At 41.3% G+C, this 60,113-nt stretch overlaps 1 protein-coding gene across 1 annotated transcript; it reads right to left on the bottom strand.

The window, feature by feature from the left end:
- Positions 1-5,310: 5,310 nt before the first annotated feature.
- On the bottom strand, positions 5,311-58,742 carry B4GALT6 (beta-1,4-galactosyltransferase 6). Its single transcript, XM_065399219.1, has 9 exons — positions 58,628-58,742; positions 30,997-31,113; positions 30,431-30,544; positions 15,981-16,105; positions 14,864-14,980; positions 13,140-13,327; positions 9,710-9,832; positions 7,444-7,545; positions 5,311-5,458 (listed from the first exon to the last, which is right to left on the bottom strand). Exons 1-9 carry the CDS (start codon positions 58,740-58,742, stop codon positions 5,311-5,313), a joined length of 1,149 nt encoding a protein of 382 aa, XP_065255291.1.
- Between the last annotated feature and the right edge of the window lie 1,371 nt (positions 58,743-60,113).

Below are 60,113 nucleotides of genomic sequence, written 5' to 3'. Positions count from 1 at the left end.
ACTCTTTCAAATGTTTTTTTTTTTTTGGTTCAGAAGAAACACTGAGGGTTGTAAAAAACTATACTGAAAATCCACTGCTGATATACTGAAAGAAAACTGAAATCTTCTATATGGCCAATAAGCCATAGTCCTTATCACAAAGAACTGTGAGAAAAATAGATCTGTAATGCAAAAAAAGTCTCAAACACAAAATTATGGAACAAGACATATTTACTGAATTATCTTCATTAGTACATTGTTTACTTGGGCCCAGACCCTACCAAAAGAGGCAATAACATGGAGCCCCTGCACAGATTCCCACTGATTTCCCTGATGTCGCAGTTCTGCAGCTGTGCCTACAAAAGACAAAATCAGCCTACAAATGATGACAAGGTTGTATGGCATTCAGGGATAGCTAATATTTATATAATTAAACAGCAAATGCATATTGTAAATAAGAAAAACAGTATACAGGTGTGTATTTTAAAATATCGTCCTTCTCCTTTTGCATGTCACTTGTCATTTAGAACCCAAGTGCTAACGCAAAGATCATTACCTGTTTGTACAGTACATATAAACTTGGCCACAGTTGTGATGGGGGCTCTAACTACTACTGTAATAATAATTAAAAGAAATGAATGACAGATGAGAAGGGGGAACCACTGACACATGAGGAGCTCTGTCTGCTCCCAAGTTTAATAATTCCAAGAAGCTTGGGTGAACTCTCTTGATACTGGGGTATTTTCCTGCTACTTATAGCTGTTCAGAATATTTCTAGGACAGCTGTGCTGTTTTATGCTAAGAAGAAGAAACTTGTTAGTTAGAATCCAATCAATATAGTATCTTTGGACAACCATACTTTATTTTTTTCAAGCACTTTCAGATCTAAATAGATGAAAAGTGTTATAAGAGCTAAGTATTACTAAATTGTTGTATTTCACTCCAAACATTTCAGCAGGAGATCAAATCTGTTAATTAGCTGAGGTACAACATTTTTAGATTTTGTAACAGTTTTAACAATGTATTGTATTACAATAGCACAGGGGTGGCCAACCTGTGGCTCCGGAGCCACATGCGGCTATTCAGAAGTTAATATGCGGCTCCTTGTATAGGTACTGACTCCGGGGCTGGAGCTACAGGTGCCAACTTTTCAATGTGCCAGGGGGTGCTCATTGCTCGACCCCTGCTCAACCCTCTGCGACAGGCCCTGCCCCCACTCCACCCCTTCCCACTCCCTCTCCTGAGCCTGCCATGCCCTCGCTCCTCCTCCTCCCCCACCAGAGCCTCCTGCATGCCACGAAACAGCTGATCGGGAGGTGCAGGGAGGGAGGGGAAGGCGCTGATCAGCAGGGCTGCTGGTGGGCGGGAAGCGCTGGGAACGGGGGACAAGAGTTGATGGGGGGCTGCTGACGTATTACTGTGGCTCTTTGGCAATGTACATTGGTAAATTCTGGCTCCTTCTCAGACTCAGGTTGGCCACCCCTGGAATAGCACCTAGACACACCAGAAGTCAGGCTCAAGGCTGCATTATGCTGGGCAAAATTTAAAGAGTGGGTCCTGCCACAAATAATTCTCACCTTATGCTGTCACAATTTTAAAAAGTTAATTTTTTTATAAAATAATTTAACATGCTCTGAAAACATGTTTCAATTTTATCTGTAAAAGGTTTCTACAGGATCAGTCCTTATCAAATAAGAAATTTCCCATCCTGTCAAGCTGTGAGGTCAATGTGGGAGTAATACTGTACCAGACACTTCAACTAATGCTTATTTTTTTCTAAATAGAATTCATTGAAGGAGCCACCTTCCACAGAATACACTGCCTAGAAGGGGAAAAAAATTAGACAACCACGCAGTCTTTAGAACATTATATTTAAAAAAAGACAATGATAAAAAAGTACAAACATTTTCATGAACAAAACAAAAATAAAAGTATGATAGTACACAGGAAATTGCCAGCAATTGTTTCAGTGCAGTTTTCAATAAGCTTGCCTCAGCTACCTCTAAAAATAAAATCTTAAGTACACTTCCTCTTGCTGATATGCAATGTGTTCTTTTAAATTTTTATAATTGGCTTGTTTGTAATCCACTATAAGACTAATATATTATTTTAAACAGAAGAGTACAAAAATAGACCTAAAAGATCTAAGAATAAACATTTTGCATTTGTTTGTCAATATATTCTTGGTTTCAAGGAGAATACTATATTTTATATTTTTCTCATTGTAATTTAAAATATGGCAGATGGAAAGGAAATTTAGATGACTGGACTTGAGACACTGTTAGTGTTTTTATAGCATTTCTACCTCTTAATTTGTAAAACCCCTTCAGAATCTCGAAAATATTTTTTCTATATGTCGTGTCCTCTGTTGAGGAACAGTCAAATTTGCTGTCTGTCAGGAACCAAAATGCCAGCATGAATTCTTTTCTGTTTTACTAGAATTAAGCATGTTATCAAAAGGAATGTGCATAGCTCTCAGCTCTGCACTTCATTTCTTTTCTTTGAAGGCACTGTTTATGTTAAAGTCTGCTACAGAACAGTACTGGGTTCAGACAGAGTGTACACACATTATTTTGGTGTAATATCAATAATAAGATGGCAGCCTTTAAAACTTCCTGATACTAAAAGGTACGTATCTGGCAAAAGTGATTGGTAAACATCTTTTTTAATGTAAGCTGTGTCAAATTGGGACATAAGTTTGTGTCATGTTAAATTAAAGAAATTACAGTTATGCCTTGTTAACTCATTTATATATAATTGTGACTATGTATTCAATCACAACATTCTCTCTCAGACAGTACATGATTAATCAACAATTAATCACTTTGCAAAGTTCCAGGACTTTGGCTGAAGCATATTCATGTGTATTTTTTTAAAATGCACCAGGAGATATTAAAAAACCCAAATCAAACATTAATTTCACTGGATGTCTTCCACATGCATAACTGAGAAATGGACATGTCAATAAAAGCATGCTGGAGAAACAAGGCACAAACCTAAACTACCTAAAAATGCCTCACAAGCAAAGGTGCTAAAATTGATGGTACTGAATACCAGAAAACACTTCAAAATAAAGTCAGACATTTAAAAACTATTCCTTTTAACAATCCTGAAGGAAATGTGTTCCGCTAATGTGACATATGGATATAAGACCAAATTTACTTTGAGAATATAGCTGCTTATCTAGTATACTAGTTATTGAGTTCACATCTACTCATCTGCCTCTCAAAATATTCAGTATGCTCAAATACAGAAATATATCAAGTAGTAATATAAAAACTCAAGCATGCTTATTTTAAGGGTTTGTTCAGTTTATGCTAATCTTTGTTATTTTTCCTCTACATTAAATAATTTCTATAGAATACTATATTGACTAGATTTAAAGATCATTCCAATACAATATGAAATATCTCCTACAGCCTTTCAACTATGTCAATCAAATCAGTAATTACCATATTTCTGCAAATTATTGGAATGTCTACAAGTATACTCACAACTTTCATTAAAGAATGGCCAGGGGCACAACTTGCTGCTGGGATGGCCGTAAAAGAAAAGGTGCTAACAGCAAACAAACACCTGCATCCCACCATGTGCTATGGTAAATCCAGGAGGCACACAAATGGGCAGTGAGTTTAGATTGGTGTTTCTTGTCAGCACTCTTGCAGGAACACTATATAATAAATAATTTATCAATACACTGTTTTTTATTCTTCAGGGGAGCAGAAGAAAGTCTTTGGTTCCTAAATCACTGAATGATTGTGACAATCACAAAATAATCTCATAGATCATCTTGGTCAACATTTAACTGATTTGTGTTGCATTAACAGAGAAAATAAGTGTTTCAGACTACCTCCTTACACCATATTACCTATGGATGTATACAAATATTAGGCAAAGATAGTGTTTCTGAATGGGATGCTATTAGATAGCATAACAATACAGGCAAAGCAAAAGGAAAATTAAGATTTATGATGAATAAAAACAGAGAGGCTAGATATTCATGCAATTTAATACCACAAAAATAGAATTACCTGGGATCTATCCTGATCAGTCCTGAGTACCCTCAATTTCACTGCAAGTCATGAAGTTGAGGGTGCTTAGCACTTTACAGGAAGTGCTCAGCACTTCAAAGGATTAGGCCCTTCATATCTATGCTGATTAATATATTATGGGGGAGATTTTCAAAAGCACTCAGCACTGGCTTAATTCTGGTTCCATTGATCCTATCATAATCAATGGAGCAGTTAGGCCAATAGTGTGCTTTTAAAAATCCCACCCTACAAAGGTTAGGAATATATTTTGCTATCAATTCTTTAAAAAATTAACTTTAACATTTGTCTTCCAATGAAGATACATTTTTGGCTCTTCTGATTCTTGAGGAATAAAAGTGCTGTTTACTAGGAATAAAAAAGAAGATACTACCAAACTACAATACACAGACTTGAACACACTGTTTTAGGCATAAAATCCCTGACATTGACACTTGTGGCACATGTGGAGACAATTAAAGTAAGAGTTCCTGTATATCATGATATGCAACAACCTTAAGATTTTTCTAAAATGCACATGCAATATGCATAAACTATGATTTAGATGGCAAGCAGGGAATCATAGGATTTTACTAGTAATAAGTAAAATTAAAAGCTTTCTTCCTAGCAAGCTTACATGTTAAATTAATTCTTCTATACAGATATGCAGCAGGCCTAAAGCTCAAAACTCGTATAACAGTTTACAGTCATAGCTGGCCATCAATTATTGATAGTTCCATCATTTCATTTAAGGTATAAACTTTGTTTAAACACAAATATTTACATTTGTTCTTTCATGCTACTGATCACAGAATGAAAACAGTAATATACCTAAATACATACTGAAGCATAATTTACCATATTTAAAAAGCTATTTGAGCACATTAATTTACATCACATATTTACAAAACACATTTTAAAGAGGAAACAAAAAGCATTCATTTAAGTTACGGTTTTTAACTATAAAAATTTCCTGGGAGAAAAGGCCTCTCTCTTGGCTTCCAAACAAGCTACAGATCTGTTTTCTGCAGTATATATAGTTGAGTGGCTTAAGATAGAGAATATGGTGAAACAAGGCTTGAATATAGTAGTCCATGCTGTAAACATTGAGTAGTAGCTGCTGGCATTTCTTTTCATAATAGAATGCATGGTAACACATGCAGTCATTTTTCTTCTCTTCCCAAACATCCTTCATCAAATAGTCAAAAAGACCTAATTTAAGGTCTTTTAATATGTCTTTAATTTGTATTTTCCAGTGTTACAAGTTTGAACTCCAGGAGTGTAGCTTGCCACTCCACTTCCATCAATAGTCTTTAACAGGCGCTAGCTCTGGTATGAGGTTTACAGTTATATTTTTATAAAATCTACTGATGAGTATTTTAGGAGTATATATTAAATTGTTCAACCCATCGATGTACTGACGCTCTCTGGAATACCTCAGGAGTTTATACCTGTAGGGTTAGGGGAGAAGGAACAAGGAAAAAGGTTTGTAAAGAAACATGTTAAATTGGTATCAACTGTGTTATTGTAATTAAAGACGGGTCATCATTTATTTTGAAACCCCTATTTTACAAAAACTCACTCTGGGAGCACTTTGTTTATACTAATTACAAACATCAGCTTTAAATGCATGAATTTTTGCAGTTTTATAAATTAGATGGACATTCAAGTACTGTTCATATTCCTAGACAAACTACATTGAGATTAACTACACAGCCAACAAATGATTGTGATTAATGCATATTAGTGTTTGTGGTCCCAAATTAGGAATGTCTATATTGCAACTAGACACCTGCAGCTGGCCCATGCCAGCCGAGTTGGGCTTGCGGGGCTCAGGCTGTGGGGCTGTTAAATAGGGATGTAGACTTTCAGGCTTAGGCTGCAGCCTGAGCTCTGGGACCCTTCCATCTTGTGGAGTCCTAGAGCCCAATCGTAGGTGTCTAAACTGCAATTCAACAGCCCTGCAGCCTGAGCACCGTAAGCCTGAATCGGCTGGCTTGACTCAGTCACAGGTTTTTAATTGCAGTGTAGACATACCCTTAGTGATCCCTCTGTATTCCTGCCTCAGCTCCCAAGGCAGTGCTGCCTCACTATGAAGCATGGCCAAGCCAGTAGTGCCACGGGGAACCTTTTAAACACTGATGCTCGCTCTAGCATACAGCCACCACATAACTTCAAAGGAGCAGTGACAGCAAGTGCCAACTAACTGACCAAAGACAACTCCTGATACATGGGTTCAGTTTCTCTCATGACACTAAAACTAATTTTCTTGTTATGATTCTGTTCATTTTATTGAGTCAGAGAGAGAGTGATTGCTTGGATTTTTTAATGCCACAAAAGCCCCAACTAATAGTGACATGGGCTGTTTACTTAGATTTATCTATGGTCTATAATCATATATATTAATCATTAGCCTAGTTTAATTACAACCTAGTATCTTGAAGTGTTCCTTATGCACAAAATGTCAATGATTTTTAATAATATGGAATATTTGAATAGAGTGTTATTTCATTGTTCAGATTATTAGGGATAATAAAAGTTGACACACTGCGCTAAATTTCTTAAAGAACCCATTTTAAATTAATTTTAACTCACTATTCAACAGATATATTTGTACATTCTCCTAAAAAATAATTCAGTACTCAGAGAAAGTACAGAAATGTTGGTAAGGATACACAGTATTTTTCATATATAAGAGGGTGGGGAAAAAATCACTGTTTTATGTGCAAAAAACTCAACTCAACCTTAACTATGGAGCCATAATTAGCGTTTCTATAATAAACCATGGAAAGCTCTTTATGTATATACTCTCCAGAAGCTCAAAAACCACATCTCTTGTACTTCCACCTATACAAATAAGTTCATGTTACTGATCACTGAGACATATTGTCAATTTAATCAGGCCTTTGCCAGCAATTTTTTAAGCTGTTATTATAAGAAAGATATCAGACTGCTATAACAAACAGGTTAGAGGAGAGTATTTTCTTTTCAGTTTACTTTCTTTGTTCACTGTACTTTGTGAAGTCAGCTTTGTTGTTTCCCTTATGTAGTCAGTATCCCCTGTTGTGTGAGTACCACACATTAACAGTGGGCTGGTGGGGGGCGGGAGGGGGAGAGAGAGAGAGAGAGAAACAAAAACTAACAACAAAACCAAACAGGAAAATGTTATTGTAAAACCACAGAAATCAGCAGGACCACCCACAGTAGATCTCTCACCTGAGTTTAGCAATTTTAAATAAACTAGATTTGAAGTTTATATGTCCCTTGAAAAATGGAATGTATCAAAATAAAAGCCAGTATAGCACATTACAAAAGGCTCAGAAGTTTATTAATAGTTCTACACCATTGTGTGTGTGTTTGTGTGAGAATATGCTCCAGATAAAATCTTTGGTATTCCTTAGGTTTTAATGTTTGAACACACTGCCCTTTTTCTTACCGTCCTAAAAATTGGACTTCACCTCTGTGATGATGAGGAATGGACTTGTACTTCCCTAGGTCTCCCTCTGGTCTTGTTACATTGTATCCAGCATAATGAACCCTACAGTACAATAGTTAAAGATAAGTGTATGAACAAAAATGAATTTATAAAAAAAAAATTTAGTGACTTACAGCAAAAGTGAAAAAAATTGAATTAGTGTTCGGATCTTAAGCTAACTCTTCTATGACCTTTGTTTAAATTAAAAACAGTAAACAAACAGTGCTATATATACAGTGACAAATAGCAACCAGGCCCCTGTCCCAAGCACTTTCCAACCTACTTCACACAGCAAAGTAAGAGATGACAGACTGGGAGCATATAGAAATGATGAGGGTTACAAGAGTAGAAACATGGGATATGCTTTTGTTACACAAGACTGTTCCTTTTAGACCTACATAGCTGTTAGTTTACATATAATTTAATCATAAAAATTAACAAATTAATAAAAATAACTTTTTAAAAGTTTGTTTACGGTGGTGTTTTTATATAGTCAATTTCACTGTTCTGTTGATGGTCAACTACAACTCTGTGTCATAGGATAGCATGATGTCACTCATACACTGCTCTTGGACATGGAAGCAACTTATGTGCAAGCTTTTCCCCACACACTGTAAGAAGGTTTTTAGTAGCAACAGCAAAACTGGTGGGGGGGGAAAGCACATGAGAAAAAGGAGAGAGGAGCCCAAATATGCTTGGGGTTATGCCTAATAGGGAGACATCTCTTTAAGAGACTCGGGGGGGGGGGCGGGGGGGGCGGGGGTGGAAGGAAGGAATGGTGTCTGGGTCATTGTTGCTAGGCAGATGTACAATCAGCATTCATGTCCAGAACTTTCAGGAACTTGGTATGGTAGTTTTGGGCATGCCCAATAGGGTTCCTGTAGCTGGACTAAAACTCCACCGAGTCAGGGCAAGTAGTCAAGGTAGCTGTGTGGTGGCTGAAAGAAGCTCAGCCATAGTAACGGAATGCAAAACTCTGAAGCATTTTGCAGCAGGTTGGGTGATAGTGTTAACTTCCCAACAGGGAACCAGCAGTGTTAGTTATAGGAGAAATTTGGAAGGAAAACTTAATTTTTAATTGTATAACTTGAATGTTATTTTAGTCAAATTGTCTTAATTGGCATGGTTCACAAACTCTTTCCTCATTTAAATGTGCTGACAGGGAAAGAGTCATATATATTTTCCTATTATTGCAGTGCTTTTGACTCATGAGACTATATGGAGTTGATAAACAGGACTGTAACTAAGACTCAAGTGAATTCAACCTAAGCTTTTGGACCTCTCAGGTACATCTCACTGTCTTTCTGTGGGGCTAGCCTTTTAGATTTAATTTTTGTATATATATTTATGTATAACTATGAAGATAATGCATGTGGATTATGAAGTAAACTGGTCATTTAGTAGAAATTAAGATATTGTTTCTTTATCATTATAAATTTTTATAAAGTTGATACTAAAGAATTAAGCTAATTTCTCCTCTTCTTTTTGGACTTGATTGTGTGGGAGAGGTTGACCCTCTGCAAACCTTGCTGAAAATCCTCAAGGAATAAATTCTGGGTCTCTGTGTGCTTTTCTATAGGAGTTGTGTTGAAGCACTAGGAAAGGGGCAATACGTTTTAGCCCACCCAAAGGTTACACTACTAGGCACACCCAAAAAAGCCTTTTAAACATCAGCAAACCAAGCAGAAAACCCCTCGTATATATATTTTTTTAATTTCAGAACATATTATTTAAGGGGAGCTATATCAGAAACATGATTTTGAAATCTGAAAACTTCAAAAAAATCTAATTAGCAGTGCTCCATTTAATTACAGTTCTTTTAAAAAAATAGCTAATGTCGTCATCTGGCTCTCCCCAGCACACATTGTACATCCACCTAGGGAGAGATATTCAAAGGTAGGAAGAACAAGTAGGTACCCACATTCCTTTGAAAGGAAATGGGAGCTGGGCACTTTAGGCACTTCTGAAAGTCTGTCCCCTGGAGTTTAAGCTTTTCAGGGCAGAGACTGTGTCTTTCTTTATAAAGCAAACCAAGTACACTGTCAGTGCAATAATAATGAATACACACCTTTTAATTTAATATAACAAAAAACACACTATAAAGAGTCAATAAACTCAAATAAGCCTTCTGCAAACTTTTCTTAAACTTAGATATTTTAATAGCGAAAAAATTTGAACATCACTGTTCAGGAACTCATGTCTTACACAATGTACTATAAACACTCACCTATTCCAAAGATCGTCATCTTCTCCTCCCCATCCCCAGAAAGCATTTGGAAATCCATTGATCTTTTTGAATTGTTCCACTGTCAGGCCACTTACACCACCAAAGAACTCATTGTATGGAAGACTGAAAATGATAGCAAGTAAGTTTTATTCTATTGATTGAATTCAGAGAAGTAAAAATCCTGTTTGAACAACTGCTTCCGTATCTTGCAGGAAAAAAAATCTAGTGTATGTGTAGATGTTCAATATACCTATTAGGAAAAATGCTTTACAGATCTTTTATAATGAAAGTTGGTATTAGCAAAGAATGCGGAAACTAAATATTTGTAATAAGGGCTTTCATTTGCGGAACAGAAAACAGCAGGCAAGTATCCCATGAAACAGCAGCTTAACCCAGGCTTCAGGTAGCCGGTTTTAGAAAAAAGACCAATTTACAGCTGAAGGGACTGTAAAACAAAGCTTTTAAAATGTGGTATTTTGACACTATTGAGTTGAAAAAGTTCTCTTCACCTGAGTCAGCAGTAAAAGCTCTGATATGTCAGTAATATTTCCAGTCCATTAATGTATTCTACAAAACAGGGAAAACTGATAAAAAAATAAAGCAGTTTAACACCTTATATTAGCCTATTCTGAAGTATTTTTAAAAGTAATGGAAATTCCTCCCTTGTTTCAGTTTTTAGAGAGCATAGCTAAGCACGTTCAAGATTATTTTAATCCTTTTTGCACCAAGAGAATATTTCTCTTGACAATAAATGCATGTTGACTACCATTACACAAGTGTTAAGCAATAAACAGCTGCCCAACCTGTACAGCCACTACAGCTACATAGCTAAAATTACTACTGTCAGTCACTCTTTAAATTTTAGGAATTGTAATTTCCTGATTCCAAACACTGTATGCACAGTGAAAGACCATTAGCACGGATGTTCCCTTTAGCCGCTGCCTCCTGTAGTTACTGGACCAGATAGATCATCCCACCTCCCACAAGCTATCACAAAGGGAGGACATTTCCAAGGATCCTCTTTCAGAAATGTCTGATGATTTAATCCCAACCAGAATAGCTGGGTTTGCTCCCCAAGTGGCTCCTCCAAATATGGATTCCTAAGGAGGTGAAGACCATCTGCAAGGAGGCCCAGCACCTCTGCACCAGGATTCCACTGGTATTGTGCTAACAAGGCTTCCTTCTACCCATAGCTGCCTCTGGGATGCTGTGGGAGAGGAAGCTGCTTGATGGAGAAAATAATATAGCCCTACTTGTATTATAGATAATGTGGAAGCAAAGAATGGACAGTAAGTGGACAACTATTATCCCCACTTACCAATGAGCAAGCAGACAAAAAAGTAAAATGGACTCAATCTCCTGACTCTTAATCTCTATTAATTTTGGATTGTTCTACCCATCATGTACATGATGTTCTGAAAAGCCTTAACACAATGACATTTTCTGTAGCACAGGTCCAGGGTTTTCAGGGTTTTCAATGGCTTTTTGACAAACTGAACTCCAAACACAGCAAGCACACACACACACAAGTTGGAGAAACAAATTACAAAAGTTATCTGGAGCAATTGGAACAGTGAGAGTTGCAGACAAGTTGACATTTAGAATTAATAATGTAAAGGAAAAACATTACCAATATAAAACTGCAGGGGAAGGGACATAATCCAGCTGCAGCATCCACATTATATTAAAGCTTAATACTGCCTGAATACATGACGGGAAGCAGTCTATCAGGTGGGGAGAAATCTTTCATTTAAGAAGTGATCCGCAAAGTTAAAATAGGAGACCCTCTTTATTAAATAGTACATTATTGCAAAGTTGAAGTGGGAAACATTTCCTACAATATTGCCAATACTCCTACTTCTCCTACTCCAGGGGTCGGCAACCTTTCAGACGTGGTGTGCCGAGTCTTCACTTATTCACTTTAACTTAAGGTTTCGCGTGCCGGTAATACATTTTAACATTTTTTTAGAAGGTCTCTCTTTATAAGTCTATATTATATAACTAAATTATTGTTGTATGTAAAGTAAACAAGGTTTTCAAAATGTTTAAGAAGCTTAATTTAAAATTAAATTAAAATGCTGATCTTATGCCACCGGCCCACTCAGCCCGCTGCCGGCCTGGGGTTCCGTTCACCTAGTTCGGCAGCTGGCTGAGCGGGGTCTGCGGGACCCCGGCTGGCGAGGGGCCGGCAGCCGGGACCCCAGACCGGGGATGCAGGTAGGAATGTGTGTGTGTGTGTGTGCAGGAGCGCCCGTTTGGTGCTCAGGGTGGGGATGGGGATGTGGGGGGCGCAAGAGTCAGGGCATGGGGTGTGGGGGGGCTGGGTATGTGTGAGGGTGCAGGGATCAGGGCAGAGGGCTGGGGGGATGTGGGGGGGATTCAGGGGTCAGGGCAGAGGGCTGGGTGTGTGTGTGGGGGGTGAGGGCAGAGGGCTGGGGTGCTCGGCTCGTGGGGGTGCTCATGGCAGGGGGCTGGAGGGGATATGCCCTGTTCCCACCCCTTTCCCCAGGGCCCCCGTCCCCACCTCTTCTCTGCCTCCTCCCCAGAGCAGCGAGCACACTGCGGCTCGGCTCAGTTCCCCCTCCCCCTCGCAAGGGCGATCAGCTGATCGGCGGCAGGGAGAGGGGGGGAGGGGCAGGAAAGCACCACGCTGGGGAAAGAAGTGGGGGAGGGGGAGCTTGGCTGCCGATATGACCAAGCTTCTGCCTCCTGCTCCCGCAGGAGAAATCAGTGGGCAGGGGGGGAGGGGGGCTGAGTGGGGCCAGGACCCCGGCAGGCAGCAGCGTGCCATCAAAAATCGGCTCGCGTGCCGTCTTTGGCACGCGTGCCGCAGGTTGCCAACCCCTGTCCTACTCCAAGATAGTGATATTACAATGATGGTAAGAGACATCTCAAGAAGGCACACATTGGAAGGAAATAAGTACTGACGCCCTATTACAACAGTTGGATAGATGAAAACATAGAGCTATTTTAGAAGCCAATATTAAAAGTTTATGAAAGCAACAGAGACCTTTTGAGAGCTGTAATTACATCAGGGTAGTGAACATAAAACCAACACTCAGAATATTTCTACAAAGGTAGACGAGCTTTTCTACAAAGCAGAAATATATTATCAAGAGCAGCTTGCCTTTATTGCTACATGTATTTTATATAACCATTTAGTAACAAAGAGGGTGCTAAAGGAGGTGGTGTCTCTATACTAGTAGCTTCTCAAATACAAAAACTAAACTTTCCCTTCTGTTCTTTCCTTTTATGATACTGTCAGTTAATAGCTTGTACAACATTTAGAGTAAGAAAATGGCATATCTGTTGGTTAAAATCTTACATTTTTGTAGGTTGAATGTTAACTACGGCTAAGGGTTTTTTATGTGCACATTCAAAAGACATTTCTGCATCTTTTAAGACAGGAAAGGTGAACTGCAATACTTACATGTACATGTATTTGTCCAGCTTTGCTGCAAAATGACGTGGCATCTCTCCACATCCATAATAATTTCGGTCATTTTCAGGTAAATGATCCACATCATGAAAAATTACACAGTCCCAGGCAACATCTTTCATAGCCTCTTTGAAGCCAACGTTAAAGAGCATTGCACGGTTAAAAGGTTGTGTACCACTCTTTATGCGGAAACAAAGGAGAAACCGAATAAGGCAAGAGCAAGTAGACACTACTTTGATATACAGGAAATTTACCAGCCCCCCTCGTATTAGAAAGAAAAGGGTGTGTTGATACCGAGGCTTGTTATGCTTTCATTTAATCACAGCAGCAGCAAGAATAGCAGTATTTCACCAACTCCATTTTGTGCAATTAAAGAAAAATCCTCCCTCTAGAATTCCTGCCCTTGAAGAGCAAGAACTTAAAACTTCTATTTAGTTTACATTAAGAAACATTGCACCAAATCAATCATAAGCACCAATACTATAAGGAGCACTGATACTTATCTTCAAGTACAAGTTGCAGTTAAGTTTTATGCCGAAGTATAAATGCAATACCAAATCACTAATGCAATACCAAAGTTGCGAACAATGTTTAACCACTCAAAAATGTATCTTGTTAAAACAAAGCACACAGTATTTATGAATTTCAACTAGTATGAAATACTTTGCTACATGTTTACAGTAAGTTAACCTTGTGATAGGACATATGTCCACAGCCTGATAAAATCTTGTTAGATAATTTTATTAAAAACCTTTTTAAATTTTCAACATTTAATTTTATTAAATAAAAAATGGAATTTGAGGAGCAGCTCCCTGAAGACTGAAAAAATTAGTTTACAAGCCTTTTTAGTATCAGAAAATTATCGTGTAATTAGATCTTTTAAAGAACACCGATTTCCTCACTCTCCCTTATACTTTTTCCATTAAAGACTGAATGTATGTGTGTATGTGAAAGATGCAGAATTCACTGTCCTGGAAACCTAAATCATGTAATTAATGTATAGATCAGCTATTAATATAATACTGCCAACAGCAGAGCAAATTCCTCACAAACTGCCCCACCAATGTGCCATAACCCTGTTTTGAAGGGATAGAATCTTCAGGGGGTCAGTCATTCTCCAAACCAATTGAGGTCTATGCATTTATGAGGAGACTACCTTTCAGGTACTAGCTGGTAACATTTGTAATGTGATCACATATTCAGTAAGAACTAGACAGAGTCCACCAATTCATTTAATGACAGCCAAATGGACAACCTTCAAATGATAACTACTTTTGGTAACTATAGATTTGAGTTAGATAAGAATATGCAATCTAGAGGTGTAAATCTGTGTAGCCCTTTATTAGTCCCTGTCCTCAAATTCCTTTGCAAAGATCAATTTTTAATTTTTATAACTGCAAAGATAATGGTTTTGCACTACAAGCCTTAACTTTGTATACAATAGATTCAATGAGGTTAATGTTAACAGCTATAAAAATACTGCTCTATATTTTAAGAGAAATAAGATGTCACTGATCACCAATAAATCCGAGAAAAAAGTTGAGGGTTTTTTGTTTGTATTTTACTTAATGGATTAGAATGTAACTGCTTTAATGTTTAGTTTCAGAAGTTGAGATTTCCTGATTCACAGAATATTCAATAGCAACATCAGACCCCAATCAGTGAGGAAGTTCCAAGGAGTTAATTTTGATATACTATTCTAATTAAAGACTCACCTGTTCAACAACATAAAAGGCAAATTCCAACCGTTGCTTCTGTAACATAGGTATGAGGTGCCGGAAAAAAATCGGAAGATGTTCATGGCGATTGCGAAAAGGAATGAGGATTGCCACCTGCAAAATAAGTCAGATTAGAGAGTAATGTTAAGATGATATGAGTATTTTAAAATCATAATGGGTTCAATTAAATCTGTTGTTATGGATTTTTCAGTGTTTTAGCCTTAATGTTGAATTGGTGAACTCTTCTACAACTTTTCGTGCTCCTCTAGAAAGCAGCTAAACAAGGCAGTACTTTTTACATACAAAACTATGATGCATTTTTCTAGTGAATGAGTCTACAAGTGACTTTAAGGGGTAATGCTGATGTCCAATCACAGTTTATTGTAAGCAATTTATTGAACCAAAGGACTGAACATACTTGGAAGAGTCACCACTGATTAAGGCAATACCTTTTTGACTACATTCATTGTTCTCATGAGAAATGTTCTAATCTGTGTATATTCAGTGGGAACACTGAAATAATGAATTCATGTTTATATATCAGGGGTGGCCAAACTGGCTCACGAGCCACATGCGGCTCTTTTACCATTAAAGTGCAGCTCATGGAGCCCCCCGTGCATCCCCCCATTCTCCACTACCAGACTAGGGGGAGCTTGAGACCTCTGCCTTGCAGCAGGGTGGTGTAGTAGGGGCTTTGCCCAGTGGGGAGAGGGGTTTTGGGGCTTCAGCCCTGCGGAGCACACTTGCTGGGGCTCAGGGCTTCAGCAGGAGCAGGGCTGAAGCACTAAGCCCCGGACCCCAGCACGTGTGCCCTGGCTCCCGAACTTCTGAAGATTGTCGTACGCAGCTCAGAAGGCCAATAAGTTTGGTCTCCCCTGTTATATATTAAAATGCCTACACAAATACCAAAAATGTCCTTAATTTCTCTGTAGATATGTTTTCAAGTACTGAAATTTTGTGAAGGTTCATGGCAATATTTAAACTACCCTTCTTGGATCAAATGACCAGCACAAAGATTTAAATTTCTAAAAATGGATGCTTGTAGTTTTCAAATATTCTCAATAAGCAGGAAAATAATTAGTGGAAAGGAGGTCAGTAAGGAACTTTGTCTCACCTTCCATCGTGGTTTACAATCTTTTGGTTTCCAATGACCACCTGGCTCAATGTCTAAATCCTTTGAAAATACTTCCTGAATTTCATCAAAACTAATTTCACTCATGTTGATGCTGATAAGGCCTCCTAATGTAGTGAGAAATATGAAAAATATTTATTCATTTTAATTAAAATGTATAAGTCTAACGTGTTTTTAATTTGCTCCACCAGAGACACTGTATAGAAGTAATCCAATAAATGGTTATTTTGATTACGGTACCTATTGGTAAAAAGAATCCTAGTTCTGACTCATTTCTTCCAGAATATTTAATGTATATAGGAATGGAGTTTAGTTTTTTCCAAAGAAATTAAAAAGATATTCCTCTGCAAAAGCCTGTAAAAGAATTCTATAATTTTGTTTTTATAGAACAGTCTACAATAGTTAAAATACAGCTAAAACTTCTAATCATACTGATACATTTTACCCAAATTTTGCAACAAGACATTTAGTAGACAAAGTAAACTTACCATAAGTGTGTCTTCTCATAATAAAGAATCACCTTCTCTAGAAGTCACAGTAGTTAGTTAACTGTGCCCACACTACCACACACAGAGGCACTAATCTGATACTGAAATTCCGGGTACCTTCACAGCTCCCCTTACATAGAAATGGAGAAATACACATCTCCATTCTCTAAACTTCTGAAGTTTTAAACCTAACTAATTACAAACATAAAAGTATGCGCTACCTTGGGGGAAAATATATAGACTCTTTCTTGTTACAAGAAGACATTTACAGTAAACTGAATTTGCCTAATCCCTCCATACATTCATAAACCTCTAGTCTGGATCACCATAACTGATGAAAAGTAGTAAGCAGCCCACCCAAAAGAGGGAGAAAGAGTAGAAGGAAGTGAGACAAATTAAGGAACAGTAGCAGACTAAGACCCAGAAACAAAATGTAAAACAATCTGATGAAGCTGTGTTGTTTCACAACATCTAAGTTGTGTCATTTCTCTGTCAGATGTTGCCGCTTCAGACAGAATGAAGGATGACTTTTCCCAGGAAGAAAAGACCTTAAGAGTTCTCAGCACCACCCTGTCATTATGAAACACACAGTAAGATTCTTGCATTGATAACACTGCCAGCTCTGATACCCGTCTAGTTGGGGTGATAATGACCAGAAAAACCGGTTTTTATCAACAGGAAGAAGGCAGTCACTGAAGTAAGGTGCTCGAAGGAATGATCTGTTAAGCCTTCAAAACCAGTGGTAGATCCCATTTTGGGAAAATTGGTCTGAATGTTGGCCGGCCAACCTGACAACCCTGAGGAATCTGGAGATCTAGGGTTCTCTGCCAAGGATCCCACAGAACCCATGAAAAGGACGCAGCTAAGAACAGAAACCTAAATTTGACACACTGTGGTGCTGGACTGAAGGCCCTTATCTACACCTTTCTGGAATAAGACCAAAATGGCTGGAATCCCCATACTGTTTGTCTTGGCACCACTCACTGAACCTGGACAAGATGGAAGGGTATGCGTTTAGAGTTAAGGCTCTCCTGGATGCTAGCAAGGTCTTGAGAACTTTGGAAGATACATCTAGGATTGTTAAGGCTTCTCTTTCATTAGCCAGGCTGTCAGCTAAAGCCAGACTGGATCTGAATTGAGAAATGGGCCTTGGGAGATAAACAGTCTCCCTTTGGAGAAGATAATTATAGTGGAGATTCCAGGATCAGGTCCTATCAGGTTGGAAAACCATGTCTCCTTGGTCAATAGGGAGTTATCAACATGACTTTCACCTGCTCCCTGTTTATTTTCTGAATCACTTTCCCCGGGAGGGGAAAAGGTGGTCATGCATAAAGTAGGCCCTCTGGCTATTTGTGCAAAAGGGCTTCCATTCTCAGAGATTCGGGACCTGTCTCCATGGTGTAGTACCTCAACCTCTTTGTGTTTCTGCAGCTCACAAACAAAGAGGCTGAAGGAAGACTGAACATCCTCGAGGTCAGTCCAAAGAGCTCTTCATACAGGCATCACTCCAGATTGTTGAACTTATGCCTGCTGAGACAATCTGCCTTCTGGGTCAGTTCTCCATTTATGTGGATTGCTCTGAGGGACAGAAGAGATTGCTCTGCCCATTTCATTATTTCCATTGCTTCTGTGTGTAGCTTTGGGCTTCTTGCTGTTTATGCATGTGACTGTAGTTGTGTTGTCTGACTAAACCATACGTGATTTCTTTCCAGGAAGATCTAAAACTCACATTTCTAGCTTGCCTGCTCTGAGTTCTAGAAGGTTCATGCTGTATCTTTTTTTCTCCAGGCTTGAGGTTCCCTGGGTGGTTTGAAAACCCAGATGAACACTCCAGCCCTCCAGTATAGCATTGGTAGTAAGGACAAGAGGCTCTTGAAGACATATAGGCAGGCCTTTGCAGACATTAGCATGGAAAGTCCAGCATTCTAGGGAGCTTAGTATCTGGATTTAGACTTGCACTTGGTCTTTCATGTGTTCCAGCAAGTGGTTGCATGTTCTCAGGAGGAAGGTTTAAAGGCACCAGATGTGCGATCTTGCCCAAATTCCTATTCACAATACCAGAAAGCCCAGAAGCTGAAGACGCCATGCTATAGCAGGACATCTACAGTTTGCAAAAAACTGTTAAGATCCTGGATCTTCTGGAATCTTTCAGGTGACAGATTTTTGCTATCAGGGTTTCTGTATCTACTCCCCGGTGAGAGATGCTGGTTGAAGGAATCAGGGAGTTCTTTTTGATGTTGATGACGAAGCCATTAACTTTCAGAAAGTCCAGACTCAGAGCTGTGGCTTTGTGCACTTTGGCTTGGGAAGGGATGTGGTCGAGGAAGGGACATAGGTGGATATCTTGTGCCCTATGCCTGATCACTACCAGCACCTCTGTAAAGACGCTGGGGACCGAAGACAGTCCGAAGGGGAGCATTTGATTCTGGTAATAGTTTTTCCATAAGTGAATCTCAGGAGTCTGTGGTTACATGACCTTACGAAGATATGGAGATAGGCATACACTGACATCAAGGAGTCTCCTTGAAATAAGGAGGAGAGTGCTGAGGCCAAGATCTCCATTCAGAACTTTGTCTTTCTCATCCATATGTTGAGCCTCTTGCGGCAGAAGATGGCCCCCACCCTGATACTCTTCTGGGTATACAGAAGATGGAGTAAAACCCTAAGAATCTCTCTTCTGAGAGCACAGTTTCTAATACTCTTACTTCCAGATAAGAAATCTCATTCTGGATCAGCTTGTGTTTTATGGGGACTGGATGAAGAAGAGTTGAGGGCTCCATCTCATCCTAAGGGACTACGTCAGCTCACTATATTCCCTCACCCACTTGTCTGCTGTGGATGCATACCACTGCTCTGTGAAGGGAGAAATTCTGCCTTCTAGCTTCAGCCATGGGTGTGCGCACATCCAATCATTGTCATAAGGTGGCCTTGGAGGCTGTGGAGCAGTCTCTGGGCCTTCTCTTACAACCTTGATTCCAGGATTTACTATTGGAGAAGCTGCTGTCCCTTCATTGATACTTCTGCAAGGAAGATGGATGAAAGATGTCCCTATCTGAATGTAAGTTACTGAGGCTAGGAGGGTCTGCCCAGATTTCGCCATGTTTTCCACCACTAGTTGCTCCAGCTTTTCCTCAAACAGGATGGAGACTATAAACTTTCCTAAGCATAGAACCTGTTTAGAATGGGAATTCATTTTTCAAGGCAGAACCACACCTGGCACCCGTCTGCTGAGCTATCTTGCCATGGCTCTGGCTGACAAGCTTGATACATTCACTGAACTGTGAAGCGCTACAAATGCTGTTGCTAAGGAGATTTTTTTTTTTTTTTTTTTTTTTTAAAGAGTAGGGCTGGAATCAGGGTGATCTCTGTTCCTTAGATCTATGAGATCCTCCAGCCAGAAGAGAGATGCCCTAGCAAAGCATGTTGCTGTCAGAGATGGTCTTTCAGGTAGCCAAAGAGGTCTCAAAGTCTTTTTTGAGTGTGTCCTCCACTTTCCTTTCTGTGTGATCCTTAGGGTAGAACTTTCCTTGAGGGGATAACCATGCCCCTTACTAGGGTTTCAATAACAGCATTTAGCTTTGGGACCTCAGCAATGGAGTTTTTTGGCTCCTGCAAACTGTAGAACTGGAGGTCATTTTTACTGATATGTTTGCCTTTGTCAGGCTTGTTCCCACTCCTCTATGACCACATCCTCAAAGGAGGAGTGCAGAGGAATAGCTGCCTCAGAAGATGATTCTGAAGGCAGGAATTTGCTTTCAGGCTTGCTCTCAGGAACTTGTTCAGGCTGTATCTGTATGGTGGACACAAACTTTTTAGAGGGTAAGAATATTTTTTGTGTCTCCATAGTTGTTCTACTGTGGAGGAGGGGGAGGATAAAGAGGAAGAGTCAGAAGGCATGAGCCTCCTGTTTGTCTTCCCTTTTTTGGTTTCTCTGCCCTTGTAGCCTGACTTGCAGGTCAATGACCTCTGTTGTGGCTCTGATGAGATCTTTTATAGTGTGCCTTCCAGAACATCTGAAGACCTCTATAGAGCTCTCTGTCTCATTCCTCCCCTGCAGGGTCCCAGCCCCTAGAGAAGGCTCAAATTGGGAGTGAAAAGGGCTGTTTATTAGACCTGCTTCTTTCCCCAGGGAAAGAGTCATTTTAAGAGTTGGTGTAGGGAGAGGGGGTGAAGACCTGTAGCCCCACAAGGCTGTTCTCTTCAGAGTTTCAGGAGTACCCTGGGCAGCTGGATGGGGGGGTCCTCATCCTTCAAACCTCTCCCTGCTCGGTTCTGTGGCTCCAGGTTCAGTTTTCCCAGGTTAGAGTTGCGGCTACTCGGGCAGGTAGCGGACCCTGTAAGCCTGTCAAGCTTGGATCCCTGTGCCCTAACAGAGCTAAGATTGGTTGACTGGGCGTAGGCAGGGCACACCTCACTGTCTGCTGAGTCTGTGAAGGCTGCCTTGCAAATAGAGTGATTTTTGGACTTGAACTGGCGCTTCCTTAGCTGTTCTGCCATGCCAGGGAGGGAGGGGAGGCAGAGAACCTGGCAGGGTGGAACTGCTGCTGCAGTTTAGTCACCAAGGATATGTCTACACTACGAAATTAGGTCGATTTAATAGAAGTCGATTTTTTAGAAATCAATTTGATACAGTCGATTGTGTGTGTCCCCACTAAGCACATTAAGTCGGCGGAGTGTGTCCACAGTAATGAGGTTAGCATTGACTTTTGGAGTGTTGCAGTGTGGTAGCTATCCCACAGTTCCTGCAGTCTCCGCCACCCATTAGAATTCTGGGTTGAGCTCCCAATGCCTGATGGGGCAAAAACATTGTCGCGGGTGGTTCTGGGTACATGTCGTCAGACCCCCTTCCCACCCTCCCTCCGTGAAAGCAACGGCAAAAAATCGTTTCTCGCCTTTTTTCATGGGTTACCTGTGCAGACGACATACCACGGCAAGCATGGAGCCTGCTCAGCTCACTGCCACCGTACGTCTCCTGGGTGCTGCTGACAGACTCGGTACTGCATTGCTACACAGCAGCAGTTCCTTGCCTTTGCAAGTTAGCAAAGACGTTTAGCAGCCGTATTGCACCGTCTGCTGCTGTCTCCTGGTTGCTCCTGGCCGACCTTGGTGAGGTCAGTCGGGGGCGCCTGGACATAAATGGGAGTGACAGCAGGTCATTTCCTTCTTTAAGTTTAATGGAGATTCAGTCCTGCCTGGAATATCAAGCGAGCTAGAGGCTTCTGCCTCAGGCTGCTCTCCCAGCCAGCAGCACCGCGCGGTCGCACCTACTCCAGCCTACCCCTTGCTCCCATGGCTCATGAAGCCTGGACAGTAGTAAGGAGCAGTTCAACTATAGGCTGAGCAAGTGCAGAATGGTGGCAGAATGTGCCTTTGGACATTTAAAATCTTGCTGGCGCTGTTTGCTGACTAGGCTGTTTGCGATTAGAAAAGCACAGCAAGGTGCGCTGCACATCACAGAGACTTTGAAAACCAGTGTCATGACTGGCCAGGCTTTGGTGTGACAGTTGTGTGTGTTTCTCCTTGATGCAAACCCGCCCCCTTTGTTGATTTGTTTCTCCTTGATGAAAACCCTTCCCCTTGGTTCACTCTACTTCCCCGTAAGCCAACCGCCCTCCCCACCCCCCTTTGATCACCACTTGCAGAGGCAATAAAGTCATTGTTGTTTCAAATTCATGCATTCTTTATTAATTCGTCACACAAATGGGGGGGGATAACTGCAAAGGTAGCCCGGGAGGGATGGGGGAGGAGGGAAGCACCAGGTGGGGTGGTACAGGAGGGGAGAAGGGAAGGACAAGGCCACACTGTACTTCAAAACTTATTTATTGAATGCCAGCTTTCTGTTGCTTGGGCAGTCCTCTGGGGTGGAGTGGTTGGGTGCCCGGAGGCCCCCCACCGCGTTCTTGGGCATCTGGGTGAGGAGGCTGTGGAACTTGGGGAGGAGGGCAGTTGGTTACACAGGGGCTGCAGCGGCGGTCTGTGCTCCTGCTCCCTTTCCTGCACCTCAACCATACGCCGGAGCATATCAGTTTGATCTTCCAGTAGCCTAAGCATTGCTTCCTGCCTCCTCTCATTACGCTGACGCCACCTCTTCTCTTGCTCCCGCCACCTGTCCTTGCCTTCATTTTGTGCTTTCCTACACTCTGACATTGTCTGCCTCCACGCATTCTGCTGGGCTCTTTCAGTGAGGGAGGACTGCATGAGCTAAGAGAACATTTAATCGCGAGTGCGTTTTTTTCGCCTTCTAATCTTCGCTAACCTCTGGGACGGAGATGATACGGGGAGTGTTGAAACATTTGCAGCTGCGGGAGGGAAAAAAAGGGAGTGTAGTCTTTAAAAAGACATTTTAGAGAACAATGGGTAGACTCTTTCACGGTGAACCAAGCTGTTAACATTACATAGCACGTGTGCTTTCTTTACAAGGTCACATTTTGCCTCCTATATTGAGGGCCTGCAGGTTTGGTGTGAGAGATCACACACGCAGGGCCGGCGGGCAACAGAATTCGGCTTGCAGGCAACCATGGTAAGCCACAGTCTTTTGGCTTCTTTAACCTTCATAACATGTGGGAATGGTTTCAAACAGCAGTGCCCTCATTTCACATACCAAGCACCCATTTAAAATGGGTTGGCCATTTAAAAAGAGGGGCTGCGGTTTTCGGGTTAACGTGCAGCACAAACCCAACTAAACCCCCCACCCACCCAATTCTCTGGGATGATCACTTCACCCCTCCCCACACCGCATGGCTAACAGTGGGGATGATTTCTGTTCAGCCACAGGCAAACAGCCCAGCAGGAATGGCCACCTCTGAATGTCCCCTTAATAAAATTCCCCTATTTCAACCAGGTGACCATGAATGATATCACTCTCCTGAGGATAACACAGAGGGATAAAGAACGGATGTTGCTTGAATGCCAGCAAACACCGGGACCATATGCTGCCATGCTTTGTTATGCAATGATTCCAGACTACGTGTTACTGGCCTGGCGTGGTAAAGTGTACTACCATGGAGGACGGAATAAGGCTGCCCTCCCCAGGAACCTTTTGCAAAGGCTTTGGGAGTACATCCAGGAGAGCTTCATTGAGATGTCCCTGGAGGATTTACGCTCCATCCCCATACACGTTAACAGACTTTTCCAGTAGCTGTACTGGCCGTGAATGTATCCCAAGTCTTCAGGGAAAATTAATCACTAAACACGCTTGCTTTTAAACCATGTATTATATTTACAAAGGTACACTCACCAGAGGTCCCTTTGCCACCTTCTAGGTCCGGGAGCCCACCTTCGGTGGGTTGGTACTAGATCCCAGTGATAAACAGTTCCTGGCTTTCAGGGAAAACGGTTTCTCCGCTTGCTTGCTATGTGCTATCATCTTCCTCATCCCCAAAATCCGCATCCCTGTTGCGTGAGAATCCATTGACGGAGTCCACGCACAGGGCTGGGGAGTTGTAGGGGCACCCCCTAGAATGGCACGCAGCTCATCATAGAAGCGGCATGTCTGGGGCTCTGACCCGGACCAGCCGTTTGCCTCTCTGGTTCTTTGGTAGGCTTTCCTGAGCTCCTTAAGTTTCACGCGGCACTGCTGCGGGTCCCTGTTATAGCCTCTGTCCTTCATGCCCTTGGAGATTTTTTCAAGTGTTTTGGCATTTCGTCTTTTGGAACGGAGTTCTCATAGCACAGATTCCTCTCCCGATACAGCGATCAGATCCAGTACCTCCCGTTCGGTCCATGCTGGAGCTCTTTTGCAATTCTGGGATTCCATGGTTACACTGGTCTACAATTTTTGAGAAGTCGTCTGCTTCAGAGATAAAATGTGCTATTTATTATGTATTTTGATGTGCTGAATTCAAATATGACAATTAAAACAACTGATTGGCTACTGTTTCTAAGATATTTAAGTTTTTACATTTTATGTCTATGTATATTGTGTAGATAGTAGAGTTTTAATCAAATTGTAAACCTAGGTCTTTTCATGTGTTTATGGTTGCTTTACATGATAATATTTCACCTGTCCTGTTTATGTAACACTTTAAAAATCAGCAGAAGGGTTATATAAATAAAATTTATTATGAAACAAAAGGCAAAAAACTATTCTGTACATAGTTTAGTCCTATTCAGTGTCTACTCGGCGCTTCTTGGCTTGTCTCTTGTATTCATTAAATGGAGCATCTCTTGTCACTGTGCAGCAATAGTCTGCAAGCATTGATGGGCTCCATTTGCCCTGATAGCGTTTCTCCATTGTTGCAATGTCTTGGTGAAATCGCTCGCAGTGCTCGTCGCTCACTGCTCCGCAGTTAGGTGGAAAAAAATCTAGATGAGAGTGCAAAAAATGTATCTTTAGTGACATGTTGCAACCAAGGCTTTTGTATGCCTTGAGGAGGTTTTCCACCAACAACCTGTAGTTGTCTGCCTTGTTGTTTCCGAGAAAATTTATTGCCACTAACTGGAAGGCTTTCCATGCCGTTTTTTCCTTGCAACGCAGTGCATGGTCAAATGCATCATCTCGAAGAAGTTCACGAATCTGAGGACCAACAAAGACACCTTCCTTTATCTTAGCTTCACTTAACCTTCGAAATTTTCCACGGAGGTACTTGAAAGCTGCTTGTGTTTTGTCAATGGCCTTGACAAAGTTCTTCACCAGACACAGCTTGATGTGTAAGGGTGGTAACAAAATCTTCCTTGATTCAACAAGTGGTGGATGCTGAACACTTTTCCTCCCAGGCTCCAATGACTGTCGGAGTGGCCAATCTTTCTTGATGTAGTGGGAATCTCTTGCACGACTATCCCATTCGCAGAGAAAACAGCAGTACTTTGTGTATCCAGTCTGCAGACCAAGCAAGAGAGCAACAACCTTCAAATCGCCACAAAGCTGCCTCTGATGTTGGTCATAGTTTATGCACCTCAAAAGTTGTTTCATGTTGTCATAGGTTTCCTTCATATGGACTGCATGACCAACTGGAATTGATGGCAAAACATTACCATTATGCAGTAAAACAGCTTTAAGACTCGTCTTCGATGAATCAATGAACAGTCTCCACTCATCTGGATCATGAACGATGTTGAGGGCTGCCATCACACCATCGATGTTGTTGCAGGCTACAAGATCACCTTCCATGAAGAAGAATGGGACAAGATCCTTTTGACGGTCACGGAACATGGAAACCCTAACATCACCTGCCAGGAGATTCCACTGCTGTAGTCTGGAGCCCAACAGCTCTGCCTTACTCTTGGGTAGTTCCAAATCCCTGACAAGGTCATTCAGTTCACCTTGTGTTATGAGGTGTGGTTCAGAGGAGGAGGATGGGAGAAAATGTAGGTCCTGTGACATTGATGGTTCAGGACCAGAAGTTTCATCCTCTTCCTCTTCCTCGTCTGACTCAAGTGAGAATGATTCTGGTGCATCAGGAACCGGCAGTCCTTCTCCGTGGGGTACTGGGCGTATAGCTGATGGAATGTTTGGATAATGCACAGTCCACTTTTTCTTCTTTGACACACCTTTCCCAACTGGAGGCACCATGCAGAAGTAACAATTGCTGGTATAATCTGTTGGCTCTCTCCAAATCATCGGCACTGCAAAAGGCATAGATTTCCTTTTCCTGTTCAACCACTGGCGAAGATTTGTTGCACAAGTGTTGCAGTATATGTGTGGGGCCCACCTCTTGTCCTGATCTCCAATTTTGCAGCCAAAATAAAGGTGATAGGATTTCTTAACCATAGTGGTTATACTGCGCTTTTGTGATGCAAAAGTCACTTCACCACAAACATAGCAGAAGTTATCTGCACTGTTCACACAAGTACGAGGCATCTCTGCTCACTTTGGCTAAACAGAAATGTGTCCCTTTGCAAAATCAAACACTGAGAAATAAGAGAGCATGACACTGTATGATTTCTAGAGCTGATATAGGGCAATTTGTTCAGCAGAGTGATGTAAGCTTCGTTATGATTGCATCATCCATGACTTCTAAGAATAACATGATGCAATTCATATCATGTATGACGCAATACCAGCTTCAGATTGCATCATTCATTGTTTTGCCTAAAAAGCAAGTACTGTCCAAACCCAGTCATAGATTTATTCATAGATCCAGTCAAAGATGTATTTTAGTCATTTCTGGTTTAAATTGAGATCCCTTCCCTTTATAACTCACTTATCCTCCGCCATTCCCAAGTCAAGGGTCGTATATACTGACCCAATAGCATATCTTGAAAACTAGAGCCAATCAACAATTTTAAGCATCATTTTCATTCTCAGTGACCCAGAATTAGTAACGTTTGACTACGTTTATTTCAGAAGCATTTTGGCTGTAGAGCAGTGTTACCTGTGCTGATGAGATCTGCACAGTCACCTCTGAGGTTGCCACGCTGGCCAAACAGGAAATGAAATTCAAAAGTTTACCGAGCTTTTCCTGTCTACCTGGCCAGTGCATCTGAGTTGAGTGTGCTGTCCAGAGCGGTCACTATGGAGCACTCTGGGATAGCTCCCGGAGGTCAATACCGTTAAATTGCGTCCACACTACCCCAAATTCGACCCAGCAGGGTCGATTTCAGTGCTAATCCCCTCGTCGGGGAGGAATACAGAAATCAATTTTAAGAGCCCTTTAAGTTGACAAAAATGGCTTCGTCGTGTGGACGGGTGCAGGGTTAAATCGATCTAATGCTGCTAAATTCGACCTAAACAAGTAGTGTAGACCAGGGCCAAGATGCTGAAATTCAACCCAGGCAGGAGGAGAAAGGGTTAGGTAGAAGATCCTGCCTGCTACTGCCCAAAAACAGAAGAGGAAAAAACAAAAGAAAGCAGAAGCAGCTAAAACTGCCAACTGACCAATGCCATGAAGGCAGAGAAACTGGCAGCAAGCAAGAGCAGAAGGGTGTGGCTAGCACACATAGCACAGCAACTATGGATTGCCTTTGTGAGCTTCAGCGTGGAGAGGAGCAGCCCAGATGTCTCGGAATTGTGGAAAACACTGAGCTGCAGAAAGATATTCTGTTTCAGGTTATGCTCTAATACAGCAGTTCTCAACCAGCGGTTCTAGAGGTCACCAGCTGATATCTGCAAAATCCCTATGTGTATTTTAAGAGCATAAGTTTGGGGCAAAATATGACCAGACAGTATCTCTTCCAGGATCAGGGTCCCCAGGTTAACTTCAGATAGGTAAAGAAAGGCAACTGACCTAGCTAACCTGAAACTGTGTCAAAGTGCACTTGATTCCAGGCACAGTAGTCTTCACTGCCTGCTTCAAGAATGATTTAGTGAGGTGAAAAGATGAAGATGGGCATAAGAATGTCTCATTTACGTTGAGTAGTTTAGAGAGATGATTTAAATTTGTTTTAAATCAAATACACCCTGTACATTTACAAAGTTTATCATTTTTTTTAGGCAGTTCAGTTTTAACATTAATTTATCAGTACAGTCCCATACGTACTTGTCATTTAGCTAAATTCCTGAAGTCATAAAGTAGTAATTTCAATTAAGATGAATTTGTAATATTGGTGCAGTAAGGTAAAATTAAAACATTAATTCAATCAATTAACAATAGATATAACTTTTTTTCAACTCATCTCATTTTTCAGTCAGAAGCAGTTTCTGTATTTTTAACTATTGACTTGCCAAATATGTCCTATCTACTTGTATTGATTAGTCCTTTTATATCCAATCTATTTTTAAAAATAGTTAACTGCCCAGAAATCTCAGACTGTCAGATATCATTATGTGTAATATGGATTTGAGAGAATTTAATATACTAATGGGTAATTATGTTATTGCACAGCTCGAGACTGACTTTTTAGCAGGAGGGTTAAAAAATACATTTTTAGTCTCGAAGACAAGTTGAGAGATTTCTGAAAGTTAGCTTGGAATTTCTGTTTTTACAGATTTAAAATTTTTATTTACGCTAACGTTAAAAAAATTATATAATACATAAGTTGAGAAAAGAGTGTCTGTAAGTCTGGGTATAATGCTTAGATTATCTAAAAACAATCTTTGTATTTGTGAAGTCATAAGATACAAATAGTACATAATCAACAATAAAATTTTGATAATATTGAATCATAAGAGGTAATTAAAACATTTTTCCAAATTAATATGTAACTAGTGTACAATCATATCATGGTCACAACACACTAGCCCTTTCCTGTGTCAAAGTTTTTAGAGAAATGTTGTGATAATTGGGCCTACAAATTTACTCTAGTTGTAAATTCAATTGTAAAAGCATAAGAATGACCATAGTGGGTCAGATCAATGGTCCATCTAGCGCAGTATCCTGTCTTCCAATAGTGGCCAATGCCAAGTGCTTCAGAGGGAATGAACATGTAATCAAGTGATCCATCCCCTGTAGCCGGCAAACAGAGGCTAGAGATAATGAAAGTTCATAAAAATGTTAAAAAACTTTCTAACATTTGTTGTTATAGTCAAGCTGCTTTCAATAATGAATGTTAACAGCAATGCAAGAGTACACGACAAAGAGACTAAATTAGTCTAAACTAAAAGGCCATGTTGATATAACTCAAAGAGGATACTGAATTCATGCTTGGTAAAAAACAGAAAACATGGAACCAGAAATTAATTAACCAAAATTGGTGTGTCAGACATCAGGCATTTTTGGTGGACAAAATAATGAGGGTATGGGCTATTCCATCCACCATTCCCTTTGTGGGTCCTGAAAGAAAGAAACTTCGGGAGGAAATTCAGAAGACCGGACAGAGGCTACTGGAACAAACTTCACCACCAGGGCTGCCACCCTCATCATCTCCTGGGACCAGAGACTTTCTTTGCCCTAATCATAATCCTGAGAAATGTCCTCACCAGACTGGGCCAGCGAGAGGGACCCAGATAACACTGCCACTTCTACCACTCCAGCAGAAACCCAAGCACGACCTGGGATGAAATGGGATCAACACACTAACAACCACAACTATAGCCTATCTCAACTAATGTCTTCTTTTCCCCCCAAAGGGACAGTTATTACAATCTTTTGTAAAACAGAGACCGTCAAACAAGGGGAGGTTTCCTTTTAAAAATTCTCTCTAGCTAAAGGGAAAGGGAACAAAGCGTGCTGTTAAAATGAAAACCTTATTTAAAACTTTACATTTAAAATGCTTTAACTGTTTTTTCTTTATCTTTAAATAAAGGTTAAAAGGATTTTTAATGGTATGTTTGCCATCGTACTAAGCAGGCTGAAGTCTCTGTATACCAAACCCCGAACCTTGTTTAACACTATTTAATGTTGGACAGTGACTGGATTATGTTAACACCTTTGGCCCATTTATTCCAGCTAAATAAATACAACAGAATTTAAGCTAAGATTTTAATCTAATGCTAAAAGGAGTTTTTGAGTGTATATACACATGAGAAAAGAAATAAGGTTGTATGAGCAACTTTTGTTGCTTTTTAATTTTTAAGTACTTCACTTTGAAACCTTAATCTTCTCAACTTTTCATATGAATTATTTTCATGTTTTTTTCACATTTTATGAAACCGTTGCCTGCTCAGTTATAACAGGATTTAAGACTTTTTTACCTTCTGAAGCACTCACTTTGCTATCTTATGCAGCTTCTCAAGTATTGGTGCAATTCTGATTAACTGATGAAAATGTAGGCAACTTGTTTTTGTCTCATTCAATTTTCCACCAAGAATACTCTCACCTCCAAAAATTCTAGGTAACAATTCCCCAAAGCCTCTAATTCAAGAAAGCGGTATATAACAAAAGATGCACTCTAACTGTAGGTGTTGAATACTGTCTTAATTGTGGAACAAATGCCAGAACGCATTACACAGAAGAAAATGTATATCAAAACATTAGGTATTAGTCAGAATATTGGGCCAAATTCTGCTAAGCATTATTATATGTGTTAAAGTGAGTTTTAAAATTCTGGTTAACAGTTTGCATTCTGGTTTAACAGAACCAGATGTAATAGATAAGGATATAAATTAAGGTGATATTATAAACTTACTCATGTAAGGCAGCTTTTCTGGACAAGCCTGGTAAGGAGAATATGTGAAGTTTTCTGGAAGATACATTGTTGTTTGAGCAAGGTAGTCACTGGAATTGTTGCCTTCAGGATAATCTTAAAGAAAAAAAAACACAGTTTATTCTTGTAAAAATGAAAGTTTCCCAATGGCTTCTCATCAATATATCACTATGCTGGGACTGTTTTGCATCTTATCCTGACATCACTGCATAAACTTTATGTTTGCTGCAAGTTCCGACAGTGAAGATAAAAACATTCTCTGAACCATTATCAAGTTGATCCTCATGAATTCTGATCTATTTACCCCAGCTCTTGATAAACCTATTTCTTAAAGAAAACTTAACTTCAGTTTCACAAGTGACTCTGTAAAGAGTAACCACTCTTCCCTTCCCTATTACTCCTCAAAGTTGGGAGAGTATGGGGGGGGAGGGGAGAAATGAAGGGTGCTTAGATCTAGGTTTTTGTAAACCTATGTATAAACAAGCTATGTCATTGTCATGAAGAAACAGACAACTTTTTTTAAATAATTAAATAGGAAATATTCTTACCTGTGCCATTCAGAGTAGCATTTTTATTAGTGTACAATCTGATCAGATGTCCTATTGTTTTCACATTTTCTCTCAACATTATGCCTCGAGCTTGCACCATAAAGAGATAGGTGTTTGCTGTTAAAACACAAAAGTGACTATTTCATGTTAAACGTAATTCAATAGTATTTCATTTTATTGTAGTATTTACCAATGTATAATGTCATCAAATCAATACTGAACAATCTTGGAGTTTAAGGTTAGCCCTCAAAAACCTATTAGACCAAGAGTAGGATACACAGAGTAAAACCTAAAAATATTTAGGGTAAAAATCAAGATACAGACAAGAGGAAAAACATTAATTCATATTCCTAGACCTAACTGAAAGGGTAAAAATATCAAGTTAATAAATAGTAATTGAAACCTTAACACAATTTCATTTTCCTCCACCCTGCAAAAAACCTATTAAGATACAGCATTAAAAATCAATTTACCCATAGTAAGTTATCTATATTTTAGAGGAGAAAGAGAGAGAGAGAGAGAAATATTTTTAGAAGAGAAATAACCGTAACCCACAAAAGCATCTATTTCCTACTTCTTGACTGTTTGTAAGGGTATGCTAAGATTTACCTCTGTTCATTCACCACCAGCTGGAAGTATTAACCAGCAGCTATGCCATTTTACAATTATATAACACCAATCATTGAAAAATCTCAAAATACAGTAGAACCCTGTTTACTGAATCCTCCATTATTTGGCTCTCCTTATTAATCAAGGAACCAGCACACAAAGGTTCAGAAGTGGGTAATCTCCTTGGTCTCTAGATGGTGCTGCAGCCTCGCACTTTCCCATTCTTCAGATTACTTGAATTTTTGATTATCCGATCTGGCTCCGGTCCCAATTAGATCAGCTAAACAGGGCTCTGCTGCACTAAAAGTCAGTTTCCCTGTGAAGTAGTTATTATAGACATTACAGGTTGGTAAACTCAGGTACAGACGGACAATTTAACTGATTCACACAAGATGACAGCACATCAGTAACAGAACCAAGAATCCTGTCTCTCAGATCAGTAATCAAAGCCATATACAGAGCTCACATAATACTATCTTTGGCCTGAATAGAAAAGTAAGATGGACACACAAATCAGAAAGATAAAATGTTCTGTTGCCTTCTAAATAGGCACAAGCCTAAATGGGATCCATACGACTTCAGTAATCTACAAATGGATGGACAAATTCCTTTTGAAAATCAGTTTTCATACCGGGTAGCAAAGTGGATCATCGCTGTCCTTTCACATATGCCAAGCATACAAAGACTCATGCTTTTGAAAAATTTCTCTACTGACTACAGCATAGCAACATAGTGTCACTAATAAGGACCCCCCAATAAAAGCTTTTGAACAGAAATCTGGCTGGTCACATGGCACTGACTCATATTTCCAGCTGTTAAACTGCATTAAAAAACAGCTAAAAATCCATTTTCAAAGCAAACCAATTGAGAATTCCGTCCACCATATTATTCACATCTATATGAATTTGTTGGCAGAGGTGGTGATGGGCAGTACACTAATACCAAAACCATCATCTCCTTTATGCCAAACAAGCACCATCAGAAGAGGGGAGCGCTTTGAAAATCTTGCCTTTATAACATTCATCACTCTCAAGGGCCTCTCCCCTCAGATTAGAAAGCATTACTGAGCATCTTGACCATTCATTCATATATATTGTGACAGACCCAGACCAGTGGGGTACAGGAGTCTGGTAGAGGGCAAATATACTGGTCACTGGATGAGTAGTTTTCTGTTCCCTGAGTGACCAGAGCAGGGGCTGCACTAGAGTAATCAGGAACCTGCTAGAACCAGTTAAGGCAGGCAGGCTAATTAGGACACCTGGGTTTTAAAAAGGAGCTCACTTCAGTTTGTGGTGGGAGTGTGAGGAGCTGGAAGCAAGAAGCGCAAGGAGCTGAGAGTGAGAGGGTGTGCTGCTGGAGGACTGAGGAGCACAAGCGTTATCAGACACCAGGAGGAAGGTCCTGTGGTGAGAATAAGGAAGGTGTTTGGAGGAGGCCATGGGGAAGTAGCCCAGGGAGTTGTAGCTGTCATGCAGCTGTTACAGGAGGCACTATAGACAGCTGCAGTCCACAGGGCCCTGGGCTGGAACCCGGAGTAGAGGGCGGGCCCGGGTTCCCCCCAAACCTCCCAATTGACCTGGACTGTGGGTTCTCCCAGAGGGGAAGGTCTCTGGGCTGTTCCCCAACCCACATGGTGAATCTCTGAGGCAAGAAAATCCGCCAATAAGCGCAGGATACACCAAGGTAGAGGAGGAACTTTGACACACTGGTGTCAGGAGTGGGATCTTGGGGTGCACAGCGCGGCGGAAGAAGGAGGGTGATTTAAACAAAAAACAAAAAAACAACCAAAAAAAAGGGAGAGGGTTTACTTTTTTTACCACAATGGAGGACGTAGTGCAGGCACTGATACAAGCTATGGCGGCCCAGCAGGAGGCTACCCGTGTCCAGGCAGCCGCCCAACAGGAGGCAGTGCAGCTGCAGCAAGAGACTAATCGCCTGCTGATGGACCAGGCTGCTCAAGATCGAGCTATGTTGCGGGAACTGGTAAACCAGGTAAAGTCCCTTACAGAGCTGAATCGCGGCCATGATGGGATGCGGCTCATACGGGCCAGCCATTGGCTGCAGAAAATGACACGGGAGGATGATGTAGAGGCATACCTTCTGGCCTTTGAGAGGACAGCCCTACGGGAGGCCTGGCCTCGAGATCAGTGGTCTGGCATCCTTGCCCCATTCCTGTGTGGGGAGGCCCAGAAGGCCTACCATGATCTGCCTGAAGGGGCTGCGGCAGCCTACCCCCAGCTGAAAGCAGAGATCCTAGCCAGATCTGGGGTAACGACAGCAGTGCGGGCCCAGCAGTATCACGGTTGGAGGTACCAGGAAGACAAACCCCGCGGTCCCAATTGTATGACCTCATCCATCTCGCACGAAAGTGGTTGCAAACAGAGTCTCGGAGTCCAGAAGAGATACTAGCGGTTCTGGTCATCGACCGACACATGAGGGGACTACCACCAGACCTTCGTGCCTGGGTAAGCCAGAACGAACCCTCCACCTATGATGAGGTTGTCGCCCTGGTAGAGAGGCGAAGGACAGCGAGGGAGCTGACCCGACCAGTTAAGAAAGAGGCACCCCGGGTTAAACTAGCAGCACCAAGCCCTAAAGTTCGGGTGACTGGGCCACCAGGAGGGTCCAGGTGGAAAAAGAGAGAGGCTGAAAGCCCATTAGAGGCCACAAAGAGTTGGAGCACTGAGGGAGAAGAGGCTTGTGATGTTAGACTGCCTAAACCAAGAGACCGGGGAACGCCTAGGGCTCCATACAGATGTTATGCCTGCGGGGAGTGGGGACACATAGCTGCATAGTGTCCCAATGCTGAGGAGCCTATGCAGTGTAACCTGGGGAATTGGGCAGACCCATGCTCCCTAATCCACCTTGTGGGGGTCTCACTAACCCCACATATGTATACCAGACCAGTGAAACTAAATGGGGTAGGGACCACGGCACTGGTTGATTCGGGGAGTGCTATCACGCTTATCTCAGGGAAGCTCGTGAAGCGTAATCAGCTGCTGCAGGCTAAACGTATGGGGATAACATGTGTCCATGGAACAGTTAGTTACTACCCCACCATCCCAGTAAAAATCGAGATCCAAGGGAACACTACTGATGTAGCAGCAGGTGTAGTCCCTAAACTCCCATACCCAGTGCTCATAGGCAGGGACTTCCCAGGGTTTGGAAACTTACTGCCAGTAGGGGGATTGGAGAAAGATGGGGATCCTAAAATTGATGAGGCATCCACAGCAGACTGTCAACCCCCAATCTTCTCTGAAATATCCCCAGATTTGTTCTCCACTCCCAGACAGGGTAGAAAGACAAAAAAGGAAAGAAGGGCAGCTAAGGCCTTGGGAACCCGAATACTGACCCAAAGCCAGAGGGTCGCTCTTGTAGGTAGGCGGACCCGCGCAGCTCAAAAGGAGGCCATGCAGAAGGGAGAAGCACCTGAGTCTGACCCCCACCACAATGCTTCTGAACCAGTAGAGGCAACAGAGACTGGGCCCCTAGATCTTGGGCAGATTAGCCCCGGGAGAGGAAATTTTGGACGCGACCAGGCAGAAGACCCAAGGTATGACAACATTAGGAAGGAAGTGACTGAAATAGATGGGGTCCCCGTGGAAGGGAAAACCCAGGGAGCAGGACCCTACTTCATAATGAAGAAGGATCTCTTATACCGGGTTGCACCAGTACAGGGGCAGAAGTTACAGCAGATCCTAGTACCTCAAAAACACCAGAACGCTGTATTAAGTCTTGCTCATAGTCATCTTTTTGGGGGGCATTTGGGGGTAGAGAAGACCCTAGCACGAATCCTACAACGGTTCTTCTGGCCCGGAGTACATGAAGAAGTGCGGAGGTACTGTGCCTCTTGCCCAGAGTGTCAGCTGCACAGTCCCCATCCCCACTTGAGGGCACCTTTAGTACCCCTTCCCAGCATAGAGGTCCCCTTCGAGCGAATAGCCATGGACCTAGTGGGACCCCTGGAGAAGACGGCTCGGGGCCACCAGTATATACTTGTTGTTTTGGACTATGCTACTCGCTACCCAGAAGCCGTCCCCCTGCGAACACGGCCTCTAAAACTATAGCCAAAGAGCTGGTGGGGATCTTTGCCTGAATGGGGCTACCGAAGGAGATATTAACCGACCAAGGAACCCCATTTATGTTGAAGCTAATGAAGGACCTCTGTACGCTGCTCCATATACATACCCTGAGAACTTCGGTCTACCATCCGCAGACTGATGGGTTGGTAGAAAGGTTTAACCGAACCCTCAAGGCTATGATAAGGAAGGTGGTGAGTCGGGATGGGAAGGATTGGGACACCCTACTACCGTACCTTATGTTCGCTATCCGGGAGGTACCACAGGCCTCAACTGGGTTTTCCCCCTTCGAGTTATTATACGGGCGTCACCCCCGTGGCATACTAGATATCGCCAAAGACATCTGGGAAGAGGAACCCAATGAGGGGAGAAATATAATAGAGCATGTAATGCAGATGCAAGACCGAATAGCCCGTGTTACCCCTATTGTACGGGAACATTTGGAGAAGGCACAGGAGGCCCAGCGAACCCATTACAATCGCCAGGCAAAAGTGCGACAGTTCCAACCAGAGGATCGGGTTATGGTGTTGGTACCCACGGCAGAAAGCAAGCTTCTGGCCCAATGGCAGGGGCCCTATGAGGTGGTTGAACCCGTGGGGGAAGTAACCTACAAGGTGCGGCAGCCAGGACGCAGAAAACAAGAACAGATTTATCACGTTAACCTTCTGAAACCCTGGCATGCACAAGAGGCATGCACAACGGTCCAAAAAGACCTAACCCAGGAAAACAAGCCTTCCAAACAGGTGAGAGTGTCTCCCGATTTAACACCAGACCAGAAGAATGAGGTGTCTGAGATGACCTTCCGGAACCAAGATGTGTTCTCGACAAAACCGGGTCGAACAACCGAGACATATCACCACATCGTCACGAACCCTGGGGCCAGAGTAACAATGAGGCCCTATCGGGTGCCAGTGGCAAAAAGGGAGGAAATAAAAGCAGAAGTAAAAAAAATGCTGGAGTTGGGGATCATCGAAGAATCCCACAGTCAGTGGTCCAGCCCAATCGTGCTGGTGCCCAAACCTGATGGCACCACAAGATTTTGCAACGACTTCCGGCGACTAAACGAAGTATCCCAGTTCGACGCATACCCCATACCTCGCATAGATGAGCTAGTGGACCGTCTGGGTAATGCCCGGTACTTGACTACCCTAGACTTGACAAAGGGGTACTGGCAGATTCCCCTTGCAGAAGACGCAAAGGAAAAGACTGCGTTCTCTACACCAGAGGGTCTTTTTCAATATACTGTCCTCCCTTTTGGACTACATGGGGCCCAAGCTACCTTCCAGCGCCTCATGGACAAGCTATTACACCCGCATAACAGTTATGCTGCTGCCTACTTGGACGATGTAGTCATTCATACCCCAGACTGGGAAACCCACCTGGAGAAGGTGAAGGCAGTCCTCGATACCTTCAGGCGAGCTGGCCTTACAGCAAACCCTGCCAAGTGCGCTGTAGGGTTTACAGAGGCCAAATATCTTGGCTACATTGTGGAAAAAGGTCTGGTAAAACCCCAAGTGAACAAGTTAGAGGCCATCCAAAATTGGCCCCGACCAAGTCACAAGAAACAAGTCCGGGCGTTCCTAGGTGTGGTGGGGTATTACTGACGATTTATCCCCCACTTTGCCACAAGGGCAAGCCCCCTGACAGACCTAGTGAAAGCCCGTGGACCTGATCTGGTGAGATGGTCTGACGCAGCAGAGGAAGCATTCACAGACCTACGGACTGCCCTCTGCAATAACCCTGTACTGATAGCCCCTGATTTCACCAAGGAGTTTATCCTGCAGATGGATGCATCGGAAGTAGGGTTGGGGGCTGTTCTATCACAGATGGTCGGGGAGGAGGAACACCCAATTCTATACCTCAGTCGGAAACTCCTTCCAAGGGAACAAAAATATGCAGTGGAAGAGAGAGAATGCCTCGCTGTAAAATGGGCCATGGAAACATTGCGCTACTACCTGCTCGGGCGCAGATTTGTCCTCGTGACCGACCATGCCCCTCTTCAATGGATGCAGCGGAACAAGGAGAAGAACACAAGGGTGACCAGATGGTTCTTATCCCTCCAACCTTTCCAGTTCCATGTACAACACAGAGCAGGGAGCCGTCATGGCAACGTGTGCACTGCCTGGCGTCCCAAGCTGCCCAACCCCTTGGCGTTGAGCAGGGGGGAGGGATATGTGACAGACCCAGACCAGTGGGGTACAGGAGTCTGGTAGAGGGCAAATATACTGGTCACTGGATGAGTAGTTTTCTGTTCCCTGAGTGACCAGAGCAGGGGCTGCACTAGAGTAATCAGGAACCTGCTAGAACCAGTTAAGGCAGGCGGGCTAATTAGGACACCTGGAGCCAATTAAGAAGAAGCTTCTAGAATCAATTAAGGCAGGCTAATCAGGGCACCTGGGTTTTAAAAAGGAGCTCACTTCAGTTTGTGGTGGGGGTGTGAGGAGTTGGGAGCAAGAGGCGCAAGGAGCTGAGAGTGAGAGGGTGTGCTGCTGGAGGACTGAGGAGCACAAGCGTTATCAGACACCAGAAGGAAGGTCCTGTGGTGAGAATAAGGAAGGTGTTTGGAGGAGGCCATGGCGAAGTAGCCCAGGGAGTTGTAGCTGTCATGCAGCTGTTACAGGAGGCACTATAGACAGCTGCAGTCCACAGGCCCCTGGGCTGGAACCCGGAGTAGAGGGCGGGCCCGGGTTCCCCCCAAACCTCCCAATTGACCTGGACTGTGGGTTCTCCCAGAGGGGAAGGTCTCTGGGCTGTTCCCCAACCCACATGGTGAATCTCTGAAGCAAGAAAATCCGCCAATAAGCGCAGGACCCACCAAGATAGAGGAGGAACTTTGTCACAATATATATAGATGCAAATCAACAAAGATTTTATTTTTCTGTGTCTGAAAGCTAGATTTCATATTTCCTTCTTTCCTGGTTGGACATTTCAATGTAATTTTACTATATAACTGTTCAGTCCTCTTTGACATCTGTATATACTAAGTATAACAAACTTTAAGACAATGTGTGTTTATTGACTGATTAATACAGGAGTCAGGTGGCTAAAGGCATGAGGCCACAAGCACATTATAATTGATTTAAAACATACATCTTCATGTGTCTTAATGCAGTGGGCATTTAAAATTATTAATTGCTATTTTGACCATATGATTCCACCAAAACAAGCATTGCAACATGTAAAATTTTCTTTTCTTCCTTTTTGCTGCAAGCCAGATTTCTTTTCTCTGTTGCTCTGTACTCCATACTCAAAAATTAAACCTCCAGACCCTGAGAGGAAGTAAGAAAATCCTGTGTCATATACCTTCAAATATACAGAACAACAAGGTGACTAGTTTTCCCTTAAAAGAGTGAAAATCCTGTGATGATGGTAAGCAATTCAAGGAACATGTCCATTTAATAAAACGATCAGTAATGCATACTACATTAGAAAGCAAGGAAGATAGAGGTCAAAGCTATACAATCAGTATTTTTTTGTTACTGTTATTTTGTTTTGGGTTTTGTTTGTTTCATTTTGTAATTTAATAAAGAGGGGATCAGGTGCCTACAAGCCAAATGCAACCCAAAATTTAAGGCTGCATCCACATAAAAAGAATAAAAAAATAAAAGTTTGGCTAGTTGAGAAAAAGAACATCCTAACAAAACCAGGCAGGATTTTGAATCCCTCTTCATTAGGGGACATGTTATGAAGGTCTGCAAAGCAGAGCTAGTAGGATTTTTTTGACTTTTTTTTTTTTCCCAATCAGAAAGCGTTAGGTCATCAAAACCAAAACTGTTCATGGAAAAGAGTTAGTTTCTATAAATTTCCCATTTTGATTTCTAAACAAAAGAGGTCATTTTGAGAAGTCTAAAATTACTTTTGTTTCAAAATTTTGAGTTAATTTACATTAGAAAAATGTTTAAAAAAGAGTCAAAATCCAAATGAAATGTTTTGATGAACCCATTTAAAAAAAAAAAAAAAATCATGAAAAATTTTGAGATTGACCTTTCATCCAAATTCAGGATAAGAATTTTTTTTAAACTCTATACATCCCATGGGATAAGAACCATTTGCCATCTGGTTCTCTCTGAAAGAATAAAGAAGGGTTCAACACTACAGAAGTATAAATTTGATCTAGTTGGTATTACTGAAACCTGGTGGGATGATTTACACAATTGGACATTAAAATCAATGGTTATAACCTATTTAGGAAGGATCAAGTAGGCAAAAGGGTAAGGCCAGTGGCACTTTATGTCAAAAAATTGCTTTACCTGTTTCCGAGTCACTGATAACTCAAAATGCTTATGATCATAAGAATGACCATGTCTTCTGACAGTGGCCAATGCCAGATGCTTCAAAGGGAATGAACATAACAGGGTAATTATTAAGTGGATCCATCCCCTCTCATCCAGTCTCAGCTTCTGCCAGTCAGAAGTTTAGGGACACCCAGAGGACGGGGTTGCATCCCTGACCATCTTGGCTAATAGCCATTGATGGACCTATCCTCCATTAAGTTATCTAATTCTTGTTTGAACCCAGTTATACTTTTGGCTTTCACTGCATCCCCTGGGAATGAATTCCACAGGTTGACTGTGTGTTGTATGAAGTACTTCCTTTTGTTTGTTTTAAAACTGCCTATGAATTTCATTGGGTGATCCTTGGTTCTTGTCTTAAGTGAAGCTGTAAGCAACACTTCCTTATTCACTTTCTCCACATCTGGCATTGACCACTGTCAGAACACAGGATACTGAGCTAGATGGGCCACTGGTCTGACCTGGTATGGTTCAATAGCCCAACAGATATAAAGCACAAAATGGGGTATTAGTTGGTGTCTACTACAGACCACCAAATCACACTAGGGAATAGGATGACCACCTCCTTATGCATCTATCTATAATATTTAAAACAAAAAACTGTGTAATCATGGGGGACTTCAATTTGAGTGACATTTGCTAGAGGTCTCACACTGCCAAAACTAAAACATCCTGGGAATTTCTAAACATTACAGATACTATCCTAACTCAAAAAGTGTAGCAACAAGATGGAATTCCTTATTAGACCTTGTTCCTAACAGATCAAGAGGAACTGATCACAGAACTAAAAATAAATGGTAGTTAAGAACAAGTAATCAAGTTTTGATCATATTCATAATGTGCAAGCCCAATAAAGCCCAGACACTTAGTGTTTTAATAAGGCAATTTCATAAAGCTGAAAACAATTTTGAGCCAAATCTGCTAGGAGGAAGAATTTCATCAGAAAAATGTGAATGATAATTGGAAGTCATTTAAGAACACCTTACAAGATGCCCAAAAAGCCACAATACCATAACCGAGGAAGAAGACCTTGCTGGTTAAAAAAAACTGACCTGGTATAGAGGGAAAGTGAAGGCAGCTATACATTTTTTTAAAAATATTAACAAATGGAAGAAAGGACAACTTGATAGTAATGAATATAAATATGAATCTAGAAATTGTAAAAGAAAAAAAAATGATACGGGAAACAAAGGGGGACAGGAATCCACGGCCAGGAGAGTTAAGGACAATAAGAAGGATTTTTTAAATATATTAAGAACAAAAATAATCTTGACAATGGTACTGGTCCATTACTAGATGGAAATGGTAGTATTATCAATAATAATCCAGAAGAGGTAAAACTATTAAATAAATATTTCTGTTCTGTATGGGGGGGGGGGGGAACTGAGGCTACAACCTCAATATATGGTGATAACACTCGTTCCATTCCACTAGTATCTCTAAAAGACTAGAAACAGAAGATACTAAAGTAAGATATTTATTTTCAAATCAGCAGGTGCAAATAACTTGCATCCCAGAGTTTTCAAAAAACCAGCTGAGGCACTCACTGGACCATTTATGTTGATTTGGAGCACAGGTGAAGTTCCAGAAGGCTGCAACAAAGCTAGTGTTGTGCCAATATTTAAAAGGGGTAAATGGGATGACTCGGGTATTTATAAGCCTGACATTGATCTCTGGCAAGATAATGGAGCGGCTGATACAAGATTCAATTTAAAAAATTAAAGAAAGGTAATGCAAATCAACATGGGTTTATGAAAAATAGATCTTGTCAAATTAACTTGATATATTTTTGATGAGATTTCAAGTTTGGCTGATAAAAGTTCTTTAAGGTATTTGATATTGTATCACACAACATTTTGATTAAAAAACAGTAGTGTACATCCCCATAAAAACTTAAAAAACAAAAACAAAACAGGAGTAGAGTATTATCCCACTCCCAACCCCCAAACAGGAGGGCTGGTGGACTGCCTTTACGCTGGCTCTTGTCTGGCACGGGTCACCATACCAGGAGTTAAGCTGCCACCAGCACAGCTTTCAGGGTCATGGGGGCATGCAAGCCTTCCCACCGCATTGAGATTTAGTCCATGGGGAAGGATTCAGAATCACTAGTCACATTAAGAAGTTTTAGCCTTAAGTTTTGGGAGTTCCCAGCCATTCTCACACTGAAGGTCTGAGACCCAAGAGTGAGAATCAGATTCTCACCAGGAGAATGTTTGAAGTTATGGTTACTTTACCTCTAATATTCTTTAAAATACCAAGGAATATTACTTTAAGTGGTCAGCTTTAAAATAGCACTTTTGTATTCCAACTGTTCAAATTGGTGCTTTTCCTGCTAGATTCTCTGCTTTGTCTGAAGCTTTTGTATCTAGCTTTTCAGGAAATCTCCAGAGACTATTAATTCCCTGAGCTTGTATTTAAAATTTTTCCAACTAATGAAAACTTTCCCCTTAGAAACCACTGTAAAAATCAATTACACGAATTAATAATTCAATGACAACTCTTTACCCTTAAGCAAGTAACTTGTTTTTAAATCAGATTTCCCTCAGGGGTCAGTCCCTCAAGGTTAAAAATAATGTTTTAAAAACATAACTCCTATAATAAAAAGTTTATTTTTCTGGTAAACATGGGATGAGATTACAATGGAAGAATCTCAGAGCAGTCCTTTCAAATATTCCCAATCTGCCCCTCTTTTTCCTCATGATCATATGGCTCCTTCCTTGGATACCTTCAAATATTCCAAGACTACAAGCTAAAAATAATGTAATGTACTTTGGTTTTTGAACTCCTTGCTTTGGATATACACACTAAAATATTTGCTGCTTCCAAATTTTGACTGCAATTCTAAAATGTTGTAAATGAAGTTACTTTCACTATTAAAAATGCCAAGCATTCCTGAATAGCAGATTACAGAACACAAGGTTAATTAAAAAAAAATAGGCAAGAATAACCACAGTCCTCACCACATTCGTAAATAAATGCAAAAATCATTTATTTGAGATGACTTTCCCTCAACCAAGTCCCCAAAGAGAAAAAAAATCCCCTAGAGTTAAGCTCTTTCTTCTCCAGCATGTAAAAAGATACTATTATTTCTAATTGTAGTTACTTTGCTCATTATGGGCATCCATACAGTCAACAACAAAAAAGAGAGTCTGGGGCCATAAAAGTACTTGGATTACAGACTTAAAAGGCTCCATCTTTTGAGACATTATTTAGAACTAGACTGGATAAAACACTTGAGAATGTTATAGGGAACCATTCTACATTAACAGAGGATGGAAAAATTAATTAATAGGCCTTTTTCATCTCCAGCTTCTGTAGTTCACTGGCTGTGTAGTTTGCTGAGGTGGGCTGATCAGGAGACATAGATGTGGGCCTCAGTTCCTCATCTATACAATGGGGAAAATACAATTTCACCTCACAGGGAAGGGTGGATAAAAATCAATGATTTAAAAAAAATGTAAATGCTTTTTGAGGAAAATCTATCTAAAGATAATTTTAATTAAGATACATTATAGCTCAAAGATATCTCATCATGGAATAGGGATTATAAATTCTAATTCTATAGTATGAGACAATATATTCATGTAATGTTTAAGAAAAGTTTTGTAAAGGAGTTCCAATAGTTCATGGATTAGGGACCCAATCTTATGGGGGTGCCAGGGGTTTCTCTATAGATTATTTAGGTTAATCTTTCTATCTACCCAATGGGATTCAGTGCTCAGTCTAGAAGATACCATCGAAGATCCTTAGTTCTCAAACTGTGGATTTGTCTCTCCAGAGATGATATGCTTGTTAACAGCAAAAAATGTTTTAAAATAAATAAATATATAGAGGTAAAAAATAACAGACAACCCTATTGTCTCTCTGCAAATTTGTGTACGCAGAGTCAATCCCTTACCTCTCTCTAAAAGTGCAAAGTTTCAAAAAGTTCAATGAATAGAAGATTGTTGGGGGTGGAATAGATCTGGACAAGGAGAAGAAGTCTGGAGATAAATGTGAGAAGGGAGGGACAGGCAGTAGAAACAAAAGTGAAACTGTTTGAGCAGCATATTCCAGAAGTCTTGAGGTCTTTCTGAGTGTAGCCTTCATTGATTTGAGATCGACCATACCATTCTCTCGCTAGAAGGGAAAACCTATAATGGCAGCAGGCTGTAAAAGTGACCCAGTTTGGGAATATTTTAATGAAGTTCCTCTACCTGTGGGTAAGACAGGCATGCGTGCAAAATGCAAACAGTGTAACAAAGAAATGCAAGGCCTGATTGCCCGAATGAAACAGCATCATGAGAAATGCTCCTTCTCAGGAGGAAGCTGAGTTGAAGATGATGAAAGGAATATGTCTGAACATGCAGGAGCTTCAGGTTGGTAAACTTTTTTAATTTCATACTTCTTTCTTAAGGACTGCCTATCTTCCTTCTGGACTATTCTTGAATTCTCATGTTTGAGCAAAAAAATATAGTTGTTACTCTATGGTACTGTCATATTAGATGCAGTTGTGATCAAAAATAAATAGCTGAAATAGGCAGATCTTCCTTTTACAATTTCACCTTTAAAGTAGTACTGAGTCTCAGTGAATGCAGTGAGCAATACTAAATGAGCAGTATGGTAATAATAATTAAACAACTGCATTGACTTATTTTGTTTAGGAGAAGCCATCCTCAACATAAAGGATTCTGAAGACTGACTACCTTCAAGATCACCATCATTTTCTATAGTTTCAGAGTTATCTTCCAATGATAGTGTTTCAGTCACATCATGTCACATAGCCACAGTGTATCAGCTGTAGCAAAAAGAAAAAAAAATCTCCATCATCTAGAAACAACCATAGATAAGTTTGTGATAAGAACCAGCAGATTACAAAAAGAGGTAACTGATGAAAAAAAACCTCTCCTTTCCATATGATTGAGAACCCACACCTCATTAACATGGTTCAGTGATTAAGACCAGGATACAGTCCACCCAACAGAGCAGATGTCGCAGGCAAATTGCTGGATAAAGTGTATGAAAGAGAAATTGAGCAGTGTGCAAAAGGTCTAGAGGATGAAATTGTTAACTTGAGTCTTGATGGATGGAGCAATGTCCACAATGATCCTGTTGTATGTGCTTGTGTGACAATAGAAGGAGGGAATGTATTCCTTACAGAAACAATTGATACATCAGGAAATGCACACACAGCAGAATACTTACAAGTAGTAGCAGTAAAAGCTATAACAAATAGTGGAAAAAAATTAAAATGTCTGGTATGGAGCTTGGTCACAGACAATGCTGCAAATGTATCCAAGATGAGAAGAAATTATTTAGAAGATAGTGAAGGGAGTCCCAAGCTAATAACATACGGTTGCAGTGTTCATTTGATGCACCTCCTAGCCAAAGACTTCATTGTTCCAGAAATAAAGGCTAATGTTGTTGAAATTGCAAAATACTTCCGTAACAACCACTTTGCAGCAGCAGCTGCTCTGAAAAAAGTGGAAGGAACCAAGCTAGCTCTCCCACAAGACGTTTGCTGGAACTCAGTAGTGGACTGTTTTGAGCACTATAACAAGAACTGGCCTAATCTGATGACAGTTTGTGAACAAAATCATGAAAAAATAGATGGCACTGTCACAGCCAAAGTTCTCAACAATGGGCTTAAGAGAAATGTTGAACACATGCCGAGTACCCTGAAGCCTATTTCCGTAGCCTTGAACAAAATGCAGGGAAATAGCTGTTTTATTGCTGACGCTGTTGAAATTTGTAAGGAACTGAGTGAGATCTTAAAAAGAGAAATATGCAATGACCGAGTTAAATTACAAGCATTAAAAAAACAAATGGGACAAGCACTGTCTCCAGCTCATTTTCTTGCAAATATACTCGGTACCAGGGACAAACCTTAACTTCTGAAGAAGAGGAGTTGGCTATGACATGTACATCCAGCCATAATGCCAACTATAATAAACTTCAGACCTAAGGGTGAACCATTCAAGAAATATGTGTTTGCTGATGATGTTTTAAAGAAAGTCACACCAGTGACCTGGGGGAAGTCACTTAAACACTTGGATTCAGAGTCTGTTGAAGTGATAATCTCACTTTTAACAGCAGTAGCTTCTTCTGCTGGTGTAGAAAGAATATTTTCTTCCTTTGGACAAGTTCACTCCAAATTGAGAAATCGTTTGAGACCAGAAAAAACAGGAAAGCTTGTTTTTCTTTTCCATATTATGAACAAACAAGAAGATGAAGACAAATGAGTTAGCTGCAGAAGCCAATATTTTAAGTTTCTCATGTTGACCTGGCTGACCTAGTCAATTTAATTTTTGTTGTTGTTTTTTAAAATATTTAATTTAACTATTTTAGTTAAAAACAATTTTAACAAAAACAAACCTGATTTTAAAAAATGTGAATGTTTAACTAAATTCAAAAATGTATATGCTTGTTTTGTTGAAGTATTATATGTTTGCTGTTGAAGAAAAAAATCCAGAACACTTAACATTGTTGTTTTAGTTAAATAAAACAATTTAAATGTCTGTCTGGTGATGTTCTCCTAATACAGCCTGGCAAGAAAATCCTCCAAATATTAATGATTAACCTATTGAACTGGAGATAGTTCACCTCCCAATGACTTCATAAGTATCTGCTTCAATTACCTTTGGTAAATGAAATTACCAAACAATCATTCATTTTCTGATATAGCTGTACAACTAATCTGAAAAGTTTTCAAAATAAATCACTTAAAAATGTATAGTGTGTACCTTCTAAAAATTAAACCTACATCTGAGTTATGAAGAATATGTATTAAGGTTATAACAACCAACAAGAATGCACTTTTATGTAGAAATCCATGATTAAATTGAGTCTGACTAGCGATTTAAATCAAATCCACCCTGTCACAGGGTATTTTAAAAAGAAATTCATTAGTCTTTGTGAAGCACTCAGAATTACAGTGATGAGAACCATAGAAAAGCTCATAAAGGAAATACAGGAAATTCTATAATCAAAGCAGTAAATAATGCATGAAGCCACATGTTGAACAATGAGGATAAAACAGAAATATTGCATATCCACTCGGTGAACCCTCTCCCTTTTGAGCACTGAATGGGCAGTGATCCTGTGATAAAAATAAAATCCATATAATAACCATCTGCAGAAGAGGCCAAATTAAGATGGCAAAGGCAACCTTCATTTTGGCATTTTCTAACTTCTGAGTGCTTGACTTACAACCTTAATGTTCTTTTAATGCTGTTTCTTGTGGATAATATAAATAAAATACTATTGAAGTATTATTTATTTAGCAGAGAAATGCTATATCAATATGGCTCCCTTATTAGGATGTCTCCTGGAACTTGATTTATCTTAATGAAAATAAATGGTAATGACTTCTGTCTATTGGGAATAGTAGCATTAGCACAAAACATCTATTAAGAACAGCGCAATAGTTTAACTAGTTTTTAACTAACGAAGAAATTCTTAGAGCTGGTCTTTTGGTAAACCAGTTGCCTAGCAAAGATTAAGAGACATGTTTTCCAGGGTATTCTAGGAGTAATGAGACAATGAGGAAGGAAGAGAGAAGACTGTTTCCAAAGAAAGGTGTAGTGCCAAATTTGGGGTGAATTATATTCCCAAATTGGTTTTGCCAATGTAAAAATGTCACTTTTCCCCTCCATAAGTGGAAAATTGATAATGCTTTTTCAGTGTTGCCAACTCTTACAATTTTATCATAAGTTAGGCAAAATATGTCGTTTTTCTTAAACCCTAGCTTTTGAAAGCATGAGACTGTCCAGAAATTGCAGCTTTCACATCTAAAGCAGAGTTTTTAGTCTTCATGGTAATTGAGAAAAGCTTGAAAACATAACCAATTGCTCTCTACAGGCTCAGAAATCAGAAGACAAATGAAAAGAACCCAAAAGGTATTTTAAAGAAATATCATGAGGGTTTAGGGCCTTCCTTATTTTTGCATGCTTGTGTTTGGTAATACTGTTGTTTGCTTATGTAACTGCTCAATGGTGTGGCCCAGTAACTTTAAAGTGTTTTTTTATATAGATAATGGCAACCATAACAACTCTTGGAATTTTGAAGAAACATATTGGAAACAATTTACACTGCTGAAATAAGATTATCGTAGCACTCCACTGACATGGTGCAGACATTTCAGAGCTACTATTATCTCCACTGTAGCAAGCAAGATTTGATTTCAGAACTCAAACACTTTTTTAAAGGTTCAAAAGACACACTTTTTCCATCTCCTTCAACGGCTAACTTGTAAACTTGCTGAATCTACATCAATCCACCTGAGATTTGATACATGGTCCTCAATTAAATGAGAGTATCAGAAGGATAGCCGTGTTAGTCTGGATCTGTAAAAGCAGCAAAGAGTCCTGTGGCACCTTATAGACTAACAGACATATTGGAGCATTGGCACTGTTAGTCTATAAGGTGCCACAGGACTCTCTGCTGTAATTAAATGAAAATATTTTTGCCAATTCTTGGGTGGTAAGAAAGTAAGAAATTTCATTTGTGGAAGTCTTTTTGGACTTTTTGGAAAAGAATATAAAATATTTGATTTCTTTCTCTCTCCTGAATTTGAAGTAGTGCTTTTGAATATTTTTAGAAAAGCTGGATGCTGTAAGTTTTCAAGTTGTGTGCTATGGACACTTGGACTTCTGCATTTGGATGCATACTTTGTAAGCTTTATAGGTACTTCCACATGCTATTTTGCAGCTTCTAAACCCAGTGGAGGCGCCTAGAAAACTAGTAAGTAGAAATGACAAGATTATCGGAAGTTAAGAAATCTGCAAATACAGTTTTAAAAACAATTTTGGTACAACAGCAAAATAAAAATCGGAAGCTGGAAGCCTGCCAAACAATCAGTGGGGCCACTGGACGATCAAGGTTCTAATGTAGTACTCAAGGAAGATAAGGCAATTGAGGAGAAGCTAAATGAATTCTTTGCATTAGTCTTCACTGCAGAAGATGTGAGAGAGATTTCCACCCGAGACATTCTTTTTAGGTGACAAATCTGAGGAACTGTCCAAGATTGAGGTGTCAGTAGAGAAGGTTTTGGAACAAATTGATAGATTAAATAGTAATAAGTCACCAGAACCAGATGGTATTCACCCAAGAGTTCTGAAGGCACTCAAATGTGAAATAATAGAACTACCAACTGTGGTATGTAACCTATCATTTAAATCAGTTTCAGTACCAGATGACTAGAGAGTAGCCAATGTGACAATTTTTTTAAAAAGGCTCCAGAGGTGATCCTAGCAAATACAAACCATTACGCCTAACTTCAGTACCAGGAAAATTGGTTGAAACTATAGTACAGAACAGAATTACCAGGCACACAGATAAACACAATTTACTGGGGAAGAGCCAACATGGCTTTTGTAAAGGGAAATCATTCCTCAACTATCTATTAGAATTCTTTGGGCATGGGGTGGAGGGGTGGGGATTGGGGAAGGGTCAACAAATGTGGACAAGGGTGATCCAGTAGATATAGATATCTTTTCATAAGGTCCCTCACCAAAGACTCTTTATGCAGAGTAAGCAGTCATGGGATACGAGGGAAGGTCCTCTCATAAATCAGTAACTGGTTAAAAGATAGGAAACAAAGGGCAGGAATGAATGGACAGTTTTCAGAATGAAGAGAGGTAAACCACAATGTCCCCTAGGGATCTGTACTGAAACCAGTGCTGTTCAACATATTCATAAATTATCTGGAAAAAGGGGTAAACAGTGAGGTGGCAAAATTTGCAGATGATACAAAATTACTCAAGATCGTACTCTGCTTTGGACCTAAGAATTACAAAGGGATCTCACAAAACTGGGTGACTGGCCAACAAAATGGCAGATGACATTCAATGTTGATAAATGCAAAGTAATTCACACTGGAAAACTAAATTCCAACTATACATACAAAATGATGGGATCTAAATTAGTTGTTACCTCTCAAGAAATTATGGCTTCATTGTTCATAGTTCTCTGAAAACATCCATTCAATATGCAGCAGCAGTAAAAAAGCTAATAACGTTAGGAACCATTAGGAAAGGGATAGATAAGACATTAATAAAATAAGACAGAAAGTATCATAATGCTACTATATAAATCCATAGTATGCCCACACCTTGAATACTGTGTGTAGTTCTGGTCACCCCATATCAAAAGATATATATTAGAATTGGAAAAGGTACAGAGAAGGGCAACAAAAATGATTAAGGGTATGGAACAACTTCCATATGAAGAAAGATTATAAAGATTGTGACTTTTCAGCTTGGAAAAGAGATGACTAAAGGGAGATATGATGCAGGTCTATAAAATCATGACTGTTGTGGAAGACAATAGGAAAGTATTATGTGAAGGAGTAAATAACATAAGAACCAGGGCTCGCCCAATGAAATTAATAGACAGCATGTTTAAAACAAACAAAAGGAAGTACTTTTTCACACAATGCATAATGAATCTGTGGAACTCATTGGCAAGGGATGCTGTGAAGGCCAAAACTATGGCATAGTTCAAAAAAGAACTGGATAAGTTCAGGAAGGATAGGTCTATCAATGACTCTAGTGTCCCTAGCCTCTGACTGCCAGAAGCTGGGAGTGGATGACAGGGGATGAATCACTTGATGATTGCCTGTTCTATTCATTCCCTCTGAAGCATCTGACATTGACCACTGTCAAAAGACAGTATACTGAGCTAGATGGACCATTGGTCTGACCCAATATGGCCATTCTTATGTTCAATTCTACCAAGCAGATCACCATTAATTAGCACTGATGACATCAAGATTTACAAACTATTTCAAAAATGAAAATAATTCTGGATGATTGTGTTACCTACCTTACTTTTTCTATGAAGAATTTTGAGTAATTTCCTTACTGTAGGTGGTATCCCTGTGAATGTAGTTTCATGACAATTGATTAACAGCATCATTATTGTGGGGAAATTTAGAAATTTTCTTTCCCCTCTGGTTTCCACCTCCCATTTCATCTATAAAGAACACAGCCAGAGTGTATAAGAAATATGTTTGGTTTTTTTTCAAGTGTTCAACTAGATTCTACTTGCTTGACATTTACTGTCCATCTAAAAGGCACTTGAAATATGAGACAAACAAGGTGGGTGAGGTAATATCTTTTATTGGACCAACTTCTGTTGGTCAGAGAGACAAGCTTTTGAGCTTATACAGAGCTCTTCTTCAGGTCTGGGAAATGTACTCAGTGTCACAGCTAAATACAAGGTGGAACAGATTGTTTAGTGTAAGTCAGGGGTCGGCAACGTTCGGCACGCGGCTCGCCAGGGTAAGCACCCTGGCGGGCCGGGCCAGTTTTATTTACCTGCTGACGCGGCAGGTTCGGCCGATCGCGGCCCCCACTGGCCGCGGTTCGCCGTCACGGGCCAATGGGGGCGGTGAGAAGCCGTGGCCAGCACATCGCTCGCCCGCACCGCTTCTCGCCGCCCCCATTGGCCCAGGACGGCGAACCGCGGCCAGTGGGGGCCGCGATCGGCCGAACCTGTCGCGTCATCAGGTAAATAAAATGGCCCGGCCCGCCAGGGTGCTTACCCTGGCGAGCCGCGTGCCGAACGTTGCCGACCCCTGGTGTAAGTAGTTAACACACGTTTCAAGAGACCATTCAAGGTGAAGTGGCCTGTTAACACTCTCCAGTCATAGGTGGGAAAGGAGAAAAAAAAGGTGACAGAGGGAATTTAGTAGGTTATAGATTGTTGTAATAAATCATAAATCCAGTGTCTCTATTCAGTCCATGATTTTTAGTGTCTAGCAAAGTCATGAATTTAAGCTCCCAGGCTCATCTTTTGAAGGTGTTGTGCAGGTTTCCTTTGAGGATGAGGACTAAGATTCAAATATAGAGTGATTGTTTTGTGAAGCATGTAAATAAGCACAGATTGTGAAAAGTAAGTTGGATTACTAGAGTTCTTTCCATTTTAATAAACCAAGATTTTTTTCAAAAACAGGTGAAGATGTTTTAAAATACGATTTTTAATATTACAGGTTCCCTTGTAACAACCAATTAGTTATTCTTCTTCACGGAATGTGTAAATGGAAAATACATCATTCAAAAATAATCCATTATAATACATGGATTATGAATACAATACAGTTGTAATAAATCATTATTTGAATTCTGCAAGTGGTAATTAATCATTATCCTGGTTTAAAGTATTTTAAAAAAGCTAAATTCACAATAAGGGCAAAAAAGAAACTAAGTACAAGCTATTGACATCTACCATTTGCGAAATACAGACAGTGTCCTTAACGGTATTTTAGAAGACCAAGACCAATAAGAGAAATGGCTCAACAGATACTTGTACGATACAAAACTAATTGAAATGACAATTATTCATTTTCCATCTTCATTTTCCACATAAGTTTTTCTACTAAATGCAATACATACAGAAGGAAGAGTTGACTAAAGCACGCAATATACTAAAATATAATCAGGGATTTAAAACAAGTTAAAAAAAAATTCAACGCCGCTACAATTATGGAGACATGAGGAGTGCTTTCATACTTAAACTTGCAATTAAAATTGGAACATAAAGTAAGAATAAAAAATCCTTGTTTCACACTTTAATTGAACTTAGTCTCCAAATTTGTCATGATTACTCTTCAGGAGTAATTGACTGACTTATTTTTAGGAAAATATTTCCTCTGCAGTTAGTAAATATTTTTAAATGCTTTCTTTTTGTAAGCTTTGTCCTGTTTCTCATTTTTCTTTGGTTTCCTACAGCTAATCAATCACACCTCCCCCTGCCCCAAATTCCACAGATAAAAATCTTTAAAATAGGCCTCTTTGATTTTAAAATTAAACAGTTATTCCCTTTATTCTGGATAACCCAACTGAACTACACCAAGAAAAGCCAATTGAGCTGCTCAGATAAATCAGCTACCTCCAAACCGCTGAAATGGATCTGCAAGTTCCCAAACTGGCAACTTGTATTTCAACTCTACCTCTCTCATTGCTTCCTGCTTTCCATTACCTATTTTAAAAAAGGAGTCACGGAGGAGACCAGAAGAGAGGGAGAGAAGAGATGGGAAGATGAAGTCCAAATTGTCAGATACTCAGCTTGCAAAGGCAGCTGCTCCTTCTAAAAAAATTTGTGTGCTTCATCAGAAGTTCCAGTTTGATGTATCAGAGAAGTCCTTCAGACTAGGGGCTTTTCTATGCAGTGCTTTAACACTAGTATATTGTGCACTAACTAGTCTGTGTGGACCCTGCTGGAACACACTAAAAGTTTCCAGTACACGTTAATATAGCACTGTTTGAAAAGGGTCTATGTTAACATGCATGAGAGAACTTCAGGATCCACGCAGGCCAGTCAGTGCTTGACATGCTAGTGCAGACTAAAATTTACACCCCTGTGGTGCAGACTAAAACATCATGTAGACAAGCCTGAGGACTCAGTTGCTGGGCTAAACAACTGGAAGAAGGGGTTAAATGTTGAGCAGAAACATGCTTAATGGGGAAAAATATACAGTGACATGGATAATGTGTGTGTGTGGTGAAGGCACAGAGATTAGCAGTGGGGTGGATGACCATGACAACAGAGCATGGGTGAGCAGTTAAACTCCCAACTGACTTCTTGGTTCCTAGAGAGACAAAATGAGTGAAATAATATCTTTTATTGGACTAACTTCTGCTAGTGAGAAACACAAGCTTTCCAGCTACACAGAACTCTTCTCCCTGGTTTCTGTTACTCACCTGGCAACAGCTCCACTCCATTGCCTAGCTCCTCAGCCCCAATGGGCAGCCCCTTCTTCCATGCTCCCATGATCCACATTTCAAGTACAGTAGAACAGTGGCTCTCAAAGCCAGTCCGCCGCTTGTTCAGGGAAAGCCCCTAGCGGTCCAGGCTGGTTTGTTTACCTGCCGCATCCGCAGGTTCGGTTGATCACAGCTCCCACGGGCCGCGGTTCGCCGCTCCAGGCCAATGGGGGCTGCAAGAAGCGGCGGACAGCACATCGCTCGGCCCACGCCGCTTCCCGCAGCCCCCATTGGCCTGGAGCGGCAAACCGCGGCCAGTGGGAGCCGCGATCGGCCGAACCTGCGGATGTGGCAGGTAAACAAATCGGCCCGGCCCGCCAGGGGCTTTCCCTGAACAAGCAGCGATCCGACTTTGAGAACCACTGCAGTAGAACACCTCAGAAATGGAGGTTGTTCATAACTCTGAACAGTTCATAACTCTGAACAAAACGTTACGGGTGTTCTTTCAAAAGTTTACAACTGAACATTGACTTAATACAGTTTTGAAACTTTACTATGCAGAAGAAAAATGCTGCTTTTACCCTTCTTTATGTAAATGCAACAAGCACAGTAACAGTTTGATTACCTTGTCAAATCTTTTTTTTAAACTTTTTTTTTTTTTTAAGTAGTTTACGTTTAACACAGTACTGTATTTGCTTTGTTTTCTTTTGTCTCTGCCGCTGCCTGACTATACACTTATAGTTCAAAATGAGGTGTGTGGTTGACCAGTCAGTTCATAACTCTGGTGTTCCTAACTCTGAGGTTCTACTGTAGAAAGATTTTTCCCACCTTTATTTATGCAATAAGAACTAATGAAAAAATAAAAAATAATTTTCCATTTCGAATTGTAACTATTTGAGGGAAGGTGGGGGAGTGTAACCCACAAAATTAGGGAGTCTGCCCACTAGGGACAGAAAACTGGATTCTAGAAGGGAGCTTGTGACCAATGGACAACTCTGATACCAATCTCTGTGCCTGTCCAATATTATCCATAGCCCTCTACAAATCAAACTCATCTTTTATCCACACACTCCTGCATTTATGCATATGGAAGTTTTCCCAGTTTTTCTTCAATTCAGGACTCTCCTCTTGCAAACCACAGGAGGGTCTCCAGAATAGGTAGCTGCATTCCTGAAGCATCTTCAGATAAAATCTCTCCCATCTCCTAACCCCTCTCCATCACCCCCGTGTCTTAGATTTTATCATTACTAAGTAGAGCTGGTCAGGGGGGGGGAAAAAAAATTCTGTTCCATGAGAAATTCTGACACTGATTGTTTTTGTTCCAAATTTTAATTTGAGACTATTTAAACTCTTCATTTGAAGAAGGCAAACACATTATAAGAAGTTAATATATATTATATATAAATATTAATATTTTAATATAAGACAAAACAAAATGAATCAAAATGATAAAGTCGAAACAAATTGTTTCAACTCTCTCCTGTGGATTTTGATTAAATTTTTGGCACGTTTCTGCAAACCCTTTGATTTTGACAAAACTGCATTTTTCAATGGAAAACTGTTCCACTGGAAATTTTTTAACCAGCACCACTACTAACAGGAGCAGGAAGAAGGGGAGAGTTACAGCTTTGTATGACTCAAACTACTAGGAGTTTTGTGGTGGAGGCATCTTTTCCCTCTTTTAGTGAGCCATAAAAGGTTTGCTAGAGAGGAATTCCATTCAGATGACCTGAATAGGTCTATCAAACTTGAATTCCTTCTAGAGAAGGGTAGGTCTTCCCAGGGAACCTGTGGAACTCCTTGCCAGAGGATGTTGTGAAGGCCAAGACAATAACAGGGTTAAAAAAAAAATAACTAGATAAATTCATGGAGGATAGGTCCATCAATGGCTATTAGCCAGGATGGGCAGGGATGGTGTCCCTAAACCTCTACTTGCCAGAAACTGGGAACGGGCCTTGATTACCTGTTCTGTTCATTCCCTCTGGGGCACCTGGCATTGGCTACTGTTGGAAGGCAGGATACTGGGCTAGATGGACCTTTGGTCTGACCCAGTATGGCCATTCTTATGTTCTTATTATGTTCTTATGTAACATGGGAAGGCAAAAATGCCCTCTTCTTCCCCAACTTTCCCTGATTATTCTTCCTTCTCACTACATCACCACCCCATATACAACCCAACCTTTTCCTCTTCATCCAACACTCCTTCTCTCCTGCTGTTAACCCCCTCATGTCTTTCTGGTCTCAAAAAGAAGGAAACATGTCAGAAAGCAGCTCCACTACAACAACCTTCTGTGGTCACAGTTGAGCTGCCCTCTGATGAATCTCTTGTGGTTTGCTGGAGAAGAGCTCCATTCTGGTGAACCAGAGGAAGTTCACCACAGCAAAGCTCCATTGTGATGAATGCATTTATTAGTCTAACGTACAGATATTAAACAATTTCCATCTACATTTCCACATTAAATATACCAACTGTAGAATAATTACTAACATAGATCACCCTTTCACACAAAAGTTTTCCTAAACATTACAGGAAAACATCTTGCAGACATCATTTGCAATTGGACATTTCTCACTTACACACACTAATAAAAACCTGTGTATTCAAAAACATGATAACCAATAAACACGGTTGGAGTTGAATTTCAAAAGTTCTCATTGGTTATCTACAATTTAGGTGGAGATGTGCTTGGTGTGGTTAGAGGAAGGGAGATAGCTGGTGAAGAAGGGGAATTGGTTTGAGTGCAGCATTGATGGGGTGTTGAATGACAACTATACATAGCCTTGCTTTTTAAAATTTGCTGGTGGGAAATTCAACCTAGCATCGTTAATATTGTTAGAATGGATGCGATCTTAAAGCCAGGAATTGGGGATAAGAGTCACACACCAAAAAAAAAAAAAAAAAAAAAAAAAAAAAACACACATTTTAGATGGAAATTTAACTGAATTTAACTGAAAATTGTTGTGGCTTTTGCATGCTGGCTGGCTCAGAGGACTAATGATAATAGATCAGATGGGAGGAGGGGGAAACAGACTGGCAGAACACATTCAAATCCAGTCTATGTCAGTAGTGACTGAATGTTTTCTTAAGGCTAATAGGATGTGTGACCTAAGTTAAATGACCTTGGGCTAGACCAACAAAGACAACTCAGGTTCAGCATTGCAACTGCTAACATTTAGACACATTTCCACCTAATGGAATCCACATTCCCAAGTTAGATCCCTAGGCTTCGTATACAATGCATGGGGAAAATTAGGTGCCTAAGACTATATCTATACTTAAAATGCTACAGCAGCAGAGCTGCAATGCTGCAGGTGCGCCGCTGTAGTGCTTCAGCGTAGACACTTACTACAGCAACAAGAGGGGTTCTTTTATCATCGTAGGTAATCCACCTCTCTGAGAGGCAGTAGGTAGGTGGACAGAAAAATTCTTCCATCCAGCTAACACTGTCTACACGGGGAATTAGGTTGACTTAACTACGTCTCTCACAGGTGTGGATTTTTCAGACCGTTGAGAGACGTAGCAATGCCAATGTAACTTTTCAGCGTAGACCAGCCCTAAGTAATCCTCACAGCACTCTTATGAGCTAAATAAATATCATCCCAATTTTGTAGATGAGGAAACTGAGGCACAAAAACTGAAGATTCTTTAGTCACGTAGCACACTGATGGCAGAACCAGGAATAGAGCCATGGAGTTCTGGCTCCCTGTCCCCTGCTGGAGCCACTTAAATTAAATACACCTCTTAAATTGTAAATATGCTCCCCTGTACTTGATGACTGGTATAAATCAAGAGCCAGGATGATTTTTTTTAACTGGGGGCTGTTCTCTTCTGTCACTGAGCAGTCTCTTAACATGTTTCTACCATTTTTTGAAGTCCCATTTAAATGAAGAACAGTATCAGTACAAGAAACACTAATCTTAAGTAACTACGGACGTCTGGGTAAAACTGATAAGAAAAACCACTGATTAGTGTGCTGCTTTTTTAGTCTGCATTCCTATTGTCTTCAGTGTTCTACCAGAGGGCTTTTAGCTTATTAGATGATACTTTATAGCACTGGTTGTTTCAACTCTGTGAGGTAAGGAGGGAAGGATTCTTTCATATGATACTGACATGTCAGCCAAATTATGCCAATTGTGATTGACTAACAAACATTTTTCCAACAAGCACCTATGGACTTTTTCCTGTTATGCCTGGTAGACCCATCCAAAAATATCGGCAAAGCCACTTCACTGCATTCCTTGACATTCCATCTTAAAAACTTTTTCCCTGCTGAGATGTCAAAAAACAAAAACTCCACAATGGTTAGGCAGTTACCTTGCTGTGGCCACTGCTACAGGTTGACACTAAAAAGTTAGGTCAACCCAGCTACATCATTCAAGGGTGTGAAAAATCCACACCTCTGAGCAACATAATTAAGCAACCAACCCCTAGTGCAGCCAGTACTAGGATGATGTGAAAGTTCTTACATCAACCTAGCTACTTCCTCTTGGGAAGGTGGATTAACTAGTGATGGGAGAATCTGCAGTGATGGGAGGCAGAGTGTCTACATTGAAGCAATACAGAAGTGTAGCTGCAGGGTTTTAAGCATAGACATAGACTTTATGTTTACAAAGCATTTGAAAACCTTGAATGAAAGGTGCAACAGACATATACTGTACTACCCTAACTATCCTTCAATCTCTCGCTCAACATCCCTTGAGGGGAATATCCTTTCATTTTAGACCTAAATTTACTTCCATCCAATACCATTTTTGTGGCATCTCTCTTACTCTGAAAGATCTCCCCAGTGCTGTATTATGCAAAGCCCATTATTATTTAAAGCCTCCCCCAAAACAGACTCACAGACACTCTTACCTTGGGCTTCTGTCCCAATTACATTCCTCACACTTGGGGATTCTGGCAAATTAAGAGATTTATAACCCTCCACCTCACCCGCCCGCCCAAGCGGAGCTCTTCCCTGCTTACCTATCCCAGGGGCCACATAGATGAAGTAGAGGCACGATGAGGAGAAGGAAAAGAAGAAGATAAAGGCGAGAATGGAGCGATTGGAGACCCGCAGCACCTTCCCGAGCAGTGACATCCTCCTCCTAGACGGGGGCTGCTGCCTCCTAATCCCAGCAGTAGCCGGCGGCGGCGGCAGCACTTCCCAGCGGGAGGTAGCAGACTCCCATGGAGCGCACAGCGGTGCGGCAGCGGGGCCAGCCAAGGGAGAGGGCCTCAGGCGAGCCGGCGGTGGCGGGGAAGAGGCTGGGGCTGGAGCGGAGGGATGTGAGGAGCGTGTGACAGCAGGAGATGACCGGCGGGGGCTCGGGAAGGGGGGGGTGAGGGAAGCTGGAGTGAGTGGCTAGTACACAAGGGTGCTATCGGAAGGGCGGGGGCTCCGGGTGGGCGCTGGGTATGGGGCTGCAGTAGCGGTAAACACAGCACCGCGCAGGGGAGGGGAGCGGCTCGCTGGGGCTCCGGTGCTCCCTTCCCCGCTGCGCAGGTGAAACGGGGGCGCGGAGACCGGCGGGAGGGGCTGCCTCAGCGCTGCGAGCCCGGTTGTTCCTGCCCCTCACACAGCCGGGGTGGGGTTAATCCGCCCCGCTCCCTTCGCCGGCAGTGGCAGACCCCGGGGCTGGGCCGAGGGGGGTCGGGAGGGGAGTCCTAGTGCTGCCGCGGGCGGGGCTGCAGTGGCTGCTGGGTGGCTCGGTGGCTGCTCATGCCGGCGGGGGTCGCGGCCGCCTGCTCCCTTCTCACGGGCGGCGGCAGCAGCAGCATCGTCGCCACCAGCGGACAAAGTCACCTGCGCGCCCCGCCGCTCCTTCCTCCCGGGCCGGCGGCGGGGAGCGCGCTGCAGCCGCCCCGCCCCTCAGCGACCCGTCTACTGCAGCGGTTGGGAACGTGCGCGAGCCTCTGTGTGACTGGCGACCAACTGCAGAACTTCGGCGGGCGCGCGCCCGCCCACTCAATCCGCGCGAGTTGACTAGTCTGACACTGTCAGAGGCTCGCAGCAGCGCTAGACTGCTCGCGCGACCTGAGTGGGCGTGGACTGCGCCGGCCCAATAGGGGACAAGGGAGAAAAGAGTCCGCTTTCCTGATTGGCTGGTAAATACACTACTTTATCATGGGTGAAGAGCGTTTTACCAGACTCTCTGGCGGCTATTGTTCTCCTCCGGAAGTGGGGATCCAGGGGAGAGAATATTAGTGGTAGGAGAAGAGAATGGGTGGCTGGGGAAGGGGCATGGAGGGGAGGCACAGCTGCCGTGGACCCTGTGTGAAGAAGCCTGGCTGGAGCCTTTAGGCTGGCCTCTGTCTCCCCCTAGGTGTGGTCCAGGGCCATAGGACTAGAGCAGTGGTTCTCAAACTTGTGTACTGGTGACCCCTTTCACATAGCAAGCCTTTGAGTGCAACCCCTCCCCCCCTTATACATTAAAAACACTTTTTTATATATTTAACACCATTTTCATTG

The sequence above is a fragment of the Emys orbicularis genome, chromosome 2 (assembly GCF_028017835.1).
Source record: "Emys orbicularis isolate rEmyOrb1 chromosome 2, rEmyOrb1.hap1, whole genome shotgun sequence".
Classification (NCBI taxonomy): domain Eukaryota; kingdom Metazoa; phylum Chordata; order Testudines; family Emydidae; genus Emys; species Emys orbicularis.
Note: the sequence above shows the minus strand (reverse complement) of the source record. Positions and strands in the feature narration are given on the sequence as shown.

What these genes read in the sequence shown, in the direction of transcription:
- B4GALT6 (XM_065399219.1), bottom strand. Translation starts at nt 58,742, where the DNA reads ATGTCACTGCTCGGGAAGGTGCTGCGGGTCTCCAATCGCTCCATTCTC. An exon ending in CTATGTGGCCCCTGGGATAG is followed by an intron (nt 31,114 to 58,627) that starts GTAAGCAGGGAA and finishes GTGTTTTAACAG; the next exon opens with CAAACACCTATCTCTTTATG. An exon ending in AGAAAAGCTGCCTTACATGA is followed by an intron (nt 16,106 to 30,430) that starts GTAAGTTTATAA and finishes TCACTACATTAG; the next exon opens with GAGGCCTTATCAGCATCAAC.